The sequence below is a fragment of the Patiria miniata genome, unplaced genomic scaffold (assembly GCF_015706575.1).
Source record: "Patiria miniata isolate m_02_andy unplaced genomic scaffold, ASM1570657v1 HiC_scaffold_1, whole genome shotgun sequence".
Taxonomy (NCBI): domain Eukaryota; kingdom Metazoa; phylum Echinodermata; class Asteroidea; order Valvatida; family Asterinidae; genus Patiria; species Patiria miniata.
The window spans coordinates 5,830,247-5,894,758 of record NW_024037047.1 but is presented as its reverse complement, the minus strand read 5'-3'; the positions used below and the strand labels follow the sequence as shown (position 1 = coordinate 5,894,758).

Genomic DNA, 64,512 nt, shown 5'->3' with positions numbered 1-64,512 from the left:
AGAAAAAAGCGGAGCAAAACCAGTTTATATTTACGATGGGCAAAATTTTCAAAAAATTGACACCCTAAATAAAAAAAAGAAGAAAATGAGTCTTAAGCTTGTACGGAGGATTTAATCATTTTATCAGTTATTTCAATATTGATCGAGTATCAGTATCTTTCAGTGGTCAAAGGTCACTATTAAGTGCACCAGTGAGCAAGGATTTCAGGGCCACATTTTTGTTTTTTCCATTTGGGATGTGTTGGGATGTGATTGAAAATTGTGATTCTTTTTAGACGTTCTTTAAACTTTAACAGAGGAAACTCGCAAATGTATATCAGGGTAATGTATTTTTTTTTCTTTTTCGAGGGGGACTAGTATTGACCAAACATATTTTATTGACACTTTGACAGTTCAAATTAAATAAAGCGGAGGCAGCCCCCCAATCACCATCCCCCCACACAGTCACACACACCGAAAAAACTCACAAACTTACCCAACAAGTTCCTCTAATTAAAATCAAGTTCTGGAAAGTTCTGGTTCCCCAAATAGCCTAAAATTGTGTTCAATATAGTATACGCATGCAGTAATAATGATTGTTCTCGCAGTTTTGGTTTGGGGTAATTCCATCGTAACTGACGTTACGTTTAAAGAGGGTCTTCCGTCAACTCGATGTTTTTGTTCTATGGATTCTAAGCGGTTTTTTAATGTTTCTCACAAAATATCCCTTGAAATTTAGTGACCCCATTACAACAAATCCTAACAAAAATAAACTTCTGTTCATTAATTAATGGAAAAAAGTTTTTGTTTTTTTTCCATCGCTATCTCACTTTACAAAAAGAGGACATGATAATGTACTTCCATTTGAAAGTGTACACTGCGCACGGCTTTCAGTCAATCAGAAAATCTCTATAGAGGGATATACTTCGGCAGATCATCTTAGGCCTACAGTACCACACAGTTCGATTTGTCGGCGTATCTTTGTAAATAATGAAAGGTTTGCGGAAACACCATGTGCGAATAATTTCTCAACTAAGGCCCCCCAAAAAGGTCTCCGGTTTCTGGTATGCGCGCGCGTCGCCGTAGCCATGCGCGTCAGCAAAATGAAAAAGTTGTTTTTTTTCCAATGAAAGATGATGTCTCAAAACCGCCAAAATCACTGGTTTGACTGGAATCCTGCTGCTGCACAATTTTAACGTGTTTTTAGATGGGGTTATGATCGAGAATAAGCTTTATGTGGCCTCTCAGTCTGGATTCCCATATATTTGCACTAAGTTTAGCCGGGCACCATTTGCAGTCATCAGCCGACATTTGAAGCAAAAAAGACAGGTAAAAAAAAAAAAGCCTCGTCGCCGCACCACTTTTTGGGCAAGCTGCATACCAGAAACCGGAGACTTTTTTGGCCTAAGAGAATGGTTCTGAAAAGAACTAGAGGTATAAACTCGGTCAGTATGCTCTGACCGTCTTCAGGAGAGTGCGTATATCTTTGGTACAAGTTTAAACGTACATTATATAACAAAACTAATAATTCAAAACTAATAAAACAAAACATTCTTTAGGCAATATGAACCTTTCCCTCCGTCTTAAAACAAAAACTCACAATAACAATACAACTTGCACTTTGAATGTAAAACTTGAGCAAGGTGCTAAAATGACTACATCAAATCAATCATTAGGTCTCAAAAGTTTTGTTGACAAAATTTATAATAGGCTATACATAGTCGGTGATATAAGCAAAACCAAATTTGAATCATTACTCCAATGGAAGGTTTTGTTTTCCCTTTAATTTGATACCACCAAATGAGGTTGTGACGCTTGTAGTTCTGCAGTTTTCAGAATGTTCCACTTTCGAAAGCCGTTTGGTGGAATTGCTCGTTGAGCTTTGAATAGCGAACTTCCGGGTAAATGCTGGTATTGTATTGTGCTGAAATACAGGGTGAGTTAAAAAAAAAAAAAAAATCGGGACAATTGTTTAGTGCAGTTCTGCATGTAGCACTTTCAAATTCTAGGATATAAAAGCCTAATTCATAAGCTTTCTTTTAGTACGAGAATCATTCAAATCAGTCATGTACTTTTCAAGTTACGGAATTTTAAACACAACCACCGTTTTAAGGTTCTGTCCACGGATCACAAAAAAGTCCAGTGTTCTTTCAGCAAAATGAACACAAACCACATAGCCTACGGATGTGTGCGAATTGTTTTCGTTTTGCTGAAAGAACGCACACCTTTTTTTGTGATCCGTGGACAGAACTTTAAAGCGGTGGTTGTGTTTAAAACTCCGTAAATTGAAAAGTACACAAGTGAGTTGAATGATTCTTGTCATAAAATAAAGCTGATGAATTTAGAAAATTATATTTAACATTAGAAATATAATTATATAGAAAATTAGAAAATTAGAAAATTATATTTAACATTTTTTGTGTGAGAGGAAAAAGAATACAAAACAAACATTTTGGATTTTTTTGGGTAGATGTTTTTGGGTTGATCGTAGATACATTGCAGGAGGCATTGCTTAGAACTCGCTGTTGTCGGTTAAAATTATGTCAATGAACATGTAAAACCAACGAAAATTATGTCTTCTAAACAAGCAGTAAATCATGTTCAAACAAGAAAGGAAACTGACAAACTTTTTTTCCCTTTTGCAAAAGGTCATTTTTACGTAGCAAAATAGCAATGACATCAGCGAAATATTGTTCTCAGAGGACCCGCAAAAAGAAACTTGGAGTGGCCAATATGAGAGAACACACAAAGGCCTTTTTTTGTTGTTGATTATTCCGAATGGAAGTTTACATCATGCCGAAAAAATGTTGGTATTGAACGGTCGACGTTTATCCCTGGAGCGGACAATGGTAACACGGGGAAATTAGGCAACGAAATACTGAGGATTCCCCTTACAGGGGAAGTTCCCTTTTAATACCGCCCAGCATTGCGTCATGACCTTTGGCAACAAGGTTGATGTGACCTTTGTGTTCCTGTTGTTTGAACAGCTATGAATGGAGCACTGTACGAGTAAAAATAACGCCTCGTCACGCCAATAAATTCTTTCAGCTTTTTAACTCTGCACTTACCGTATATGTCCAGTAAACCCCAAACCACAATTTCAATAAAAAAAAATGTTATGAGAAACAGTTCTCATACAGAATCGCTGCCTAATTATTCAACTGACAAATATTGAGTTAACACCTTCCTAAAGGTACAGGATGGGCCGTACAAGAAAAAAAACACAGGTGTGGCACCACCCTTTTCAAGAATTAGTTAAAGGGAATATACAACATTTGCTTTTGCTGCAATTTTCAGAAATAAATGGATGTGGAGGATAAGTATGCTATAGCAATTAATTGTTAAAATCAGTTGTTTCACGTTTTGGGCTTATAGATGCTGGAAAAACCCAAGAAAACCAATCATGTCCTTGTATAGTCTGGTTCCCTAATCCCACTTAGGATTAAACGGAGCAATACTTTGGGGAATTGTAAGGTCAGAGAATCAGTCTAGGAGGCTTATAGCCTACCCCTTCACAGGTGTGTAATCAATAGCAAAGAAAATACGGAATAACTAAATATGAAAAATTAGGAGCAGTTTTTGAAATAAAAAGCCAGTTTTTTTCCAACGCTAATCGGCCGACCAGCGTTGGAAAAAAATACAATTTTTGTTGAAAATGTTAGCACACCAGGAGCCACGATTTTACAGGATGCTTTAGACTGTCATTCCAACAATCCAGTTACTTATTTCGTGATAACTTGATTTTTCTGGTGGTTTGCAAATGTTGTATCTTCCCTTTAACGCAGGGCCGTTAAATGATTCTCAGAGGTCTAACGTAACAAATCTTCAACTTAATTAACGTCTGAAATTAAAGGCATGTTAGGATCATTTGCATTTATCCCAAAGGTAACATTCCGCTTTTATTACTTTAAAAAAGCTTACTTGGCAAACAGATCGTACTGGTACTAAACACCAGACAGTAAATTATTCTATCTGGCTTGCTGTCACTTAGAAAAAAAAATCAAGAAATGTAGATTTCCAACATTGAACAATCAGTCACAAGAAATAATGGATGCTATAGACGAAATCGTATTTTGTGATCGAAAGGGTGTGCATATTTTTTTGTTCACTGTTCAACTGAGCTGAAAGTTCAACAGGTTAGGTTTTGAACATTCCTCTTTGGATTTTGAGTGGTGGTATTATTGGAAACACCGAAAGTGCGTGAAAAGCTAATGATCCTATGGCCTACGCCTTTAAAATACAAAAAGGACTGAATCATTGCCGTTCATCTCATGCTCCCTGCGTGTGGGTGCATAATGTGAAGTAGAGTTGTTTATTCAGCTGATGTCAGTAGCGGAACCAGGATGTCAATCCATAGCTGGCATAAGGGTTCAAACTCTTAAAAAATTAATGTTTGAACACTCCAAAATACTGACGATTAACGTCAAAAGAATTTTCCTGTTTTTCTTCGGGGGGAAACAGCTTCACCTGACGCAATCACGGAAACGAGAATACCCTCTCAAGCTTCCCCAAATATCGCAATAACCAGGAAATTATTTCCTGTTCATATAAAGCTCGAAGTGGACTGTTTGACCCGGTACGGTAAACACGTTTTCGCGGCCTGTTGGCGCATTTTTTTTGGGGGGGGGGGGGCAGCATACATAATTTAACCTATCACGTCGCACACCCTTAACATGAATATTTGTCACATTGTGTGGATGGAGGACACTTATAGGTTTTCGAAGTGTCTTCCTTTCAATTAAACTTATCCCAACCAACAAAAAATATTTGATGAAAATGGACATGGGTTTGAACCACAGATCTTGCGATCCATATACATGTAGTTCATTCCACTATCCACAAGGCCATGGTTGACGATATGTGCTGCAGATAAAAAAAAAAAACACCGTTAAGGCCAAAAAAAAAAATATTCGGTCTCTGGTCAGACCAAAGTTCCGGAATTGACGCGGCCACGCGGCTTTTTTCTTTTCTTCAAGCTTGGATTGTACAGACAAGGTGGGTACTATTTTGCTTTTTTTGTGTCCCCGTGTACATTGGTGTCCTCCATAATTTGCCTTGGTGCTTTCGATCATTTGCCTTGGTGCAATTTCCCATTCCTTGGTGATCTTTGGTAAAAAAAATTGAGGTGCGGAAATAGAGGGTGCTGTTGGAGCTACCGCGGAACTTTTTGGGGAAAAAAAGATCGACGCGCATGATTAAAATCGACGCGCGCGCTGACCAGAGACCGACATATTTTTTTGTTTGGCCTAACCGTCAATCACAGTCGGGCTGCCACTTTCCAACTACGACCACAAGAGGTCGCCGTTTACAAGATTAAAAGGAGAATAAGTATATACCTTTAAGTTGAGCCTGGTTTAGTTTCAAAAGGTATCACGTAAAGGACCAATTTTCAAAATGCGTAACGGATGATCTCACTGCAACATTTCTTTGTTTCCCCGACTCATCCTCCCCTTTTTTGTCAATTCCCACTTCACCATCTTCGTTGCAAACTAACATTATTTTATTACATAATTCAGTTAAATGGCATTAACATATTTTAACATTTGCATATTTTATTTCTGTCATGGTCATGTACAGTCCGTAGACATTGGACCCATAACAGTTTTGGAGGTTTCTCATTTGCCACTCTCGGCAGGAACAAAGTTTTGATAATGATACTGTAACCCTTTACATGTAATCCAATATGTTGCCAAGCAGTACACCACAATTTCACAATAAATAAAACAAATGTGTAAAGTTTCCCTTTGTTCTGAAGCATTTTCATTCTTAAATCAACAAGAATACTGGACAACTTGTTTCATTCAATACATTGTACAAAATGACACAACTTAATAATACAATGTGCTAAGCACAATTGCTTTTAAGCCTTACCTCAATTACTGGAATTGTTTTACATATTTACATATTTTGAAAACAAAAACTAACAAACAAACACAAACAGAAGGTAGTATTATGACCCTTTTCACCCGCAACTTTGATTCCCAATGCACTTTCATCAGCCACTCCAAGCTGAAACCAACTTGTGATTGGAGTGGGATGGTACAAAAGCAAATGTTGCTTGTACAGGATGACCCCAAAAAATGCAACCTAAAACATTTACGTTTAAAAAAAAAAAAAGGATCGGTGGATTTTTACGGTTTGGGTATCAGATTTAAGCTGAGAGCTTTTTCTTTCAAATACTGCAAAAATCATGAAAATAGCACTTTGGGTTGCTGAGAAAAGGCCAATTATGCAAAAGTACAAATGTTTTAGGGTTGCATTTTTTGGAGGGTCACCCTGTGCTGTACGTTGAGGTGCTGGGAGGATGTACCTGTAGTCTTTATAATAAAGTGTTGACTGACCTACACGTAGTCTCATGTACAGTATTTTTATACATGTATGTAATGGCATCTTGGCTTGCTAGTGTTAAGTCTGGGCAAAACCAGCGGAACTTTTTGTCGTTGTGAATTTTGGGTAACAAGGGTTAAAGAGAAACTGCAATTGACAGAGTTGTAACGAGTCACTGATTTTTGTGACTCGAGTCGAGTCGAGTCATTTTAAAGAAGTGACTCGAGTCGAGTCGAGTCATTAGGTCCAAAGGTCGAGTCGAGTCGAGTCGAGTCAAATATTTAGCTCGAGTCAATTCGAGTCACGAATATTTGAATACTATATACCAACATTTATAAAAGGAGGCCATAAGTTTAGCCAGCGTTCGAATCCAGGAGCTTTATAAGAAATCGCCTAAAGCCAATGAAACAGCGAATTAGAAAATGCGTTTAAAAATCTGATTCCTGGATAGTATTTTGTGCGTTCTAGAACCATGAGGTGGGAGTCTGTGACACGTTGTATATTTATACATGACTGCTATTCGCAAAGCGAAGTGAGCATAAATTTTGCACCGTACGTCATTGCAAATACTTTTCGCAAAGTTGTGCTTTTATTTTTGGGACTCGAGTCTTATTAGCCTTCGCTCGAGTCGCGTTGAGTCTTTTGATGAGGGACTCAAGTCGAGTCGAGTCATTTGCTCGCAGTTACTCGAGTCGAGCCGAGTCATTTACCCTTAGGGACTCGAGTCGAGTCGAGTCACCAAAAAATTGTGACTCGGACTCGAGTCAAGTCATTGACTCGAGTCATTACAACTCTGGCAACTGAACTCTTGTTCACCAAGCCAAACTTTAGTAACCCTAACCACCCCAACCCTTCAAAATCCAACTGCACATTTTGTTTGATACTGCTGAGGACTGCACACTGACTATGCTTTACATGGGGTCAGGCATACATGTACCACCATTATCAGAGTCCAACAGTTTGGGTGTTGAGTTTACCATGTGGTGTTGGATTTTGCAAGAGTGAGGAAGGATCCTAGTAGATCACTCAAGGGGTTAGGGTTAACAAAACTTTCCCAAACTAATAGGATCTTGAACAGTAGAAAACAGGTTAAACCATTGGGTTCCTTTCTTCAAATCGCATAAGGAACTGCAAGTGGACAAAAGAAAAAATAAAGAAAAACAAAATTACTAAAAAAAATACCAAGGTGAAAGTTTTTGGGAAAATCTTGACATTATACTTTCACATGTACATTTGCTACTTAATACCATTAATCTGCTTAGCTGTTACTACTCTTGAGTAACAGACTACTCTTGAGTATAAACAGACAACTCTTGAGTAACATACTACTCTTGAGTAGCAGACAACTCTTGAGTAACTGTAACATACTACTCTTGAGTAAAAGACTACTCTTGAGTATAAACAGACAACTCCCGAGTAACATACATGTACTACTCGTGAGAAACAGACTACTCTTGAGTATAAACAGACAACTCTTGAGTATCATACTACTCTTGAGTAACAGACTACTCTTGAGTAACATATTCCATGTACATTTACTACATGTACTAGGTTCTCATGCACTTATCGCTGACCGTAAGCACCGTCGATATCAGAAACTTTAATAATCAATATATCGGAAATCCAATATCGAGAATATACAATATATTGATTATCCCATGTAAAAGTTAAAGGCCATAAAGATGACACTTGATGAAAAAAAAAATGACACTTTTATTTTCTGTCACAAGCACAAGTTGCCTCCGACTTTTATTTCTTTATACAGCAAACGTTAAACATAAAGTAAGAGCACAAACAGATTTATTTTGACGATAGTCTGACCCATTCTCAATGTTTTCAATATCCTACATGTATCTCAATATCGAAATTTTCGATATTTTGATATGATTAAGAAAAAAAATTTAAATTAAAGTCGCGTCAGTGCAACAAGATCTTAACTCGATTCTGCAATAAAGTCGTATATATACGACTGAAGCATATTTGCACGATACATCGCGCAAATACGCTCTGTGCAACAAGGTCGTATCTCGCATATCACGACGTCTATTAACTTTGTGAGTACATCCGGGTTATTTTAAGCGTGATACGACCTTTTGACATTGAAAACTCGCATTTCACGTACATGACCTCACACGCCATTTTATAAGATATGACCTTGTAGCAAGATCACGACGATATATACATAAAATGCATAAAATCTTGATAAAGCGCGTGCTACAGCGTACGAGTAAAGTGTTTGTATGGCTGTGGAATAATCAGTACTTACCCCATTAATGCCAGGTAGTGATAAAATGGTGCTAATGACAGGGACTCTCCGCAAGAAATTGACAACAACTGGGAAAAAACCTCTGTGGAAGATACCACAAATCGAAAAGTATATGTAATAAAATTAATGATAATGCATTTTTATAAAGGCCCCCACATCGTTGTTCAAGACGCTACCAATTTTATTAGCCCTGCTCATTGGGTACATAAAATATTTTAGGACCAATTTTTAGGACCAAGGACCAATTATTTTTCCACAGTACACTGGGGATCATACATGTTGCATCTCAACAGGGTGCAAGTCATAATGTATTATTTATTCAAATAGCTTTTTGCTGGTTTGAATATTCGAAAACAAAAAACACAATGCACATAGTATACACACACGACTATGATGTTATTTTATCATATTATTAGTTCCAGTGCTTTACTGTCAGGTGCAATTTGTTTGTCGATGGTAAAGTTTTTGTTGATGGTGGTTTATTGTTCACATCCCTTTTAACTGGCACACTCTTCGTGCAACTTTTTCTCGGCACAGCACGCAGTTGCAGAGCTGGCAGTTTCGAATATCCAAATTTCGGTCAAACGCAGTTTGGAGTAATCAAATAATAAATTATGCAAAAAAAGACCGCCCTAAATTTTTTGGGAAGGGAGGGCTTTCAACAGAAACCCTGCTTTGACTTGAAAAAAGGTAGATCAGGGGAGTCAGGTTGGCGTAGTGGTACTTTCCTTTCCTTCCACCGCTGTGATCCGGGTTCGAATCCGCCTGGGTCAATATGTGGATATGGTTTTCAGTCCCTACCTGATTCCGTGGGTTTTCCCCAGAATACCTTCTGGGCTTTTCCTCCCACCTCTAAAACTGTAATTGCTTCTCATTGTCTTCTCTCTCTAAGTTGGTGTGATGTTTACCCTGGGATGCTTTACCGACAATACAGATACAGATGCATTTCACAGTTTCTCAAAACGTATATCTACTGAGCTGCAATTTTTGACACGTTAGTTTTTCAATAACCTGCTTCAGATTTATTGTATTGATCCTTGAACTGACAAGAATACATTTTTTTAACAAATTGCGTCCGTTACCTTCATCATAAGGCTGAGTAAAAAAAAGTAAAAAAAATCTCGTCTGAGCTTTTTCAAAAAAGGAAGGATGCAGGCACTTTTTGTTTTCCTTTTTTTCCCACAAGATGGTGGATTTTCTAAGATGGCGGACAGATGCTTCAATTTTCTCGACTCTTGCTGCTATGCTTTGTTGGTCATAGGGCAAAGTGTGTTTAGGTAGAGGGTATAGATGCTCCTGAAGACCTGAATCAACCCCAACCACTTGTTTAAATTAACACAGTAAACGAACTGATCATGACACTTTTTCTCAAATTCTCCGGTTAGGGACTGACATAGCTCACCTGAATAATAAGAAAAATCCATACATTTCAACAAGCATTCCGACTAGTGGCCATCCTATCAGTACGATGACCATACCCCCGATGAAGAAACCTGTCGCTTTGAGTTTGTGCTGCTGGAAGAAGAATCGGAAAGTACGCTCCAAACCGATGACGCATGCCAGGCCAACTAGGAACAGGATCTGATGAAAAACAAAGTTATAAATAGGCTATATGTGACCTGCCATATCATAATGAGGAATAACCCCCACCTTCAACTTTTCAAGTTACATCATGTTAACACACAAATCATTGGCTTTCCAATGATACCAAATATATTTTTTTTAGCTTAACACCTAACTCCCTGTCTTTTACTAAGTACTGGACCAACCATGTCCGCCAAAACAAGGGCGGATCCAGAACACAATTTTGGCAGGGGCCAAAAAAAAATGTTGGTCCCCCCAAAAAGTGGGTTGAAAAAAAAAAAAAATTTTTTTTTGATTCTAGATGCTCTGTGGTGCGATCTGAGGCGATTTCTGACCACTTTAACCAATGTTTTTTGAGGAAAAGATGGTGGTGTACTCATTGCCTGCCTTTATTGCGATGTCACATAAAAAAAAAAAAATGGTTTCGTTTTTTTGGGGGGGGGGGGGGGCCATGGCCCCCTTTGGCCTCCCCCTGGATCCGCCCTTGCGCCAAAATCCATCAATCACACTGCTTCCAATGCATGCTTTGCTTTATAGGCCTCCAGGCCCAAGTCCATCATACTCCAACAATATTTAGTCACACCAGGGCTTCAGGACCAAGTCCCCCAAAATCCACCAAAACGAGGGGATGGATTTTGATGGAGTTGGGGAGGTTAGGGTTAATTTAATCCAATTATGATATGCTGCAGGAACTTCAACAGTGTCCTGCTGAACTTCGCCGACCTCACTTCAAGAAGAACGGCTGTGAAAAACAAGATACGCATTGCCCCGCCAACGACAGTGAAAATTTTTTTAAAGTTTTTTTTTTCTTCACTTTTGGGGGTATATTTCCCCCCAACAAAACTGCGTAGTGTGAATCTTGGATACCTTGGCTACTCTAAAAAAAAATACCCACATAGATTTTTCACGTATCCAACTTAAAGTGCCAATTACTCAAAACAAGGTTTTAAAAGACATTCCTCATTTTGCCACAGCAGGTCACATGTATTTCTGAGTGAATGAGGGTGCTGTAACAACGCCAGTTTCTGGGTTCAAAAATGAGAAAAATCTGAAAATTTTTGCGAGTACTTTTCTTTTGAAAACAAACTTGGAAATGGTTCTCGCTCCTCAATTCATGTATTTTCAAAGCGTTTGCGATGACTGACCATCACTGATAGTTCGGGATACTGAATTGTACCTGGCTGTTTCTGCTGGAACTTGATAAAGACCAACCTTTTAGAAAGAAACTGAAATATTTTTATTAACATTGCATTTACCGAGAATAGTATTCTAGACTTTGGAATGATCAGACTGGCTGTAGTTACCAGTGCAAGCACGCAATGTGTACGCCAGTTGCCCTCATAAATAGGCTATATTTTCAAAATCCTGTTATATTTATACAAGTCAATCCACGGTCTCACTCCCATATACCTCTCAAACAGCATTTCATTCTACAAACCCTCACGACCCGGATTACGCTCTGCCACAGACACAACCCGGCTCGTGCTGCCTAGGGGCCAAAGGATGGTTGCGGAGAGGTCATTCTCTATCTGTGCCCCTAGATTGTGGAATGATCTCCTATCAACCATCAGACTGGCTCCTATCCCACAAGCATTCAAAAGCCTCCTCAAAACACACCTGTTTGTCTGATCTGTTATGTGATTACTCTTTCAATGTATCTGTTTATTTTTCTTTGTTTTTGTTTGTAAAGCGCATTGATCATTAATATGGAACTGCGCTATATAAGCACCGGTATTATTATTATTAATATTATTATTATTATATTATACAACGCCTGAACAAATTCCTTTCATCTGATTGCTGGGTTGTTGATCACGTCATTGAATTATCCATCCCAACCTATGGCCCAGCCGCACTGCAAAAAATAGTTCCATTCCATGTTATAGAAGTTCCAATGCTCAGTCACATAATTACCAATCAGATGACGAGGGTTTATTTGGGTGTTGTATACATGTGCATGGAATGTTTCATTCCACACAGCTTCGCCTCGTGAAATAGAACATTCTATCCATCACCTTATGAAATTATGGAAAAAATGTTGCAACCTCACGCCACTTCCGTGATTGTGTACAAAGTCTATGGAGAGTCAAGAAAATTATTCTTAGCAGTATTTCCTAACAAAATTGGAAATGTTTCTCAGTCCCAGATTCATGTCTTATCATCATTTTCGCAATGAATGACCTTCATTGAGATGATATATGAAGAAAAAAGTGCCGTCAGGTTGCAACATTTTCTCCAAAATTATTCTTACCATTGCAGTCACACACTTTAAACATTAAATGTTTGTATACCATGTGCAGGACCATCTACGGGTACAGTTTTTGCTGTCTGGGAAGAAAAGCTTAAATGGTAATCATTTACTCCATCAACCAAAGACTAGATACAAACAAAAGTAAATATAAAAGAATGGTCACACACACTTACATTTCCAATTGCCAGAAGACCTTTATCGAATAGGAATATGATTCCCAGGAATAAAAAGAAGGCACCGAAGCCAGTCAGGCCTATGCCAATCTCTGCAAAAGTAAATAGTTTTTTAATTATTTAGCATACAATTATTTGAACTTGGATTTGATCAAATATTTGACTATTTGTTATGTTCGCAATGTCGAAAATAAAAAAACGACGTTGGTGAGTAAAATCTGTGATTTCTTGAAAAAGTACCGGTCTGAGGTCCTTAAAACCACTGACATTGTTCTGAATTTGTTCTCAAATTTTAATGAGCTTTAGATCAGCCAGGGCTACTGTTTTGAGAGATCATTGCATGAGAATGTGAATTTCTAAGTGTAAGTAGTTTGACTATCAACACTAAATTTCAAATCCTATTGAGCATGTTGAGTAATACGAAACCCAAAACATAATCGGCTAGTCAGCACACGGGTGTCTTTTCTAGTTCTACAAGAAGTGTCATATACCGGTCCTACTAAAGTGCGTCAACAAGCGTCAACAAGCGTCAACAAGCCTCGACGGTCGTCAATGAGCGTCAACAAATTTTGCATAGGCTTTTGAACAATAAAAACAGCTTTACATGGTAGAAAAAGCAATAATGAACATCTTCTGCATATCAATTGAAGTTAAAATTACTTAAAAAGTGGTTTTACAGCGCGAAATCTACGACAGGTTTTTCGGTTTAGTATTGGCCGCCATCTTGTTTGAGATCTACGTACTACGCATGCGTGGAGTGTACCATTCACGCATAGGGGTTTCTTTACAGGAAATTAGGAAAACTATTTTTTTTTCAATTATAAATTATGTAAAACTACTTGGTCACGGTACTTGGCTAATTATTTGAAAAATATGCCGACTGACACTCTTTACAATGTCTGCCAAAAAATCCCAATGCAAAAACCAAACGAGGTGTCGCAAAGCGTATCGTATACAGAAACCCCTATGCGTGAATGGTACACTCCACGCATGCGTAGTAACTAGTATGTAGATCTCAAACAAGATGGCGGCCAATACTAAATCGAAAACCCGTGTAGTGAGTAAGAAGCTTGCACATTTGATTCACACTGGTTTTATTATGCAGCACAAACTTTTGCACAATATGGATACCTTAAGTTTTGGGACTCTCATACACAGTATTGAGAGTCCCAAATTTTCGGACTAAAAGTAATACTGAACTAGCGCTAGCCTACAGTAACACAGTCAATCAAACGAGAACGTGAAATGGTGAATCATTTTTGTGTGTAGCGATCACAAAACAGTTGGAATACCCACTGTACCGACTGGAAAATGAAAAGGTTAAAAAACTACAGTTTTAGCTCAAAAATAATGTAAATACCTACTCTGAAAATCGGAAACTTCAAACATTTCGGCAAAATATTTGATAAACCAAAACCAAGCGTATGTCGTCTGCACATTGCATATTGACGTGTCCGCAGCCTCGTTCACTAATTCTTGCGCATTTGTTAATGATTTTCCCTCTCATAAATGCATGACTCTCAAAAAAATTCAATGAAAAAATTCAAGTTATAAGTTTAATGAATAAACATCACGATGAAGATGGTGCAATTTTATATAATTATTTACTCCGATGTTCTTAATGAATGCAATCGTCATGCGTCCTGATTTTTGTTAGACTAGTTCCAAGTCCTTCTAGTTCTATCATTGTGCCGACGCGCATGGCTACGGCGACGCGCGCGCATACCAGAAACCGGAGACTTTTTTTTTTTTGGCCTAAGACGTCATTGTGACCAATAAAACGGTGTGTTTTAAAGCATTCGTTGAATTTTCTCTAAATGATTTAGAGATATCTTTAAATGATTTAAAGATATCTCTAAATGAATTAGAGATATCTCTAAATAATTTTATAGATATCTTTATATCATTGACAATAAAGCTCTTTTGTGTGTCACTTATTTATCAAAATAATTTGTCTTTTAAACGATTGGGAGAAATCTTTATGTATTAAGAGATATCTCTAAATGATTTAGAGATATCTCTAAATATTTAGAGATATCTCTAAATTTAGAGATATCTCTAAATCATTTAGAGATATCTTTAAATTGTTTTAAGACTTTGCTATTGCTATATAAATGTTACTTTGGCTCGCCATACCGTGGTGGTGCCGCCGCTGTTCGGATCGAGTCGGCGATCTCGGTTTCGATCCTCAGAGCCGAACCTGTAGCTGTACCGACATCGACACCCACCCGAGAGCTGCAACCTACGATAAGGTTCAGTTTGGAGTCTTCTACCCGCTCCCGTTCATCGTGATCGTTGTGTCGTTCGTCCTGATTTGGCGATACATCAAGAAGCACTTCAAGAAGCGCCGGCAGAAGTTGAGCGGGTCTGCGCAGACGTCAACGGTCATGCCTTCAGCACCACTTTCGTACTTGTGTCTATGTTGGACCTAGATGACACCATCCGAAGAGGCACTCGCCGATGTCAGCTTGGATCGCCTCGACGCAACAAGACCGACCAGCTGGCGAAGAACCTCTTCGTCGTAGTGTTCGCTTTCATAGTGTGCTTCACTCCCTATGGTGGTTAGTAAGAGCAACCGTTTCCAGCTGTATGGCGGATTGATGCTCTTCCTGAACGGCTGCATTATAACCCTCTCATATATGCCGCCAAGCATCCACACTTCGGCCCTGTGTTGAGAGCCTTGGTGCGCTGTTGATGTTCGTCAGAATGCATGACAGATGAGGTAGGTATAGGTCTCGTTCAAATTACGTCATGAGCGTCAACTGGCATAACGCGCACTGGCTGCGTCGTATTTCGAACATATTTCGATCAACAAGCGCGCGTGTATGGAACATTTTCAACACTGCGCAACGGTGCTTGAATGCGTAAAATACGCAGTTGCAGTTCTCCTACAGGAATGGCCGTCATTGAACGCACCCTATTTCTCAAGTGGTTTCGTAGACACCCCCACTAACGTAACTATAATGTGATCTACTAATGGTGAATCTTTCGCGCTGTTATATTCTGTCCCTCTCTTCGTCCTATCCAAAGTCGCATTAAATTTAATTTGTTCCAGGGATAAAGCAGGTATTTCCCATGCAGAGTATCCCACTTGATCGTTAATATGTGATTTTAGACTGACATTTTTAAATTGTGCCCTTGAAGTTTTTACCTCGCACATCACATTATATTAAAGCTACGTACAGTCCATCATTTGTAATTTGTGCATTTTGTTCGTTTGAAGCAACGAGTTCAAAATCTAATGAAGGATACTGAGCAACTAAACCTGATGAAGTTTCAGCTAAGCTTCAGCTGTACATTCCGAGAAAAACAACATTCTTAGATCTCAATTTCAAATCAAAAGTTACTGAATCATGTTTTGAATTGTTTTGAATTGCAGCTATACGCGACGTCGCGCACTGATCCGACGAATTACAACAACCGCGCGCGCGTGTGCGTCGTTCCAATACGTGTGCGCGCTGCGCTGAATAACAAAACGAACTACTAATTTAAATTTTTTTTACGGTGCTTCTTAAGAATCACCGTTGGAAATGCCTTCTTTCGTTGATTACTTCAAAATGACAGCTTCCCAGAAAGAATAACTTCACAGGGAGTTTAGTTCCCTTACTATCTTTCAACCAAGTTTGTTTTTCAACAATAATTACGCCAGTTACTTTTCGGATGGCTGCAACTGATGGACTCTAGCTTTAACTTAAGTAAACCAAAACAGTACGCAAATAGATTTGAGGTATATTTTTGGCAGCCTTTAATAAAAACATCTATAAAACACCCATCCGCGTGTTATGTGCAGTACAATTATCATTAAAGCTGATTTAAAGCTGATTTTTAGTTATTAGCTTTTCAACAAGTCCGCAGCAGATCGACTATACGGTCTAGAAAATTAATAGCCACAGCGTGTGCACAAAAGAGGAAGCTAGCTACGTAACTATAGGAGTGGACACATAATGTTGATGGTTCACACACATCCCTATATGATTTGTTTTCGTTTAGCTGAAAGAACACTTACCTTTGTGTGATTTGTGGACAGAACTTTAAAGCGGTAGTTGTGATTAAAATTCCGGAACTTGAAAAGTACATGAGTGATTTGAATGATTCTTGTACTATAAAAGAAAACTTATGAATTGGGCTTTACATCACAGATTTTGAAAGTGCTACATGCAGAACTTCACTCAAACAATGGTCCCGACATTTGGGTTTCTTTTTTTTTTACTCACCCTTTATAGGCCTGGGCAAGTTCCATGCGAACGGCAGATTGTGAGGTTTTTTATTTCAATCATAATACAAATTCTGAATCATTCTAGGCTTGGTGGGTTGTTTGTTTGTTTCTTTTGTTTGTTTTATTGCAATTTTCACAAACGATACTCGTGTAGGCAAGTGGTATTTCACAGTTTTCGTGCGTCACCATGGAGCATCTGTAGGGTTATCGCAGTACTCTTCAAAAGAGCGTAAAATAAACCGATAACCTGGGGCCAAAATCTGTCAGGAGGCAAAGTTCTATTTGCAGCGATAACCGCATTGAAATGACAAAGATGACACGGAAAGTCATTGGAATGCAACGTTTGCATCCCCTCCGGACATACATTATTCATACCAGTAGTTCAGGGCCATTAAAAAAAACCAATAGGATATAAAAAAAAAAAGCTTAAACCTCTTTTTACATCTGTAAAAAAAAAATGGTAATTCAAAGTGCGCGGAACAAGCTATGTACTTCTCATATTACAAAGGTCAGCGAGAAGTGTGAATGAAACAAAATCCAGACGCCTTGATGAAGTAGTTGATTCTGTGTCATCACCGGATGACTTGTAATGACACGTGCAGCTGCAATGGACCGATCCAGTAAGCACCGCCCCATGGTGTTCTGACCAATCACAGCCGTGATTTATGTCCGACGTGCGTGCACTAAAGTTCGTCACGCGTGCACGCGCGTATAATGCGCGCGGAAGGAAAATGCAGCGTGGCATTGGAGAGGAGCACGTGTTAATTTGCCCACGTGCGCACTGGGCGGAGCTTACTGGATCGATCCATTGGCTGAGTGGCGTACGTAATGTCGTTTGATAAATACATGTACATGTAAATCAACCTTCATATATAACGTGCGCCAATAATAGCAACAGTATGCACTCTTAAAGTTGACAGATGATCCATTCATTGTATAGACTGATTGTCTAGTGCGATTGTTCTAGGTTGAAGCCAACGAAACAGAGTTTGTAAGAAGTCAAACGTTGCTGTATAAAGCATCGATACTTAATTATCATCTTCACTGCTATAACTGCCGCATCACAAACAGTTGAACAACCTCTATATGTTTTAGTAGGCTCAGTTCCTGATTATTCAAGGTACCGTTTATTCTTACCATCGATCAAAATGCTCGGAAATCATAACTTGATAGAGAGTGCAACTGTCTTGTTTTCTTCTGATGTTTTGATTACTGGCAGATTTAATGAGAACCTCCTGATGTCCAGGTTATCGTCCCATGCAACTGTTGGCTTGGTATTTGGTCATTCTCCTTTCCTGGTACAGAATTAACAACCAAAATCAACCCCTCTTTTCAGACACAACCCGAGCATAGAGCTTAGGTTTGTTGCCGTACCAAGATTTAAACTCTCTCATCTCTATTGCGTGCGGCGTGTGTATGTCATAAAACCTTTCAGGCATGAAATTGTAAAATCCTGGTATTAACTTATGAAGAGGACCTGGCATTTATAATGTAAGTAGCCTCGTGTCTTTTGGCTATTAAACATAACAGTGAAAGTTTAGGTTCAGATATCTTCAGCTGTTTGATACTGCGAGTTTACTCATCGACAGCAATAAAATAACTATACGCAAAAACAGATGCAGCTCGAGATGATTTTAGTATACTAATTGGAAGTGACAGGTTGTGGGCATGAAATGTGCACAAATTGACCAGGGTAAATAAAACGTTTGCACGTATGTTGCCTTCCGACTAATGGGCAGCTTCCGTGGGGAAGCCGCTTGTGAGATCTTTCAAATAAACTCCGTTTGGAGTTAAAAGTTGCCAGACTGGATCGATCGGCTTGACTGCGTGGATGCTTGCTATGCTGAGATCCAGCTATCTAGTAAGATGCTGTTTATCAGTTCGTTCGTGATCTTTGCTGTGATTTTTCTTATCGCTTTCCAGCGCACATTCTCGGTAAGTGACTGATGATTCTATTCAATAATAAAATACATCTCGATATTTTGAAATAATGAAGTGTTTTTCATGTCCATGAGCTTTTAAAACCGATGATGACACGAACCCTTATAAGAGTGTGTAATCGCACCAGTGAACGTGGGATCATACCCAGGCTAGTACATTTTTTGTACTTACGTTACATCGAACCGATCCTGGAGCGAATTTAGTTTTTGATGGAAGTAAAAAAAAATACACTTTGGTCCCAAGGCCAAGTAAAAAAACCCACCAGTTGATTGTCCGAGTTTTATTTAAAAAGGAGGATGAAACTATGAGGGCCTTTTTATTTATTATTTTATTGAAAAAAAGGGTTAAAATAGCCATATTTAGCTTACACGATATGTGCCTTATAAAAAGGAGAAGGCCCTATTTATTTGATAGTTCTGGGTAGTTGTCTACTGGTTGATGACCTCAAAGTGCTTATTGAACATTAGTAAATCTATAAGAAGCATGTCTGAGCTTCTGAAACATCTTTTAAAAAAAATGTTATGCTTGAAATTAAAAAAAAATGATGCAGCCTCAAAAAAAGGAATAAGCGTACGGAGACAAGCAACTGGTATTTCTCTTACTTGGCCTAGTAAGCGCAGTGGACGGAAACCTCACCCCAAAAAGATCTTACTCTTATTGTCTGTCTGTTGTTTGTTTGCTTGTTGGGGTGTTGGGGCGTTGTTGTTGTTGTTGTTGTTGTTGTTGTTGTTGTTTTTTTAAAGATGTGCGACATACGAGGGACGCACTTGAGCTAAATGGGTCCGAAGAAAGCTAGGGTGCCTCAAATGTCCTTCATCTCTCTGTACATGTACCGCAGTGATTCGACATTTTCTACCTCCATGGTTTGACCTTAACCATCGTGACGGTCTTCTGGAGTTTATATATACGGGTTTTGTTTGGTGCAAAATCATCCATATCAAAGCTTGCGTTGTTTCCAGTTATGTTGTGTTGGTATACTGATCCTTCAATCAAATCATATATATTTTTTTCATTATTCCAGGTTTCCAAGTCTCCTGGAAAAGAAAATATTCCTGGAGCTAGACCCTCAAACTCGAGGTACCGATAAAAATTACTGATACCTCAGGCAGAAAGGGATGCAGTCGAATAACACTTTTAGAGCGAATCGAATCCTCACCTTGTATATATATGTCTTATTGTAATGAAGAATAAAAACATAGTTTTCTATTTTTAGCTTCTTCTTTATTTTAAATTACTTTTTCGCACGAACAGATCCGCCCTGCGAGTAGAATGGCTACTGGTTACCACATTATCGATTCTTATAGGTGGCGCCACCAATTTTCCTCCGAGAAAACTTACTTATTGTCGGGCCGCAAAAAGTTCGACATCTATAAAGTAATTATTTCGTAACTCTACGTGAGCCGACGTTTATTTCCTTTCATTGTCTCATTCAAAGTGACTTTTGTATTGCTAGAAAAAAAAAACACAGTTAATTTTTTTTTCGGGGTGAAGTTCGAAAAGCACCCACTGTCAGAACATCATTTAAGTATTTTAGAAACTGTTGGTACTTATATATGCGCCGTATGCGGTACTCTTGCAGGGATGGAAACAAGCCTGACATTGCAGCCGCTGGTAACATTCATAATTACCTTCTTGATCTGCATGGGAAATGTGGACCTCTAGCCTCGTTTTGGTACGGCCCCAAGTACGTTGTCAGCATTGCCTCTCCAGAGCTATTCATGGAACATCACGTGCGCATGGCATCGAACCGGCCCCGTAAGTCATGGATATATAGCCACGATAAAGATTGTGATGTGAAGTTCCCTCATTCCAAAAATCCAACGACTTGAGTCCAGTCTATATTCTGATGCAATGACTCGAGTTTAGTCGAATCATCTTATGGGCAATGACTCGAGTCAAATTGAGTCATTCTGAGACAGTGACTCGAATCAAATCGAGTCATCTGAAGGCAGTGACTCAGTCGAATTATCCAAACCGAGCCTTTTGCTCGAGTCGAGTCTTTTGCTAGCATGAATCGAATCGTGTCTATCATTTCCGCAGAGTGGGTCGAATCCAGTAATGACTCGATTCGGGTCACCACAAATTGCGACTTGAGTCGGACTCGAGCCTCTCGGGTCATTTCAACTCTTGAAAGCTCCGTTGTCGGATTTTGTGAAAACTTTTTGTGTGGTTGCTTTATGGGCAAAACAGTTTCGTGTGATCGTTCCTGTCATGAATAGATAATGACTTAAAAGTTTGAGTTATGGTGGTTTAAATTTGTTGTAATTTTTCAGCTGACATGATGGAGATGTTAGAAATTCTGTTTGGGAGTAATGCCATCCAGTTTGCAAAGACCGATGATGCAATCAGAAGACGAGAACTCTACGATCACACCCTGAGTCATGAGACGGTGACCCATTTTTACCCAAACTTCAATAAGGTAAGATGAACCTTAAACTAACGTTAAATTGAAATAACCAAACTATTATAACCAACAATGAACAAATTGTACTACCATCCCTTTCCAGAGTCGCGAACGTAGGTACCAAAGGTAGGGGGACGAATGATTTGTTTTGGACAATCAGAAGTATCCTCACAAACTTTCCATCCGCACAAGTTTATTGTTCGCACTTGGTATTTTAGTTATTTTGTAAATATTTGGGTTGAGTTCCGTTAGCCAATAGGCATCCCCATCCTAGATACTCAAACGGAGAAATGTTACACCTGTACATAAACGGGTTTTCTATTCACCTTGAATAGGTGGCTCGTGAAACTGTGCAGGCGTTGTCCGCCATTCCCGAGGGTACCCGCATCCCGCTAGTCCATCATTGCATTGACATGAGCATCAAGGGGATTGTTCGCACCTGCTTCGGGAACTATTTCGAAACCGAAGAAGACGTAGACCACCTCCGTGAAGTCTGTTCCGCGGTAAAGTACTCTTAAATAGTCACAGGTCCAATTCGATCCGGAATCCGGGACAGATTTTTGGATTGACACTCTTTTGGGTCAAAATGAGAGTTTTTCCTTTACAAATTGGACGCCAACTGTTGAGTTATAATAATTGTGGTGCTTTATAAAAGAGACCTTTGTTTTTTCTATAATCACACTATTAAAGGGAATGTACATCATTGGCTTATGCTTTAATTTTCAGAAATGAACTATTTGAGGGGTTAGTATAATAGATCAAATTATTGTTACACTGACATGTTTGAAGTTTTGTTTTCGAAAATGCTGGAAAAACCAAGAAAAACAAAAATGTTCAAGTAGTCTGGTTCCCTGACTCCACTGAAGATGAAATGGATCAATTTACAGATGCCGGAAAATTGTACGCTAAGGGAACCAGTCTAGCTGACCTGCACCCATTCATGAACATAAAACCAATTAGCAAACAAAATTGGACTGAAAAAAATGGTAAATTTGGAGCAGTAGTGAAAAATAGTTAGGTTTTTCCTACGGTGGTCGGCCGACCACCGTTGGAAATGTAAACAAAAATATAATTTTCTTGAAAATGACTTCACACCAGGTGCCATAATTTTACAGGATGCTTTAGGCTGTCATTTACCAACATCCTGTAAGGTATTTCGTAAAAACTTGGTCATTTTATTTTTCGATGTTTGCAAATGTTGTATTTTCCCTTTAAACGTTTCTCTTTGTCAGTGCTGGAACGAACTGGAGTTATATATATCATGGTATATATCATGACAAAATGGATTTTGTAGAGAACACGACGTGATAAAGGAAGTTCAAAATGGGCACTCTGAATGACAAGTGCGAGCTTCATTATGTCGAGGTTTAACAGTTACTTTACCAGCCAGGTAATAAGGCGAGGTAGTATTTAATTGTGGTGAGTAACATAACTCGAATATTGTCATAAGTGGACAACATACGAAACCACTGACAACATAGGAATTTGTCTGAAAAAAACTTACTTAAAGATATTACTATACCTTAGTAAGTTCATTTTGGAAGTTCCTCAGAATAACGTTGCTTCCAAAACGCCAGCAAAATCGAGGCTGTTTTTTTTTTCTCTCTTAATATTTCATTTCCTTCAACAGACCTGGCATCTCTTAAAACCCTGGGTCAGAAAATGATCCAGCATCGTCGAGACAACCCCTGCTTTCTTGAGTACCAAACTTTCATTGATGCTCTCCTTGAGGACGAACTGCCTGAGGAGCAGATGCATGATGACTGCGTGGGCTATCTGATCGGTGGACTACAAACTGTAGGGATCTGTAAGTCCAATCAAATGTAGAATTTAGTCCCGAGGTGTTTGATTCTTAAATATGTTTCAGGTGTTCAAGTTCAAAGAATGTAAAGGAAACATGCAATAGGATAAGGAATATGATTTTATGACTTAAATACATTTAAAAAAGCTTTCTTGCCATGTAACTATGACTTTCCACCACCTTTGTAGCAGTAAAAGGGAGAAATTCTAACAGTTTTGTTTTTATGCTAATGAAAATTTCCATATTCAAGAACAAATGCGTGATGTCATTCAAGGCAGAACAGTAGTGTCTCCATAGCATTGTAATATAATATAATAATATTAAACTGTTCTTCATTTTTGGATTAGGTTCCACTTTTTACTTGCTTATCATGTTAAACAGCTTGTTTGGACAGTAGTAGTGGCCACTATTTCTTCAAAACTACGTTACAAATTATTAAATAATAACATTATTAAATAATAACAAATTATTAAATAATGTTAAGTAAAGTTAAACTCATAAGGAAAGGTACATTGGTGAAACATATGACGAACATTAACTTTTACAAATACGAGTATCTCAGAAATATTAAAGAAATTAAAGCTATTATACGCATTTTAAACATTCAAATATAAAGCTGATCACGGGATGGGTGAAAACCCCACAAAAACCTTTTGGGAGAAAAAAAAAACACGGGGAAATTCCCGATCCGGCTCCAAATAATTCCAACTTAAGTTAAATGATGCAATCCTAAATATTAATCGTTTAACTTGTTGATTGTTATGTTATCATTACCACACAGTGACGTCTTGGGCACTATACTTCTTGGCTATTTCCCCTGACTGTCAGGAGAAACTTTACCTGAATGTGATCGAGGCAGTTGGGCAAGGCGACGTTGAGGATATGAATCATGAAGATCTTCGGTAGGATAAACTTCTCAAGCTGAATGACAAATTGAGAGACTTTTTTTTTTTTTTTTTTTTAACTTCCCATGACTTTAAACACAGGTAGGCCGAACGTGCATATAAACTGGATGTACCAAATCGTGAATTAATGAGGATTCAGATGAATCGATTGATGACAAGTATATTTTTCATACCTTAGAATATACCAAATTACCGGAAATCAACAAGTGACACTATAAAAAAAGTGTAGGGATATATTTCCAACATTTGGTAATTTGCAGCGATTCATCTCAAGCGAAATCAAGGAATCATCATCCATCCATTTAGTTCAATTTGCAGTGGAATCACCGTTTGCGACGAATTTTTCGTTGTGGTCAAAGGGGGATTTCTCTTCCGGCTTTAAAGCACATCCCTCTTTTTGAAGAACAACAGCGTTGGCTGCTTCTTGTAATTAATTAGACGTCTACAAAAGTGTGAAAGACAGAACAACCGTCTTCAGTTTTCAAAAGAATTATGAACATTTCCTTCTTTATTCGACCGAGCAAGGTAATTAAATTGCCGTGGAATTTGATGACTTTCTTTGCTCTGTATTAGATACGTAGGTCAAGTGATCAAGGAGACCCTTCGTCTATCTGTGCTTTCTACGTACATCTCTCGCTACCACGATGACGATTTTGAGCTTGCAGGCCACGTCCTAAAGGCTGGGGTATGTAATACGTCTTTTAAAATTAATCTACAAAAGACATGCAAAGAAGCATTTTTTACACCCTTAGCCACTATGCCTGGAAGCGCCCGAGCACTAAAGTCAACTCTCGGTAATACGAGCTCGGCTAGGACGAGATCCGGTTAAGACGAGCATTTTCAGTCCCGACCAACAAAGTGTGCACATTCCTACAAGGAAGAAAATGCTCAATACGAGCTTTGGTTATACGAGATTTCTGTTAAGACGAGCGCTTTGTATTGTCCGTTTGATTGCAACTGTAGCGTTTTACTGATTCATCAGTGGGTAAACACAATGTAATACAATGTATTAAAGGTGCTTATGGGTTAAATGGCTACCTAGAAATGTCCATTGCTTGCCTTTAATGTAATAGACTAATGCGGCGAACACAAATTATAAGCCTTTTTGAGGTGGCGCCATGCACGTGTGCGTGCATGCCGCACATAAGTATACAGGTTCTTAAACACAAAGTGCGCGCGCATTTTGGTAATCCTATTGGCCGAAGGAGCCTGGACTGCGTGCGTGCTACCTGAGTGCGAACCTGGTGTCACCTCATAAAATAGCTGTCCCCGAATTAGTCTATACACGACTCATCCTCTTGCTAGCCTTGTATAACTTCTTAAGTGATGTTTTCTTTCTTTGTTAATATCATTTCCTGCCCTACAGACGACGACTGTTCATGCCATTGGAGTGGTCATGGAGGATCCAGTGCTTTGGCCGGACCCGAGCAAGTAAGCAAGTATACATGAATGTAATTTGTAGACCTCTCTGTACAACATTGTACTGATTCGTATGAATGTTGGGTGATACTGCCTTCTGGCCAGTAACTCAGGTAGAAAACATCAAATATAACATTTTTTACTAAAAATGATGCGTAATTTGTGCGAGCATGCACTCTTGGATCTACAATCCCGGCCAAAATGGTTGGGACACATTAGCCTTGAACCACGGTCACCCACTCCCCTGCTCCCCCGGTCAATGTTGTTCTCTCCAGCTGACGGAGCACACACCGCGCAATGAGAGACAACATTGACAGGGGTCGGGGGGTTGGGGGCCCAGCGAGATTTGGCCAGGATTGTAGGTACATTGTACAAAACGGATCTAGATCTTCTGTGATCCTCTTTAACTGAAATACCGTATCGTCTTTTTCATAAATTCACTTGAGAAGTTGATTTGCTTGCGACTTCAATGCAAAGTTTTGCAAGTAGAAGTTATCGTGTTTCGCATGGAATTGGCATAACTTCGATGCATTCATTCAACTTAATTTGATGAACATCCTCCTCGTCTACAGATTTGACCCCGAGTGATTCGACATTGACCGCATGACAGCCCGCCAGAAACACGCCTTCAAACCCTTCGGTTTCGCCGGGCATCGAGCCTGTCCCGGCCAGCATTTCGCCAAGCTGGAGGCCGCGGTGTTTCTTGCCGTTCTGTGCCGCGCGTTCAAGTTTCGCATGGTGAAGGGACAGAGCGTAAAGAAAAACTACGGTCTGATGACACGACCTGACGGCGAAGTTTGGGTCACTCTGGAAAAGAGAAAGTAGTCGGCACGAGGGAGAGTTAGCTGCTGGAAAAGCAACTGCGTTTTGCATGATCAGGATTCACTATTTAAACAACCATTGTTTTGAAGATTTGGGCAAAAATAGGTCTAAGGCATCTTCCCAGCTTGTTTCTAGAAATATAATTTTTCAGCGAGATATGTAAAAATGCAAGGGATTAACCTTACAGTTTTCATTAAATTTGGCCGAAAATTGACTTGTCTCCAAACAACTCAGAAATGCCTTTCGATGCAAGATGATCATGATTCAGTTTTTTTTTTGACACGTAGTGCCAACTTTAATATACTTCTGTTGAGATAGAAATTGGAGATCAATGAGCACGAGTCTGGACATCATCTGACACGTGGTGGCGCTGTTCGATGGGGATAAGGCACCGATGTTGTCATTTGTAGTTCTAACAATATTTGAACTGCTAAAAATGCAAAATATTCAGAAAGCATATAATATTCACAAGGCATGTGTTATTGTTTGTAAAGAAGCAAGATATACTGATACGTCTTGTTTATAAACACAAGAAGTTAACAAGCTAGGAGTATATGATGTGTGAGTCTTGTTTACATTAGCCAAATTCCAGAAGTAACATCACTTATTTAATTTGTTAGAATATAATAAATTTAATAATTTGACAGGTTTTAACAGTTTGTATACAAACACCAAATCCAACAGGTAGAACCTACGTGGTTATATATATGTGGACAGTTGTCAGTCTGAATGTTACAATAAGTTTAATAATTAAAGCTATACGTTTGATTGAACATGGTTCTAGCAAGTCAGCAAGAATGTTAAACCCCCCCCCCTCCCTTGCACACATTTATTTTTATGGGAATGAAAAGATTGATTTACGATGGAAACCCAGCCAGCCAACCCATCAAACTCAATGGTTAAGACGTCTGCACGCTTCTCTGCTCTCCTAAGGGTAGGAAGAACTGCTTCTTTGATTGCCTGGAATCTGTCTCCATCCTTGTACACCATCGATGCTGACGCGGGTGGTTTTAGACTCCAGCATCTGGAGGGCATACTGGTCCTGTTTGGAACGGGAGACTTCCTTGTCGGTGGTGCAGGGGAGAACATCTGCCTGCCATAACATCTGCACATGCAGCAGGATGTCGTTCGTCACTGGCATGGGAACGTGGAAGTCTTGAAAACTCGCTGCTCCAATTTGACCGTGAGTCCCAGTTGGTCTTCGGAGTGTCCAGCCAAGCCTCGTGCAGATGGCAACTGGTGCACCACGGGGTCCAGATCCTATGGGGCATCGGGAGATGATGAGATCTGTGGGAGTGGTCAGCTTCAAGGAGTAACATCGGTGATGCCTGGTTAATCACTGGTAGCGGCTGATGATGGTTATACCACTGCTGGAGAGCCTTTACTGGGTATGTGTACTCCGAGAGACACAGATTGCGGGCAAAGAAGGCTCCTGCGATGGTGTATTCAATGTGGGGCTTTCCCTTGGGTGACACCTGCAGAGACACAGTTGAACCTTGGCATTCAACTACGTCATCACGGACAGTTTTCAGTTGGACTGTCTCTGGCTGGCCTTTAAGCTTCAGCTTCTCGGCTGCTGTCTAGAACAGCACACTTCTCTCGGAGCCATCATCAAGGACAGCATAGGTCTCGGCTAAAAAGGCTAAAGAAGTTTTTATTGAGAGGAAATGCCAAGAAAAAGAAAACGAAAGACACAAACCCAACAAATCTTTAAGATAGCCAAAGAAATAACACCTCAAAGAGCACCAAGATGTGATGCAACTAACGATGACACCGGGTTGACACTCACCGAAGAAGAGGTCAAGAAGAGGTGGCTAGTACTGCCAGAAATTGTAAAGAAACTCTAGCCCCAGCACGGAGGTTTACCAACCAAAGTGCTGGAATCAAGAACCAGAACATCCACCCTTATACGAGCTGAAGTGCAGTGGAAAAGGCAATAAACTCCGAGGTAAATCGCCATGCAGGAATAAATGACATCCCTGTAGAAATGAATCTGGGACTGAAACACAGTGGCCTGAAACTGTTGCATTACTGTGGAAGGTCTGCATCAAAATATAGAAAACGGGCCTCTATAGACTAGCGCAGAGGCGGCAGAGCCATCTTCGTTCATATCCCCAAGAAGAGAAATCGGAAAGAATGTGACAACCATCAGACGGTCAGTTTGATTGTACACGCCAGCAAGATTTTGTTTAAATCATTATCAGCAGAATAAAGCTGAAATACCACTCCGAAATTCCAGAAGAGCAAGCTTTTTTTTTAGAAGGCATAGGCACTAGAGAACAAATTGCGAACTTGAATTTAAGAACATTATTGACAAATGTAAAAAGAATCCAGCGTGCCACTATTCATCTGTGATAGACTACTCTAAAAACCTTTGATTGTGTACATCATTTTGAAGCTGTGGATAACTATGGAAGAGATGGGATTCCCAGTTCACATAATCAAGCTCATCAGCAACTTGTACAGCAGTCAAGAATCTGCGGTGCGGACCAACTATGGCCGAACTGAGTGGTTCACGGTAGAACGATACATTATGTCACCCTGCCTGTACAATATTTATGCCGAAGGCGTCATGCGTGAAGTGCTTGCAGTGAAGAACGGGGGAGGTTGGACGGAGGTTGACGCATCAACAACTTGCTGACGGCACAACTCTAATTTGTTCAAGCAAGGCAGAACTGCTATACAAGTTGGGAGAGGTTAAACGATTCAGTGCACACTAGGTTTGTTGCTCAATGCGAACAAAAATAATGGTTATAGACAAGAATCGCCACAATAAGAGACAAATTTCAACTCGATGGAGTCGACATTGAGGAAGTTAGTGATTTTGTTTACTTGGGCTCCCTCACTATATAGTGCAATTAACAAGCATAACAGAACTTAAGAGAATAATTGCCATGGCAAGGAACCAAATAGGTTCCTTCAACAACATTGGAAGCCGAGCATGCAAAATCTGTATGAGGATTAAGCTTTATAGGCTGCTAGATGCAGCGAGTTTCTCAATTGCCAGTTACGGCTTAGAATCTTGGACGTTTATACAAGAAAGTTGTGGTTGGAGCTGCTTTATGCAGCGAGTTCAGTCTCAATAGCCAGTTACGGCTTACTAAAATCTTGGACGTTTACAAGAAAGTTGGAAGCCAAACTAGACGCATTTGAAATGTGGTGCTATATAAGGATGATGCAGGTCACCTTGAAAGAGAAGAAGGATGATGCAGGTCACCTTGAAAGAGAAGAGGACTAACAGATGCGTACTGATCGTGAGAGAGCTAAAGAGGAAATTTATACAACGCAGAAAAAGAGATATTTCGGTCTCGCATGCAGAAACAATGGATTGGAGAGAACAGTTACACATGGGATGACGGATGGCAAGAGAGGACGGGGCAGGCCAAAAGAGAGGAGTGGGAAAAGATGGTATAAAGCGTTGGATAGAAATGAAGCCGCGCCGCTAAGCAACCTACTAACGGCCCACCGAATGGAATGGACGAGGAATGTGGCACTCACAGCAGCACGTTTAATACAGGGCAACCAGACCAAAGAGAGATCGAGAGAGAGAGAGCGCGCCATCTAACGGCATGATTAGACCAGTTAGTGAGAGAAAATTACAATGCCAAAACAATTGTGCGAGGGCGCTCTACAATAATCACTATCGATGCTTTACAGGGTGCCCCCCCCCCCCAAAAAAAATGTTCCTCGGGAGGGTGTAAAGAATTCTCGTAATTTATGAAACAAAAATGTCAAATTCACTTAAAGAATTGATGAGCCCAAACCTTTTTCTTTTTGTGTGTGAAGGTTTTAAAACAAAGGCCATTAATTAATGTAACAGTCCAAAAACGTGCTCCATTCCAAGAGAAAACTATACAGGTGTGTAGGCCACTACTATTTTATTGACTAAGGATAAAAAGAGCGCCTTACACTAGTCTCAAGATGCATTAAAAGGAATTTTTCACAAGTATGACCTTCACCTCGTCAATTAGGAAATTCATATTTTGTGATTGTCCTTTAAATGAATACGGTGAATGTCAATATCTGTCCCCTGTCAATATCTGGTGATGTAGGCCTACATGACATAACTGACATAACTGGTTAACTGACATAAAGTAATGTCCTTGAAAAAGAAATCTTCGAAAGTTTCAAGCAACTGTGAAGTGTGTTGTCTAATATTTTAAGTAATGTTTTGTATGTGTATTTTTTTTTACTTCTTTGTCTATGATTCTAGATGTTTTAATGTGTTTAATAAGTGTAGTTTAAACATTTTATTCTTCACCCCAGGGATTTTTTTACCGAACAATTGAGACAAATAATACGATTGTAATATTGTTATTCTTCTTACAAATGTTAATGTATGTAGCAATAAACCAAATCAATCCAACAATTCTTTGTATTGTTTTTTAAATAAATGATTGAACAATGAATAAATGTCATTAATTCCATAAATGAAAGTGAAATCGACTGGCATTTCAACCCATTGTATGAAAAGTTGTTCAGTTTTAGACATGGTTTGGAATAGTTGTGATTATAGTGGGGCCGGGTCTACCCAATGTTCCCCAAAATCCTTATGATAGGGTTTGGTTAGATATGGTTATGGTTAGGGTTGGGGAACATAGGTATTGGGGAACATACGTATTGGGGAACATAGGTGCACTCGGGCCAGGGTTCTCACCATAGGGGGTGGGGGGGGGGGCAATTTTGGTTAAACCTGTTAACCATGGTCACTTATTTATAGGACAAGATTTTTCAGGGGGGTGCGATGATTTTTTTAGGGGGGGGGCTGTGCCCCTCCTCATTTCCCCCTTGGCTATGCCGCTGGGCAACTCAAGTTGCACATTAATTTATGGCGTCTTGCAGTTAATTAGGCCCTACTAATGAACAAGACCACAATAATAATCACACGTGGGGATAGCCAACATGTCAAATAAGTATGCCCAACATGAACATGTTTATAAGCAGTAAATGTTAACAACAGGAGCTGATATATATGTTGATTGATACACTGGAGTTAATTCATACATCTGAGTTAATAGTCTTTACACCATAATTGTAACAAAATATAACTAATCCGTGACCACAATAAAAAGACTTTATTGAGTGGCACATGTCAGACGCATGAGTCAGACGCATTCTTGATATTTCAGCTGCGCCTGAACTTTGGCAAATTTGCACTCTGCATTGCTCTAAGCAGCACCGATGAGTGCACGCACTCTTGTTTTACTATACTCCCGAGGACAATACTTTGTGTTTTCCTTTGTCCCTGTAACACTCTCCCATAGACTATAAGCACCACACGTTCATGTGTACACATATGTACTCATTCTACATAACCCCCGAGAACAGACAGAACAGACACACAAAGGGAGAACAAGAGATCCTGTCAGTCCTCTGGAGTTGGGTCTTTTGTTCAAAACGGTCCTCTATAGTACGTGTAGGTTTGTGTGCTTAGTCTATGGGAGAGTGTTGTATTACAGGGAAAAAGGAAAACACAAAGCATTGTCCTCGGGAGTATAGTAAAACAAGAGTGTGTGCATGTGAATGTGGTGCCACCTCAGTTTTGCCTTCCAATTGTGGCGGCTGGATAAGTCCGTACACACACACATATATATACGTACTGTAATTGTTAGTCGTCGTGAAGCTTATATTAATATTTGTAAAATGTCAGTGTAACTGTCAAATGCACAAGAATAAACTATCACACATGAATGACATATGATAGTCTTTCTATGTTAAAAATACTGAATAGATAACTCAGAAATATTCAACTGTTCAAGAAAAACATTAAAAAGGACGTACATGTAACAGAGGTGAGTAAATAATAATAATACAAATCACAACTGGATATAAAGAAATTCCAAATTTAAAACAACCCAGAATATCAAACAAAGTAATGAACTTTGTTATTGAGATGTGGGATATTTATTTCTTCTTAAATTTCAGGTTACAAATACAAAAAAAATATTTCCTATTCTTTTTTTTTCTTCTAAAAGAAACTGAGGGCAAAATGTTTGACTTCTATGCAATTCCAAGAATATATTTCAAAAACTTAATTCATGTTATACTCTTCTATTAAAATAATTGGGAGCTCTTATTAATAGTACTATGTAACATTATACATACAGAACTTGAATCCATACAGAATTCCTAAAAAAAAAAAAGAACAGAAATGTACAGAAAGAAATAACTCAATGCTCTAAAATTAGCATTACTATTACTATACAAATATATAACCATCTGAAACCATAGTTTATAAAAAAAAAATTATGAATACAAAACAAGAAAATCTGACCTTGATATTCACGGGCAAAAATGAGAAATAATCAAAAGTACTATTGAAATAAATCATTAGTTTACCCAATTTCCAACATTTTACACTAAGATATTTTCTTTTCCTTTTTAATATTATACAGAGTAAAATGGAAGCTACCGCTACTTTATCTCTGGAAATTACGTTCATGGTTATTGTCCAGTAAAATGTATGGCAATGTATAGGCCTTTATTTTTTATAATAAAGTAGAGAAGATATTAGGCTCGTATTTTGAAATATTTATTTAAATTCACAGTTTCTTTGAATAGTTCTTTAGAACATGACCACATCAACTTCAACTTCTTTATACAGAGATATATATTTTTTTGAAGCTCAAACATTCCAATACAGCTTTTTTTTTCAACAGTCAGTTGGGATACTTTAAATAAGCTGTGATGTCATAATATACATTTATCTGTCACAAAGACATATCCTGATATATTAAGTTTAGCCATTGTATACATGTACATAAGAGGTTGATTGACCTATCGCCGTTTGCGAGTTAGCCACGCCCCTTAGACAACCCTGTGGAATTTTGCATGTTAAGTTATGCTCGTCTCTGATTTTGCGCGTTCCGCGTCCATTTGTGTATCATGTCATTGGACAATATTCCACAAGCTGCGTTGACGCGATTCTTCTGCGATAGGTTAATAGAGAGATGGTATTGAATTTTAATAATACCGGTACATGGATGTATACCGTTACTTTGTTTTCAAAGTGCTGAAAATTCCACTTCTTCAGGTGAACAAGGGCTGTTTATTGTACCGGTATATAATATTGATGTCTACAAATCTTGGATGATAGTGAATTACCGGTATGATGTTTGAAATGTATACAATGGCTTCTTTGGGGCGTGCAAACTTCAATGTGACACACCAAGACAGCTTATTACAGAAAAATATGTACTCCTTTTTTTATAGCATATATGATGCTGCCACAATTGTATATCAAGCTTTGACTGGAGCATTTCGGACAGACACATCATGCATTTTAGACAAGTTCCAAGACCTTTCAAATTTGCACTGACTTAGCTTTCCATTTTTTTTTCAAAGATCACACTCAGCAATTTCCTTTGTTCGTAATTATTTTTATATTTTATAAAACCTGAACATGATAGAATAGATCTTTATTAAGAGTCTGTAATGGGGTTTTCTGGACTTGACACAAAATACACAAGAAGTCTTTTTTTAGTTGTTAAAAATGTCAGGTTTTCTTTGCTACACGAACCTGCACCGCACTTGCGGCAAGTCTATGTTTGCTTAGACAGGTCATCTACGTCATGATATTGATTATGAAGATTATTCAATAAATGTGTGTCGCAACATTTGACACGCCGCACGTCTTATACATGTACTGACGTTGGAAGTAAAATATGTTTATTCACAACTAAAATTCCAATATGTGTACTGAACTTCAATTTTATTTTCAGTTTAAAGTCGCTACAAAAAATTCACAAAATCAATGGGGCAGAATGACTAAAACAGCATTTTTAAATCTATATTTTGAACAAAAATATCAGGAAAAGGTAAAAACAAAAAAAGTCACAAGTAATTTGTCGTCATGCATGGCTTTTTAATTTAAATAGCCTTTTAAATTTCTGAACATTCAGTGTATGCCATTTGCAGTACTGAACAATTTGCCCCCAAGTACACTTTTAGGCTAGATTAAAAGAAAAAAAAATAACGAAAAAAATTAAAAAGAAAACAAAAACTATCGCTTGCTTCAGAAAATCAGACAAAAAATGCTAGGACTAAATCCATATTTTGCTTGTTTTTCACTACCAAAAAAATACAAGTGGTTTAAAAACCTTGAGTACACACAGGCCAAAAAAACCCTTTAACATAGCAATTACGTCTGTTGCAGGCAGCATACGGTAACATTCAATCTTAGAAATTTATACAATTATGGGAATTCTTATCATTTTTAAAATTATGAATTTAAGGCCTATCTATCATTTTCCTTATAATGTATGTAGTTATAACATAGATATTTGGCAACCTTGTTCTTACCTATGACATTAATGTTTAACGTCCGGCTTGGAGATAAACATAGATGTTGAATAACAATGAATATTCATCAACATAACAACATGTATATTCATTACTTATGAATACTAATCAACGGAATAAGAAAACCCGCGTTGGATATTTTTTTATACATACTTAAAGATAGCAAAATGCAAAAACTCTCCACTGCTTGTGCATGTATATTGCTAAAATAGTTCTTAACGAATATTCAACAGCTAAAACATGCTACCGAATTCACGTCGGTAACTTTTAAATTTATGTAACAAGATTAATTGCATAGAACTTGCGATCTTTATATACAAAGTAAGTTGTACAATGGTTAATATACATACACATAACTCAACCATGAATGGACAAAAAAATACATTTAAACAAAAATCATCAAAACCCTGCAATAATACATGAAGCATTTTTAAAAACAGTAAACCTATGTTAAATGATCAGAGAGAGATAATTTGTGAAAACATTTAAAACGATAACAAAATGGACAGATCAGGCCCAATTTTCCTTTCAATACTGTATGCTGTCACAACCAGTAACCTGGTTTTGACAGGGCTGAGTATTGTTCTGTTTTGGTTAAGCTAAAATCTTTCCCGCTCAGCAATATTGGGTCTCCGCCCAATTGGCAATTCAATGGAATTCATTTCTTTGGTTTATAATATGTGTGATGTGCCACACAGTGCAAATTGATCACAACTTCAGGTTTTGGCTTTTCTGCAAAATAAAGTCTGATCCTTTTGTGAAAAAAAGACGAAATTCGTGTTACCTTTAGAACAAAGTGATCAATAGTAAATTAAAAACAAAATGCGATTTTTTTTTAATTTCAGTCAAAAGATTCATCATTTGACATGAAGGAATTAAATCCTGGCAAGGTGCAGTCCCCTTCATTTTCAATTTAAGTTATTTTACCAAAGAAATTGATGAGCTGCTCAGTAAAGTTGAATTAAACACTTGATCTTTCAATATTTCTGAATAATCGTAAATTCTAACACATTGCAACTGTTGAATTGAGTTTCTGCTCCTGGTTTTTCGACTTCATGGTAAAAAAACAAAAAAAACAAAGGGTGTTAGATGTACAAATGTAAGCTGACATGCCAAACCTTTGCATATTCCGTCTGCAAAAAAATGGTAATGGCTGGTAAAATTCTCTACATTTTCTCAAATTCTGTTTCTTAAAAATAGTAGGTTAGCTGGAGCACAGAAATAACATGGGCACGCATTCATGACTGTGAGACATGGTCTGTGCTGAATTGCTGGTTAAATCAACATGCAGTTTAATGTTTTAAAAGTAGGAAACATGGGCCTTAACATCATAATGTAATACACTTCTAACGATTATTTAATAAAGAATAGAAAATGCCCATTATTTATTTCAATTAGATTGTGACTGCAAAAAAAATACCACTATGTTATAGCCCCAACAAAATTTCATTGATTATACCATGCACGCTGGCCATGCCATGCACTACATTCTGTCATTTGTCATTCTTAAAAATATTAATACTACTAATAATAAAAGACAGGGATGGCTCATTATGATGACTGCCTGTAGGGTTGACATCATAGTCAGTTCATGCATAAAGAGCAGTCGCCAGCGATTATGAGTAGTCTGCCGGTCACAGCTCTTCGGATCGACGACGATAAGAACTAACGACGGCAGGCCGTGCCGGCAGACTGCCGCATGTAGGCCAAGAACGATATCGAGAAAATGAATAAATCATGCTGGCGGTTTGTAATGTGCTGTCACATCAGTGCAGTACTGATGTCATGGCATCCACTGGGAATTGCAAGACTCGACAACTGGTTCAGTCAGTGCTGAAGAAAAACCATTCCTCTTCTAACAATCGAGAACTCAATCATAAGGTTTTGTAATTAAAGCACGCATGTGTATTAAATGTGGTTAGGTTACAAACTTGTTTTAATTTTTAAAAAGTCCATAAAATTAACCCTGCACACTTTTAGCATGCATAAAAATACAGGGAGCATGCTCGACCCAGCATTCTTGTAATTGGTTTTTAAAATTAGGAGATTATGGTTTTAAAACAACACTGACACACTTGACCTTCACTATTTATTAAATATTTTTCATAAATTCAGTTTTTGATTTCTCGTGCACGATTTCATGTCATTTGGGGCAAATGTATTTCCCTTTATTGGCATTTTAGTACTGTTCTCATCAAGAAACTTTCTACTTGTCGAAGAGAACTCTTAATGAGGAAATTGCGATTATTAATAAATATCTGCAGAATGCAAACATGTGTACCATGTATTTTTTTGGACATAATTAAAAGCTTCAAGCCATTTTTGTCTTTCATATACAATACATTGAGTTCAAAGTTACTTACTTAACCATGTTAACTGCATAGCTCGCAGGGCAAGAACATGAAATGTCAACAATTTATGAGCAAGAAAAACTTGCTAGATTTGTTATGGTAATGTTACAGCAAAAATTATTATGAAAAATGCTGTATAATTGACTGTTTATTATGTTACATCATGCACTCTAAAACTGTAGCAGTACTTACTTTCGACTTGAATGAATATCTTGAAATTGCACATTTTGCCTGACATTTTCTCAAATAGGCCACAAGAGGGCACTTCAGGAAGTGACATACAATGTAGTTACTTGGCAGTGGCTGTTCCTGTGTCAGACTGTCCATTCAGGGAGATGTTACTCACATTATGAGTCTGTGCTCTTGGGGTCCGTCAAGTGTAGAACACTTTGAAGTATATGCACATCACTACTCACAGTGGCTGCTGGCTGTTGCCATGGAGACAGGCATCTCATTGTCGGCGGCCCGGCAACCGTTGCTGTCCTCCACCTATTAGATTGGAAAGTGGGTAAACAGTCACAATCTGGCAATCAGGAGAGGGACAAGGTTGATGAGACTGGAATATTACATGTGCATGAGCTTGATAATCAGAGGGAGAAAGATTTGTACTAGGGAGAATACTGAGATAAGGAGATGCAATTCTACAGGTGTCTTCAGACAAGGGCACTTGCAGGCAGTGGCATAGCCCAGGGGGCCAGGTGAGGGGAGGGGGGAGGGGGGAGGGGGGAGGGGGGGGAGGAGAAGCCAAATCCCAAGTGCCCCGGGCCTCCATAAAAGAAAAGAAAAAGGATCTGCCCCTGGTCCAGGAAGTATCCACTTTTTTTCTTTATTAAACAAGAAGAGGAATGCAGATAAGTAGTATTTTACTTGATTCTTATTCCCTTAACCCTAAGAATTGATGACATTTGAATAACGTTACAAGAAAAAAAGCGCCCTCACGCGCCAAAAGAGGCCCCCCCCCCCCCCCCCCCACTGAAAAACCATAATTTTTAGCCAATCCCCCCCCCCCTTTTTGGACCAAAAAAAACACACTTAACAACATTCCATCTCACTGGCACACCACTCAAATGAAAGGTCATGTTGTCCCCTTCAATTTGATACCACTTTCAAGACTGTGCTTCTTGTACCGGTAGTTCTGAAGATTTAGCACATTTCCACTTTTCAGTTGTGTCCACTTCTCCGTGGAATTGCCCTGGAGCCCTTTTGAACATTCACTTTTAATAATGCAAGTAACAGCACAGCAGTCTTGGACGCTCCTCTACAGAAGGCTTTGTCATTCTCTCGGACTGATGTCACCCCCATTCATGAATTATTTTGTGTTGTTCTATCCTTGATACAACATTTGTATAACTTATTTTGTATATTTTATCATTATCAACTTTTTTGTATGAATAAAAATTAAAACAAACAAACAAACAAACAAACAAACAAACAAACACCCCTACGTGTACCACAAGGATGACTACTAGATATAGGCAAAGGGTCAACATGTATTATCTTTCTGGATACATGTTGGCTTAATTGTCTTAATCAAACAAACAAAAAACTATTTTCAGAGAATTTATACTAATTTGTCCCACTTTCATCTTCTCTGTACTTCTCCCAAAAAAATACTTGTTTGTAGTAAAAAAAAAAAAAAGTAAAGAAAAAGGAGAGTGGGGTAGGAAGAAGGCTTGGGTAGTAAGACTTAAAACAAGGAAGATTTTTAAAATGGGGTAAATTGGGAGCAACACATTTCATTTTTTGGGGGGAGGGGGATGCAATTAACATACGCATGCTAGCTGATACCGTATGTCACAAAGTCACATATCCGTAAGTGTGTGTCGCATAATCAAAGGGCCTGAATAACGATTGTTCAAATATTCCTGGTGAAGTGATAGCTGCATGTACAAATTGTATGTCAACTTGAAGTTGATGACATAATAATGATACTTCTGCAAACCTCCACCTCAAAACCTTCCTTTAAATCTTCAGTGGAAAGATATTAGCTTAACTGAATTCTTCAACACTTGTGCTTTCTGCTAAATTGTCCAGAATAATAAACAATAATAATAATAATTATAATACCGGAGTCTTATATAGTGCACGTATCTAACAACAGTTAGGTACTCAAGGCGCTGGAAATTATGTCTATAATTCAAGACAAGTTAAATGAAGTTTATGAGAAATATGAGACCCACTATGTAGCACCTTATAAGGGTTTACAAGGTGCTGCGGCACACATTGCAGCCACTGCCAGCAACACCAGGGCAAACCCCTTCTCTTAGCGACAAGTGTTACTGGGTTCTTTAATGTGCATTACACAACACACATGACCAATGGGCTTCACGTCCCATCCGAAGGACAAAGCAATAATGGTAAAGTGCCTTGCTCAAGAGCACAAGCACCATGTTCCCACGGTCAGGATTCGAACCCATGTACCACGGCACACGAGTCGAACACCGTAACCATCAGATCACAGCACCCCACAAAGGAGAGAGTACAACCTAACATGCATGTAGCCCAGGTGGACTCCCTTACCACACTTCGTGTCAGTTGTAATGCTATAAAGAGGGTGTCCATCCTTGGCTAAACCTAACCCATCAGTTTAAATGGTTTTGGACTTTATTTGGAAAGTTTCTTTCGATTTCGATTTCCTTATTCCGCAGGTTTTTTTCTCAGATCAGCTGATTTCCTCTTTTTAATTCCCATGTCTGCCATGAAGAATTGAAAAAAAAATGTATACAAAATCTTTTTAAGTCTTAAAATGTCCCATTTTCTTGTGGCTTTACAGTATGCACGATTTATGTAGAGCAGGGCACACGAATATTTCCCTTTACTGAGTAAAATTCTTGAAATACATTCAAAGACTGACATGGCCAGTGGCGGCGGAACACCGCTGTTGGGAACATTCTCCAATCAGAGAGAGAGAGAGACAGTCTGCCAGCAATTACAATCCCCATGCAATCGGAGAGGTTTCAAAATGTCAGCCCTGTGAATGTTTGTTGGTTGTGTGCTGAGCTTAATGCGCTGAAATGTGTACAAGTACATGTACGTGCACACAACGTACATGTACTGTTTCATGTCTTATCAATTCCTCTCAATTACACGTGTATGATGCAACAGTCGTGCATCCATGCAGACCGTTCAGACCAATTATAATTACCTGTGTTATACAGTAATGCTCTAAGTTAATAACCATCCACGCAAAATTCTAAAGTTACAGCAGCTACCTCTAATGATGGAGTGGAATTATTTAACAAAACTACTAAAAATAATTCAATTTCTTTTTTGTAGCTTGCACATTGACAAAATATTTTTATGATCATGAAGATTTGTATGACAAAAGTGATGTACTGTACATTTCAAATAATCATGCATGCATTTCATAATATTCCTCACTGCCCCCCCCCCCCAAACAAGTTTCACTTACAAATATTTTAAACTCCCTGATACCTTGTATTCATGCTTAAAGTATTTCTTTGAAAGCTCTGCAAGGAAATGAACATTATTGATAATAATAATTATGCTTACATGTATATAGAGCTTTCCATCGTATCAACAATCTCAAAGCGCTTTACAACTATTACCCCGTTCATCAGGCCATGGGACCACGCGGCAACTGATATCAGTGCTCAATCGGTCCCCGACCCCAACCCTCACAGGTACCCATTTATACTCCTGGGTGGAGAGAGGCAATTGTAGTTACATTGTAAGTGTCTTGCCCAAGAACACAAGCACCATGGTCCTGGCAGGGCTCAAACCCACGCACCTTCGTACATGAGTCAAACACCGTAACCACTGGACCATGGCATGCTACAATTGATAACCAATTCAATTTTTTAAAAAGGGCTTCTTATTAGGCTTCCAAAGAGTTCAGACCTTTTGTGACACCTTAATTGAAAATGATGGTCCTTTCAACAACCCTTCTTCCTTCACAATTCACCGGGCGGTTGTGAAGGATTTTACCAGATTGAAGAAGGCAGAGCCCAGCCACGTTTATTTTACATGGGGCTTGATGCTCCTTGAAACTTGGTAGGTAGTGTGCCACTGGGTTCCTCCAAGGTGGAGGATTTTGTAGGATTGAGGAGGTAGAGCACGGCCACTATTACTTTGGGGCTTGATGCCCTTGAAACTTGGCAGGTGCAAAGAGTGTGCCACTGGGTTCCTCAAGAGTGGAGGATTTTGTAGGATTGAGGAAGGTACAGCACGGCCACTATTACTTTGGGGCTTGAAACTTGGTAGGTACCAAGAGTGTGCCACTGGGTTCCTCCACAGTGGAGGATTTTGTAGGATTGAGGAAGGTAGATCACGGCCACTATTACCGGTACTTTGGGCATGATGCCTCTTGAAGGTACAAAGAGTGTGCCACTAGGGAAGCACAGGGGAGGATTTTGCCTGATTGAGGAAGGTAGAGCCCAGCCACTATTACTGCAATGATGCCCCTTGAAACTTGATAGTACAAAGAGTGTGCCACTGGGTTCCTGCACAGTGGATGATTTTGTAGGATTGAGGGAGGTAGAGCCCAGCCACTATTATTTTACGTGAGGCTTGATCGATGCCCCTTGAAAGCCTTAGTACAAGCATTGTTTCTCTTGGTTCCTGTCCATAATGGTGATTTCAAAAGATCCAGGTAGGTTCTTAGACTAATGATTGATCAAACTTCCCGTGGCAAGTGGCAAAATGTCTGTACAAGTAAGCAGGAGGTTGTGGGTTTGAGTCCCATCTGAGTGAGCTTTTGAATTTTTCTTGCACACCTTCAGAAAGCACAGAATACAGTGATTTATATGAAATCCCATTGGTAGAGAAAAAAATATTAATTAACCCTAGCTCCTAGCATAAGTTACAAGAAACCATACCCATCCAGGCAATTTCCAACACCCACATGGGAAATCGTACACACACACTGTTGGACTTAGTTTCTGGAGGTATATGCCAAACCCAATGTAAAAGACCATCAGTTTAGGGGTACTGTACCCATTCTAACAGATTTCAACAACACCTGCTGTTGGACTTTGATGGGTTGAGTTCGGTTAGATTTAAACTATAATTGTAATGTGCCTTTAAACTAGAACCTTTAAATTTGCAATTTATTACAGGATTGAAATGGTGACTTTCAGTGCTGCTACTGCTGCTGACGATGCTTGTCATGATGAGATGGCTGATGAGAGATCTTATCTCACTGAAAGACACTCATCAACCTGTCTCAGGTAACTTGATGACAGCCGGAAATGCTAACAGCAGGTGTCGAAGGAAGAAGCTTGTCAACAAAATGAAATGAAAGTAAAGATAATTAAGTCACTACAAAAAAGTAGTTTTATGCTATTTTGCTAAGTAGAAATAAAAATGCTTGGAAGCTTGTATATTTTTTTGGGGGGGGGGGGGTAATCAGCTAAGAACTATTCAAAACCACTGTACATGCACTGCAGTAATGCGTCTGATTAAACCTGCTCTCCTTAAGCAAATTTCTGCTTAGCCAACTTCTGTGCTTTAAGCTCTATAAAAATATTTGCCCAAGTACCCAAAAGCTGCAACCCACTTTCTGTTTTGTCTGCTTGTTTGTTTGCTTGCTATAAGCTTCCCTGCTTACTTGCCTCTAAGCATGCATGCTTATCTCCTTTTGTCTGTTTGTCTTTTGGGGAGGTGTACTACCAAAATGTGTTAGTGATTTATTAATCATTATCCATTTTCGTTTTAAAAGAAATTAACTCTACAGCTTTCTGAACAGTCAAAGACAGTCAAAAAATCAATCCTCTTCACTGCCATGCCTTTTGCACATGCTAGTCACTAACGCTGTAACAGTCTGATCATGTTTTAAGCAAGCTCTATGTGACTAGTCAAATTCAGTCAACAGACAAAAGCAGGCAAGTAGTAGGCACAGCTGTCTTATCAATCACCTACAGTCCAAACATAGCTGTATCAAATTATAAACATTTACAGCTAGTCAATCCTGCTTTATGTACATTTCATGTACATGTAGACTGGGAGCTCTAGCTGTTAACAACAGTCACTTGATTGATTTGACTGAGAGGACAACTTTGCTGGTCCCAGATCAGCCTAGTACACATGTGCATGTGTGTTACTGGGGTCCGCTCATAAGTCCGACGCCTCATAGGTCCGACGCCTCATAAGTCCGACAAAATCGCAATCCCTAACCAAATAAAGGCCCATAAGTCCGACGTCTCAAAGGTCCGACGCCTCATAGGTCCGACGCCTCATAAGTCCGACGCCTCAGAAGTCCGACAACGGAAGAACGAGGCGTTTAATTTGTCGGACTTATGAGGCGTCGGACTTATGAGGCGTCGGACCTATGAGGCGGAATAAATAGATTTTATGCCTCATAGGTCCGACGCCTCATAAGTCCGAAATTTTGGACTTATGAGGCGTCGGACCTATGAGGCGTCGGACTTATGATACGGCCCCGTGTTACTGACTGACTTACTGACAACTCAAACACATGCACATATGTACAATGTAAGAAACACTTACGAACAACTTTCCATTCTACTGAATGGCCCACTCTATCTTCCTCAGAGGAAGAGTGAATAGAGTGAGCCATTCGGAAGAATAGAATTTTTAGGCATGCAACTTCGAATTAACACACAAAAAAGGAAACTCCAATCTTTACAACACTTTGTACAGTGTTTTTAATGGCATACATACCGGTAGGCCCTAACTTGTGTGAAATAAAAAACAAGGATGATCCGAGAAATAGTTGCAGGCATGAATTTTGTTCACACTGGAACCAGCTTTCCTCGTCTTAACTGTTCAACGGGGTTGGGGGATTTACAGTAGGTACTGGTACTATACACTGTAGTATTTTAGGTGCGTACTATGTATAGGTGTATGTGTGGACAAGAATTACATTCACTGTGTCGACTTCCGAACAAATGAAGTCCAAACCAGGTAGAAGCGACGTTGTGGGGACTTGCCAAGTCCACACAGTGTTTCCCCCTCTCTGGAACACAGGTTTAGAGGATTTTAGGGTTAGGTTATCCGTCGTCGCAAAATGAAGAGAAACACTCAAGGGAATCTTAGAAAAAAAAATTGCGTTGAAAGAGTTTTCACAGTGTGAGTAAAATGAGTTTTTTTCACAGCTTTTTCTTAACTAAACAAAAACAAAGGAATGTCCACACTAGGTATGTAACGTAAACATGTGTGTAGTCTAGATGTGAATGTAAATTTAAGCACGGGGCTTGAAACCCTCAATCCCTAAGGAACATGTTCTTGGATAAAGTTCACACTTGAGGTACAAACTGGTGTTAGAGATGTGACTAGCTTCTTGTGGCAAACTACAAATGAGCTTGAATATCGCCTTTCATATTATAATGGGTTCTCAGGTGAGGAAGCTGTACTTTCTTAGAGGGTTAGACAGGCTTCATATAACTGTCTTGAGTTTGTCACAGACTGTACACGTGGGTCAAACAACATGCAAGTTTGATCACTCTGTGCATGAACAGTGGATGACACCAGGAGTGGATCTAGATTGCACCCCCCCCCCCATTCCCTTTCAGCCGCTGAATTCTTTTAGGATATATTCGTAAAATGGGGCCAAATATAAAAAAAAATCACCCAAAGTTCCAACATTTATTCTCAAATTGCTTTAGAATGGAGGAGGCGGCGGCATGCCCCTGCCCCCCCCCCCCCATCGCAGGGGCACGCCTTCACTCAAATATCCACACCACAAGTAATCCCACAAGTGTACATGTAAGTGGAACACAGAATAATGTTGTGCGTCTGTGTCCCACATGCTGAGTGCTATGTGGGATGCAAACACACTACATTTTCCGTGTCCCACGAGCACGAGTGGGATGACGAATTCATCTTCAAGCAAACATGAAGCATCGTAAAGTTGGAACGAGCATGCACATGCTGTACACAAACTTTTCAATGGCTATCCTATTACACGTACGTGAAATAGGAATGGCGCGCACATCTTAGAATATCGTAACATGCGGAGTGTGGTATGAGCCATATGCTACACACATGGGATAATGTAGCACGGTTTGTTGCCATGGATTGACAATCAGGATCGAGGATTCAGGTTTACTCGAAGATAATGTACAATATAGCTCTACAACTCAAATTTGTTTCAGCAGTTCTTTCTCAAATTCATAGAATGAGCTATACCGAATCATGCAGCCTTTAACCTTAACATACCTGAATCCATCAAAATCAAAATCTCTGTTTCGGGGGATTTCGGTGGATTCAGGATACCTCCATATTGAACAAGTTGGGGAGTTTTGATGGATTCAGGACATGAAGCCTAGAAGTACTACAGGATTTTGATGGATTCAGGACATGAAGCCTAGCTGTACTACAGGATTTTGATGGATTTAGGATACCTCCATATTGAGCAGTTGGAGGACTTTGATGGATTCACGATCTCAACAGATTTACTCCCGGCTAACTGGTGGATTCTGATGGATTCACTGGCCCGACTAACATTTTTTTACATGGCAAAATTGATGGATTTTGGCAGATTCAGGATACTTTCTAGTAAATATACCCAAGGGTTAGGGTTAATATGCAAAGTGGTGAGAGCTCTGTTTTATTAGTCACCCTCTCACAATTTCCACTAACGTACAATGTACATGGGGTGAGTGCCAACCATATGTTGCCATACACGTGTACATCAGCAGGTAGGGTATTGGGCCACACAAAAATGAATATATCTGTTTCATTATCCTGTCAGGCAATTGATATCTTCGGAACAGATTTTGTTTCTGCATAGCAATTTTGTTTGGAATCATGTGGTAAAATTAATATTTTCTAGATTCAATAAGTAGAGTTACCTTTGCATTATCTCAGAATGGATGTCAAAGACTGGCCTGCACATTTTGGTCATGATAAACTTGTGCAGGTCAAGTTCATTAACAATTCGGGGTCCGCTCATAAGTCCGACGCCTCAAAGGTCCGACGCCTCATACGTCCGACAAAATCGCATCCCCTAACCAAATAAAGGCCCATAAGTCCGACGCCTCAAAGGTCCGACGCCTCATAAGTCCGACGCCTCATAGGTCTGACGCCTCATAAGTCCGACGCCTCATAAGTCCGACAACGGAAGAACGAGGCGTTTAATTTGTCGGACTTATGAGGCGTCGGACTTATGAGGCGTCGGACCTATGAGGCGGAATAAATACATTTTATGCCTCACAGGTCCGACGCCTCATAAGTCCGAAATTTCTGACCTATAAGGCGTCGGACTTATGATACGGCCCAACAATTCGATTTAAAAAAAGTTATGTTCAAATCATGTTTTATGTATTATTACTCCTACTGGGACCCATGGGAGATCAGTTCTGATAAAAGGACTGAATGGGCCGCCCAGTATAAAGAAAATACATAAATATGCAGATATGCACTAGGAGCTGCTAGCTTTGTTTATAAATGTGTATGTACCGTACTTGGCCAATCAGATGACAGATATAGGCCCAAAGAATCAAACATCAAACAGCAACCTACTGGAAGGCCTGCGCTTATAATCACAGAAAAAAAAGGTTCGACACACAAACTAAACCTGCATGTACATGTGTAGTACACGTAGCTGATTCATGTTGCATCTGCAGTGTTGTCCAATCTTCTCAAGTCCATCCCAAGTCATCCAATACCAACTCCCAAGGCATTGAAGACACAATCCCCCCCCCCAGTATTTTCCTTGCCCCCCCCCCCCCCCCCCCCCCCCCCAGTTTTCTTTTAGTTTGATTTTAGAGTCTGGCATCGCCACTGAAGTTTGGTCACAATTGTGACCCGATTTGTGATGGACTTGTGATGGAATATCTTCTCAAGTCCATCACAAGTCATCCAATACCAACTCCCAAGGCATTGAAGACACAATTCCCCCCCCCCCCCCCCCCACCAGTATTTTCCTTGCCCCCCCCCCCCCCCCAACCCAGTTTTCTTTTAGTTTGATTTTAGAGTCTGGCGCCGCCACTGAAGTTTGGTCACAATTGTGACCCGACTTGTGATAGACTTGGGATGGAGTCAACTACAAAAGTGTAAAAGAAGGAATCTTCACAGCAACCAGGGGATTACACGGACAAAAATCTCCAAAAATATCCGGTTTCAACACAGAGATTTCGGGAAGTCTATTCACACTAGCAGCAATCCAACACTAGCATTAATCCAACATGGGTAAAATCCAAGCCAGGTCGGGTCCAGGATTGAGAGGCTGTACCCAGTTCAAAAAAAAGACAAATCTAGGGCATACTGTTAATTAACACACTGATTTAATTGTGTCCTGGGTGAACAACGCCCGAGGACCAACACACAAAGGGAGAAAATCAGATCCTTCTAGTCCTCGGAAGCGGCCTTATACAAGTATTCAAATAAACTGTGATAACTTTTGTTATTGTTCTTCCCCTTTTACTTGTGACTGGACTTACTTGTGACGAACTAGTGATGGATTCAATGGCACAACTGGTCAGACAAAATGTTAGCAACATGGATTCCGTTTTGCTAGTCCTCATGCAGTACATACACGCTGCACCAAAATTAGTCTTGGTCCAAGACTGGATTTGGTTTATGTTCGTTTACGTACCGGCTGCCTGGCGCGCTCTGCAGCCGAACGACATCAACAGTAGAGGGCGCTATCGGCGATTTGGTTTGTCTTGTTGATAGCGCCCTCAACCATTGATGTCGTTCCGCTGCGTAGCATGCTAGGCGGGTAGCTTGCTAGGGACCACCTGTACGTAAACGAACATTATCCAAATCCAGTGTTAGACCAAGACTACACCAAAATTGGTTCACAGCTACCGTAGCTAATTAGACAACAGAAAAAGGAAAAACTGAGATGAAAAACAGCGGGGTCCGCTCATAAGTCCAACGCCTCATAGGTCCGACGCCTCATAAGTCCGACAAAATTGTATCCCCCAACCAAATAAAGGCCCATACATGTAAGTCCGACGCCTGATAGGTCCGACGCCTCATAAGTCCGACGCCTCATAGCTCCGACGCCTCATAGCTCCGACGCCTCGTAAGTCCGACAAATTAAACGCCTCGTTTTTCCGTTGTCGGACTTATGAGGCGTCGGACTTATGAGGCGTCGGACCTATGAGGCGGAATAAATTAATGTTATGCCTCATAAGTCCGACGCCTCATTAGTCCGAAATTTTGGACTTATGAGGCGTCGGACCTATGAGGCGTCGGACTTATGATACGGCCCCAAAACAGCAACCAATGTTATCCCAATAGCTACATGTAGTATAGACCACTCCTTGCCTTCACTATAGGTTGGGTGCCTCCGGTCTGTAACGGCTAAAGGTCCACACAGACTTGTGTACAGTACATGTTTTCCAATACAGTCCCAAACGGTGCAGGCAAAATGTCTAAATCCACTGAAAACCTTGCCTTGGAAACACAAGCTGTTATAACATTTTGATCACAGCAAAGACATGCACGAATGAAAGCGAACCAACTCCTTGCATCTAGCTACGGGTAGGATGTGACTTTGTGTTTATTTTTGTAAATGATTAGCTAAAATTTTAAGAACCGTTTAAATGTTTAGCTATTCACATGCTTACACATGCTTATTATGTTTGCAGACCAGTGTGATTGACATGATTAATCAACAATGGCAGTCATTGAAAAAGTAAAAACTGAACTAAATTGTACATAGGTGTGCCCCGAATGTAATATTGAAGTGCTGCAAAGGTTTTGTAAATTAAATAGGTTTGAAAACAACATCATTAATTATTTGCGCTATGTACATGTACGTTTAACTCAAAGAAAACTGTGTGAAAAGTCAACGTAGATCTTCTATGCCTTTTTATAATTCGGTTTTTGGAAATTTTTTAAACGGATTTCAAATTGTTTTCATTTAAACGTGTAAACGTCACATCCTTACTTGCATCTTAGAAAGATTTCATCCAAACAGAGATTCTCTTTTACTGTAATATCCTCTGGTCCATAGTTATCAAGCGAGTTTTGCCACTGCATAAACTGAAGTCAGAAATTCTGTTGATTCTTTTCCAAGATGTGGGTGGGAGGGGGGGGGGGGGGTTGTAGATGGAATCAAGCCAGAGGCAAGGGACATTTACAGCAGAATGAATGTCCCTTGAAAGCTGTCAGTAAAAAGAATGTGCCATCGGGTTCCTTCACTTTAGTTAAGATTTAAATACACTGTAGAATGTATGTTCCTAGCCAAAATGCCTGGGAAATGGCTTTAATAACTACCATGCACAGTACATGTATGTACATTGTACCTGTACAATAAGGATTAAAAGAAAATATTCCTTGATTGCTAAATTGTTCGACACAAAAAAACAAATTGCATTTAGGGTAACCCATGGAGGAATAAAAATGCATTCTTCCATAAGGCCCCCCCAAAAAAGTCTCCGGTTTCTGGTATGGAGCTTGTCCAAAAAGTGGTGCGGCGACGTGGCTTTTTTTTTTTTTTTACCCGACTTTTTTGCTTCAAATTTGCTTCAAATGTCGGCTGATGACTGCAAATGGTGCCCGACTAAACTTAGTGCAAATATATGGGAGTCCAGAGAGGCCACATAAAGCTTATTCTCGATCATAACCCCATCTAAAAACACGTTGAAATTGCGCAGCAGCAGAATTCCAGTCAAACCAGTAAGTTTGGCGGTTTTGAGACATCATCTTTCATTGAAAAAAAACCTTTTCATTTTGCCGACGCGCATGGCTACGGCGACGCGCGCGCATACCAGAAACCGGAGACTTTTTTTTTTTGGCCTAAGTTTTAAACCCGACCTGACTGATTTTTTTTGTGACCAAATACAACATGTAGGTTCATCTCAAACTTTTACTGCCACATTTGGATTTTCAAGGGGCCAAAAACTTTGTTGTGCAAAATCATATTGAAATTAGAGGATTCAGGACTGTTAGGGTTATTAAGAACCGGTATGTACATGATTTTACTTTGAAATAAAAAGTCTCCCCTGCGCAAGTTTGTTGTGTGTTATTGGTTTAAAAAGGTTAAAACCGTTTTTATAAATCCTCACTAAAATCCTGACATCTCAGCCCTACTAAACTAACACAAACATTATTTCTATTTAACTGATTATCATTTCGGAAAATTACCCCGGTTCCAATTCAGATCCATGGGTAAACTATTCCACCCCCACTATGCTAATTCTCTCTCGCAGTCCTCTGCATATTTCACCGCTCGTACACAAGTGGACACTCAAAGACATTTGATTGACTGCTGGTTTTGCCAAGTGCTCATTACATGTATAATCCACTGAAGACTGATCATGTTGATTAAGAGAATGTTTGGCCCTTCCAGAGAAATGATATGTTTATTGTCCCCTTCACAACTAATTCATAATGTGTAAATTACACATACATTTTTGTTAGGTCCTCTTTTTTGTGTCTTATCTTGTCCTGTTTTGTATTATGTTTTTTTTTTTTTGGGGGGGGGGGGGTGCATTTTCCCCTGAAATACGTGTACATGTATGGTGGGTTTATTTTTATTATTTGCTTCTGAATGTTTTCAATTTGTGACTTTGCATTAATAATAATAATAATGTGAGGGACAAATATAGAAAAACAACCACAAGCAAAAAAAAAAAAAAAATGCTAAAAATAAAAGGGGATGTTTAATTGGGGAGGTAACCATTATTAATAAAATAAAAAAATTGGTAATATGCTGGTAGTTTCAGTGAAGCAGGTTATTACAAAAGTCATTATTGTTAATATGGCTAAATAGACACGCCTGAAAGATGGACACAAACATGTACAATGTGTGCACAATGTACATAAATTATAATACAATGCGTAAATGGCCTGGTTACATTTTGTTTTCACTCACCCATGTATCATTTCAACACAGTGCATTTCAAATCTAAGAATAATCATAATTGTTTCCATGCAGTTTTCTATTTCACGTTTTGGAGGCTGAATTCCATTCTGCTTAAATATAAATGTTTTCACAGCATGTTTGTTTCTGATTTCATGATGTATACATTAAAATAAAATAATCAAATGGGATTAGCCTTTCAAAGAATTAAATGATGTTTCTGGCTCAGGTATACATGCAAACTTATTGACATATCAAAAGGCTCAAGAACAGAAGAAAAACAAAGATGTGAATAGTCTTCATTCAAACCGGGAACCGCTTCTGATAAATGCATAACTCCTGAGTTTTTTCTTTCAGTGATTTTGTTACCACAACAGACAAAAAGGTATCACTCAAGCAAACAAACAGACGCACTGTTGAAAAAAAATCTCCTGAACATATTTAGCACTTAAGCAAACAAGCATGACAACAAATCTTTTACAAAACAGTCCTTACTCATGAACGGCCAATCATCCAAACGATGCAATCTCCAGGAAAAAAGACCTCCTCATCATGTGGTAGGGTGATGGTAAGCGCCAATGCCTCCCATTATCCAAAGAAGCGTAGCTCAATCCACTCGACTGGAAAATATATAGAAAAGAGTTCAATAATTAATGACAGACATGCCAGACAGGAAGATGGAGGCAATGAAATATACTAATATCACATGAGTATCATCCGTTGTTCAACGGAGGCCACAAGCTCCATGCCACCCTCTCCAAGCTCTCCCCGGCCAATCGGAGTCGGCTTTAGAAAATGTGAAATCATTTTGAGCAGAAATTTGGCCTGAGCTGTTGATTGGTCAATTGGCTGCCATGTTTTTGTAATACAAAAATGGGTTACTGAACACCGGATAGAAGGGGCCCACTTATGGTCAGAATCTGAAGGTCAAGACACAGTTTTATTTTGCATAATGAATTGCCGAATCTGCATGTACTGTACATGTACCGGTACCATCTAGCTTGCAGTGCAAGTGGCTGTATAGACTAACCAGTATTTACAACAAGGCATTCGCACAAAATGAGTAAAGTTTATACATGTACATGTATGTATTTAAGTACGGTCGGTACACTGTGGAAAATAAGGTGTTGCAATTTGTCAAGGTGGGTGGGGTGGGGGGGGGGGGACTCATGTATGTACATGAGACATCCTCAGGACTAGAATACTGTTAATACAATGTAGCTGAGGTACACGTACATGTGTACATTGTTGTACATGTACACATCTTGGCATTGTATTCTCAGCCAAATGTTAACTTCATCCACATTTAAAACCGTGGCATTGGTCTTCTTTCCTTTTTTTCTTTTCTCTGCCACACTTCTTTGTTTAATTGCAATTGCACTTTATTTATTTAAGGGGGGGGGACATCATGGAGGAGGTTTAAACTCCTGACCTCCTTACTAGGCCAGTTAATTGTACAGGTATGGCACATGGAATCAGATGTACATGTACAATGTACGTGTACATACTTCTCCAAGTACCGTACCCACAACAATTGAACAAAGCTGGTGACCGAACTTTCATAGTCACTGCAGCAAAGGTGTTGAACAGTCTGCCCTTTTCCATTCAAAATTCCAGATCTTTCGAACAATTCAGGAAGCTGATCAACACCAATCTGTTCCAACAGTAATCAATTCATTTGTCATTTGGCAGCTGTATTTGTGTCTACAGGTACTTCTTGATTATTTGTAAGCACTGTGATTTAGTTAATACACGTAAGAGCATTCTTAAAGAGAATATACAACATTTGCAAACATCGAAAAACAAAACTAACACATTTTTGCGAAATACCTTACTAGGATGTTGGTAAATGACAGTCTAAAGCATCCTGTAAAATTATGGCACCTGGTGTGAAGTCATTTTCAAGAAAAGTGGTATTTTATATAAATTTCCAACGGTGGTCGGCCGACCACCGTTGGAAAAACCTAACTATTTTTCAACTACTGCTCCAAATTTACCATTTTTTCCCAGTCCAAATTGTGTTTGCTAGTGGTTACATGTTCATGAACGGGTGCAGGCCAGCTAGACTGGTTCCCTTACCTTACAATTTTCCGGCATCTATAAATTGATCCATTTCATCCTTAGTGGAGTCAGGGAACCAGACTACTTGAACATTTTTGTTTTTCTTGGTTTTTCCAGCATTTTCGAACACAAAACTTCAAACATGTCAGTGCAACAATATTTGATCTATTATACTAACCCCTCAAATAGTTCATTTCTGAATATTACGGCACAAGCCAATGATGTACATTCCCTTTAAATGCCGATGTACAACATGTACATGCAGCCGTACATAGTGTACATGTACACATATACGTGTACATGTACATGTACATACACTGTACTGTACAACATGTAGCTTGATGAGGTTTTGTCCAAATTACATGGTTAAGGCTGGCAATATACATGTGACCATGTAGACCAAATCCATTTCCCACAGATGTATTGTTGGTCATAGCCAAGTAATTTTCAAGAAGGGAGCCAAAATTCCACAATACACATTCTTAAATACATCGTATGTACGCATGTAATGCTCCCTGTACATCACAAGCATCACTCAGCAGCAGCATCAGAATCCTCCAAATCCACAGATGTAATTGATGCTCTGTTGTGCGGCGTGAGCAGAGCTTAATTAAGATTGTTTACCGGAGCATGGATTTTCATGACCCACTTGGTAGAGCGAAAGGCTGCCGGAGTTGTTTGCATCCTTGAGGAGGCCAGTGAGTGGGGCGGGAGGCTGCTTGGGGGAAAGGTAGGGGCGGGGACCAATTGGTACCTACTGGTATAGCTCCTCCTCTTGTCACAGACAGGAGACCCGGAGCCAACTTATATGAAGCCGCTAACCACAGAGATTTGCTAAGCACAGAAACTCTTCACTAAGCAATAAAAAAGTTACCAGCTAAAATGTCATGCATTGCACTGTCATGACAGTTTCTCAGTGGATTTTTGCAGAGCAGAATGGGGATTATTAGTGAGCTGAGAGATTAAAGAACACATGGTAACGTGATCAATGGGAAGAGGTGACACAAATTGCTCACACACAAAAAAAGGAAACAAAATACATGCATTCTTCAATCAAGTGTATCACAGTTCATCCTTGTACAATGAAACTGCGTGCAATTAAAATGAAAATCTTACAGACAATCAGAAACTAAGTTAATGGGAAATATTTGGCTGGAATAACAAAGTTATAACAAAATCATATTGCACTGACTTCCTTCAAACTGCACTGACTTCCTTTAACAGGCATGCAACTTAGAAGAACCAAAAACGAGCAAACTCCAATCTTTACAAGACTTTGTCAGGCATGCAACTTGAAAGAAGGAAAAAACGAGGAAACTCCAATCTTTACCAGACTTTGTACAGTGATTTTCAATTTTCAATGGTATAAGTGTGAAGTGAAAAACAAGGAAATCAGCTGATCCGAGGAAAAGTTGCATGCCTGCTTTAAAGTCACAGTTTTTTTAGCACTTGCATCCTTAGAGCAATTCATTTTTATAGACAAATTCGGCGAGAGCCATTTTCCTAGGTGGCAGCATCAGTCTCGCGGGAGTCGCACTATGTACGCACTCAGCTACCGTAGGGCTCCTTCGACCAATACGGTAACCAAAATGCATGCACGCATCGTCTTCAAGAACGCACGCAGCATGCGCATTCACATTATATTTAGCGTAGTACCACAAACACAGGCAGGGGCGGCGGAACCGGGGGGGCTGGGCGGGCATTTGCCCCCCCCCCCCGATTTTCCCAAGTGCCCCTTTTGAAGGCCTAAAATGTGCCCCCTCGAGCCTAAAAGTGCCCCCTCGAGAGAAAACAAAAATTCCTTTAAAGTATCTTACTATTTCTTAGGACTATCAAAGATAGTTTTGATATAAACGAGGAATATGAAAACCAAGCCCCAAAACCCATACAATATGCCCTGAAAATGGGCACATAATGCATAGTTAGCATATAATAATCGGTTTTGAAGAGCGCCCCCTATGTTTGAAGATGGAACCAGCGCCCCCCACCTCCCCCCCCCCCCCAATTTGATTTTACGGAGGCCAAGCGTCCGGTGAAAAACATGTGTCGACCTTTCAGCACGGATGTTCCAAAAAAAAATGCTGAGCAAGTGCCCCTTTTTGGTGATGCCCCCCAGTTTCAAACCCGTTCCGTCGCCGCTGAACACAGGTAGCTTCTAATTCTGGTCGCCAGTTTCACCTACATCCACTTCAACCATGCCCTATTGCATATTTATCGCAAGGGTGGGATGCTTTGCAATCTACATGTTATGATTTTCTACGCATGGCTGGCAGACGGCTTACAGCGCATCAATCAGTTTCCCGTTTTCAAGGCCAATTGTTTTGTCCAGACAGCAGCGGTGAAAAAATATACATAATCAATGCGGAAAAACATTCCTTAGCTGTTAACGCTGGGGTAGGTTTGTTGAAAAACGAGGTACAGTACGGTACATGTGTATAAATTACTGGAGCGTTAACTCCTCATTCTTACGCGCGGAGATACTTTGAAGCCATCCTGCGCGCAAACATTTTGAATTCTGCTTGTTTGTAGAACATAATGGAATTAGATGGAGTGAATTTTGAAAGTGTACTCTAAATGCAACGCGCAAGTAGGCTTACAACATGTATGGATACAGAAACAACTTAAGTGCGTCATGATGGTTAAAGACGCCACTGCCAAAATCATCTGCAGCGAATACCCACACCCCTTTGTGTTGTTTGCGCAGAGCAAAATAAAAAGGTTAATTTACTGATTGGGCATTTTGGTTTTGGGCGTATGGGCTTCAGGATAAAAACGCATGCAAATAGCGATACAAAAGCTGTACAAAATTTCGAGTTTTCCCATAGGTTTGTGCACAAACATGGATGCGCCCAGCAGGCCTGCATCACTTTGTACATCAAGTCTGCGCTAAAGCTGTGTACACTGTATGTGCATTGATGAAACCAACATGTACCCGGTATGTATTTCATGCTCAAGGTCAATGTATGTGAAATGTTTACATTAGTGTAGTTTGAAGCCAGTGATATTTGAGAACCTGAGGATTACATTAATTGGTTGGAGAGAGCAGGTGGATTGGCGATAAAAATTGGTACAATTTTTATCCATAAACAGAACAACGAAACATTCTTTTGAAATGTAATTGGGTTGTTTGTTTGTTTGTTTTCTGTCAATTTGATGTTTGTTTGCTTTTATTTAAACAAAGGGCTCCGGTGAGTTTTTTTAAAAGAAATTTCCAGCAAACATATATACTCTAGAAAACTTTCACATAAAGTGTACCAACGTTTTATACCAAAAAAATTAATAAAAAAATAAATGTCATGGATCATTGAGTGAACACACTAACGGCAAGTCTATGTATGTATTTGTGTTTCCGTTAGAGTGCTGCATTAATGATGAAAGCAGATGACCAGTTTTGGTTTTTTGTTTCTTCTTAGAGGGAAGATGACACCTCATTTTGCAGATGGCTTTTACATAATAAGTGTGTGATATTTGCTCATGAAACGACCCAGTGAATGCCAAGTGTAGGCTGTGGTTTCAGAATGGAGGTCACATTGTGGTCAAACCTTTGCCAATAGCCTTGCAAAAAAGCATTTGTACAGTTCCCTACAATTTGTATAGAAGTGCAATGAAGTTAAAATAGAGCTTCTTAAACAGGACTTAATGCAATGGGGTCCGCTCATAAGTCCGACGCCTCATAGGTCCAACGCCTCATAAGTCCGACAAAGCAATCCCTTACCAAATAAAGGCCCATAAGTCCGACGCCTCATAGGTACGACGCCTCGTAAGTCCGACAAATTAAACGCCTCGTTTTTCCGACGTCATACTTACATGTACATGTATGAGGCGTCGGACCTATGAGGCAGAATAAATAAATTTTATGCCTCATAAGTCCGACGCCTCATAAGTCCGAAATTTTGGACTTATGAGGCGTCGGACCTATGAGGCGTCGGACTTATGATACGGCCCCAATGCAATGTATGACTTGAAGTTTTCCATGGCGGTTGAGATAAATTAGAAATTTCGCGGGTAACACCGTAACACCATGTGGAAAGAAATCTCTTCTTGGAAGAATGTGGTTTTGAAAAGAACCGGTTGGTTGAGTGTAGAACTCGACGTTTCGGACAGTGTGCTCTGTCCGTCCTCAGGAGGGTGAGTGATGAGATGTGGATGATGCTGGAGGTTTTATGGCTGTGCGTGTGCAGTGGGGTGTGACTGCATGCCTGTGCACTGGGGTATGTCGGATGTAGGATGCTGGTTGCTTGTGCACTGGGGTGAGTCGGATTAATGCAATGTACCGGTATTTCAATACTGACCTGTGGTCCAGAATCTACGGTGCATTCCTGAATTTCCGGAACAATCCAATTCACAACTGTCCATCAATTGTCAAATCCTGTCATCCGAATTGTAGATAACCTTGAACATGACCAACAAACTTTGCAGAAGAGTCACAACAAGATACAGAAGTTGTGTTGGACCTGTATGCCTTTTGTAAAATTTGATCATCCAGGGACTTCTAGATTCCATGTATTGATACAGTAAGTATAAGGTCAACTTGATGTCAAAGATGGAGGCTAATAATCCTGCATTGGTACAGCAATGAAAGGTACATGTACAATGACTCAAACCAACAGTTGACAGAAGTTTGAGTTATCCCACATTGTGCTCTCTGGCAACACTTGAGGAATTTCAGCCATTATAAGGACAAAACAAATGTTATTACATGTAGCTGCATCAGGTGATTTTAGTGTCTTAAGATGAGGGAATCTCATGTACAGTTCTTCAGCGTATTCTGGGTGACTTTTCAAGGTTCCAATCCCAAGTCTGAGTCTATTACATGTACTAGCATGATCCAGGTAGAGTTTGAAGACTTCTGAACTGGCAGTGGTTTGGAATGCATAGATCTCCGAGTCTCACATGGCAGGTATTGAGTCCAAATCACCGAGATTTTTAAGCCTAGAGCGATCTCAGACTGTTAAAAAATTACTATCGGTGGGTGCACGGATATCAGTCTCTTGCTCCTTTCATCAAAGCTTTGGTCAAACTTATCCATTCTGCATCAATTATTACCATGGCATCATGTAGGTAACCATTCCCGATCACGGAGATGATCCCTCGTTGAATGAGGAGTCTCCAGCATTTCAAGGTGATGCGATTCAATGGCCGGGAAGTACCGGTACATAGGATCCACAGTTAAAGCTATAATCCATCATTTGCAGCCATCCGAAAAAGTAACTGGCGTATTATTGTTGAAAAACATACTTGGTTGAAAGATAGTAAGTGGACTAAACTCCCTGTAAAATTAATCTTTCTGGCAAGCTATCATTTTGAAGTAATCAACGAAAGAAGGCCTTTCCAACGGTGCGTCTTAAGACGCACCGTAGGAAAATTTAAATTAATAGTTCGTTTTGTTAAATTCGGCACAGCGCGCGCAATTATTGGCACGACGCACAGGCGCGCGCGGTTGCTCAAATTCGTCGGATCAGTGCGCGACATCCCGTATAGCTGCAATTAAAAACAATTTAAAACATGATTCAGCAACTTTTGATTTGAAATTGAGATCTTAGAATGCTGTTTTTCTCGGAATGTACAGCTGAAGCTGAGCTGAAACTTCATCAGGTTTTTTGTTCAGTATCCTTCATGAGATTGTGAACACTTTTGTTGCTTCAAACGAACAAAATGCACAAATTAAATGATGGACTATATTTTTAAGTGATTCATAGAGAAAGGACATGGGTGATTGAACGATGCCTCTTCATTTACTGTCTTAGTCTCATCATCATGCAGCTGATGAGCTCAAGTGGTTTACTGCTGATGGTCTGGGATTGTGTTGTAGACTGATAATTAAAATAAAAGTTGTCTTGCAGTGAGACAATGTACGGTACACAGTGTGATGGTGATGATCAGTGAAACAAACAAAATGACACACCTAAAACTAAATTTGTTTTTTAGAAAAAGCTCTATAGAGTACTGGAGTTACAAATGTATGCGAATCAAGATTTTTAAAAATGCAAGATAAAAAAAAAAAACAGGTCTTAAAATTAAATGACTAAATAGGTTGTAATTTATGTTGCAACCTGTGAAAATGTCATTGTTGTAGTCAAGTGTACAAATGTATCTAATTAATGAGGAATTTGTGATGGATCACAAGTCGGGTCACAGGTCAATTTACAAATCCAGTCACAAGTATCACAGGGGATGGACAATCACAAAGGAATGCCTTTTTGTCATGGTTCATTGGAATAGACTGTGAGTTGATTTAAACTTGATGACGCGTGATGGACTTGTGATGATTACCGACCCATCGCAAGTACCGGTACCCAGACTGTATGACACCAGTGTACAGTGTATGCTACATCCATTCTTGCCAATCATGACTATGGTCAATATTGTGTGAAACTATCTAGCCATGTACATGTACAGATGAAAAGTAAAGAAGAAAAAAAACATCTGTCCATCCCCCATTTCATGAGCCAGTCTGGGCCGGTGGACCCACCCCTGCCCGCGAATTTTTTTCTCCCAAACGACATCCGCATACATGGTTGTTTAGCGCCCAGCTCTCCGATAATTTTATGATACGCACGCAGGTATATAATTAATTGTTTCACCACGTTTTGCCGAGCAGTGCTACAGCTCAGTCGATAGAGGGTAGGATTTTACACCGCGAGGTTTTTTGCTTTTCTAACCTGAGGCTTTGAAGGATTTTTTTAAAGCAGTGCTACAGCTCAGTCGATAGAGGGTAGGATTTTACACCGCGAGGTTGCAGGTTCGAATCTCGGTTTTGAACCCGAATGTCTTTTTCTTTTCTAACCTGAGGCTTTGAAGGATTTTTTTTAAAAGGGAAATAAAGTCTGAATTACATAACGTTCAAATTCACTTTTTTTTTCTAATTTCATATTTTCTTCTCATGTTTTTATAAAAGTTAAGTCCAAAAAGCCGTAGCGTACACCCATATATATGTGGATGTCATTTGGAAGAAAAAAATTCGCCCCCTGCCCCCTACCCCTCCCAATTATGAGTCTATGCACCTGTCGGTGGCAATCAATGAGCATGTACCTCATAATTGGTTCAGATCACATCAACAGTTAGAGGATGCATTACTTAGGAGAATTGGTGGCATTCCTGTCAGCTTGTTAGCTAAATGCCACCCTGGGATGAACCAGCAACATTGGTTTGTTGACCTTTGCATTGGACAACTGATTAATAAAGACTTACAGTGATGCCTGACAACACAGTACACAATCCAATGCACAAAGTGTACATACGAAATCCAAGTCAAGTTTGGAAATCAAAATTGGATTTAAAACAGAAAAATATTAAAATTTGCCATGAAAGACATTTGTATAGCATTTTAACTTTGGCCACGTTGATTTATTTGTAATTTGTTTTAATGCAATCCTTGAAAATGCACCTTTGTGTCCCATTTAACCTCACTTTCAATACATTTTCGTTTTGCCATTTTCAAGGGTATTTTGGGGCCTTTTTGTTTTATCCTTTTGGGTATTTCATTAATGTCATTTCAGGCAGAAACCTCAATGCTGTATGTTACAGCTACATTTGTATTTCAGCACCAAAAGTTGCCAGAATTTTGGATATTTTGCTGTTGTGAATTTTCTTTTCTTTGGTGATTCGTTGTTGTGCCAATACCGGGGTACTTCATGGCAAAAAGCCAATGAGAAACCTTTTCTCACAAATGTTTTCAATGAGCAAAATTGGGTTCACAATTTGAACAGAAAACCCCTTAACTGAACAGTGTCTTCCTGAAATGACAGCCCCCTCAGTTGTCCAGAAATGCACGGAAATTAAAATGTTTAAGGAAGTGCACATTTCAATAAAAAACGGATGTCAAATAGTTTTCATACATTTGAGTAAAAAGTTGCACAAAATGTGTTCCTTAGGCCAAAAAAAATAAATTTAGTTCTGCTTGTGGTTTCCCTACCTACCCTATTCTGACAGCCCCTACCCTATTTTTTTTATGGGAAAAATGAGGAAAAAACACCCAAAACCATCAATATTTACCCTTGATTACTGGTGGTCATGTGTATATCGGCAAAAGGAGGGATGTCATTTTCTGATGTAACTCCCAACCCTGCAGTGCTCATGTCGAGTCCATCAAAAGTCCACACAGGTCCTCACAATTCAATCCCAATTAAGTCATCCAATCCCATCAGCTCAAAGTCACAGCCCATTCAAATGAATTGTGGCAATTGAGGCATTCCTTTGTTTCCGTTCCCTGTTAACTTAGGGACTTGTGAATGGAGTTGTGATTTACTGATGATGACCAGTCATTGTGATGGAATTGTGATTGACTTGTGATGGACTTGGCTACATGTTATGTACCTGTACGTGTTTATACCGGTATATAATGCCACCCTCATCATGAACGACAGATAGAGACCCTTTAGCAGCATGCCATGGGGCATTAAGGTTTTAACCCTCCTGCTGTCTGAAAAAACAGTAGCAGACAGTAAACAAAAACATCAATCCTCTCCACTGCCATATACCTTTTACACATGCTAGTCACCAACAGTCCGATCATATTTCAAGCAAGCACTGTGACTACACATGTACCGGTATACATGTAGTCAACAGACAAAAGCAGGCAAGCATGGCAAGTGGTAAGCACAGCTAGCTTATCAATCACCTACAGTCAAAGCATGTACGGTAGGTAGCTGTATCAAGTTACCGGTACATACATATCTACAGTCACAGCCAGACAATCATGCTTTTAATATAAAAGCTGCATATCGGAGCTCTCTTAACTGTTAAAAACAGTCACTTGATTGGTTTTGACCTAAAGAACAACTTTGCACAGTTTGCATCCAGAGGGTTAAAAAACAGTAAATGTTTTGTACACATGTGTACGTGCCACCCCTACTTGTAAAAATATTTTCTTTGGAATTTTTTTTGCCGAGTATGCATACACATGCCTGTTATAATTGTGGACAATCTGCGGAGGTGAGTACCCATTAGGCAATGTACACACGAATGCATTTTGAAACAAGCCTGAGGCACGCTCCATCAAATGTACACTGGGAAAAAAAACCCCGCAAATTGCTTATAAAATCAGCTTGGCAGCCAGGCCTGCATCTGAAAACAGATGCAGGGGGCTCCTGAAATCAATGCAAAATGTCTGCATTCTACCCCAGTACATCCGCATCAGACATACAAACACACACAAATATACGCCGCAGGGTGTTGAGTGACGACAGCGGACATCATGAAATTTAAACAGGCAGCTCGGAGCTCCTAACCATGCTAACAGGAGCTTTCGAACAGGACACGACTACTAATTGGCCACCAACTTTGTCCAGCCGAGGAATCTACAGATATTTTTTTTTTCTTTTTGCCATACGTTGATAACTTGAACCCATTTTGACTTTTCTGTTTCCTGGAAGGCTGTCAATTCTGATTCAACTCGAAAGTTGAAGAGGGATATTGATCATCTAGATATAAAACTTTAAGTTTGCCTAGCACTTGCAATTCAAATAAGCAAACAGCATTCCTGGAAAAGTTGTGGCAGATTTGTTGCCAGACAGCGTCTTCATACAATGCCAAATGAAATACTAGCATACATGTACATGTACTTGTACATTAAGTAAAATTTCTATACATTTTGTAAAACCCTTGAATTTCCCTTTCCAAACTATCAAGTCTCTATTTTTTTTTTTTTTTTTTTAAAGTGAATTACGTACTGGTACGTGTACAATGTACATCAGGGCCTGATGTACATGGAACAAAATGGAATTAGTCTAAGTAGTAAGCCCTCGACAAGCCTTCTATAAATACACTCGCTCCTAACCGTGCGAGACGCCTCAGATGATAATATGTAGGAACATCGTTGCCCCATGGGGGCTAGGATGGTGTCATCACATCATGTAATTCTGACCAGCCATCCGTGGACTAGCAGACACAGACAACTGAGCCCGGCTAAGCTGATGCACGTAGCGACAGTCTGTACACTGCACGCACGTATCAAAATTTATTCAAATAAAAAGCCATCAAGAACACATTTTCTGAAGTGTATGGTTACATTGCTTGTTAAAGGGAAAATACAACATAATTTACAAAACATCAAAAAACGAAATGATCAAATTATCACAAATACCTTACTAAACTGTTGGGCACTGACAGTCTAAAGCATGTCCTTTAAAATCGTGGCTCCTAGTGTGCTGACATTTTCAAGAAAACCTGTATTTTTCCAACCTGTATTTTTCCAGCGTTGGAAAGATATTTTGAGCCTGTGTACCGGTATGTATTAGGTGTCCCCCCCCACCCGCTGTGACACCAAAACAGAAAAGAAGTATAAGTAACAATGTGCTGCATTATTTACAAGTACATGGATGTACATGTACGTCTGTCCACAATAATTGGACATAGAAAATCTGACCGGCATGAACCCTCCCCCTCCCCCGCAAAAAAAATCTGGAATCTTACCTGTACACTACATGTACGTGTACAAGTTTTGTACATATTATGTATGTATGTGTATACGGTACATCAATCGCCTGTAGATTTATACATGTACCAGTAGACCTACCAGTATGACAAAATACTTAAAATGTACAGGGTAAGATATTTTGAGCCAGATTCTTTTGACTTGCAAGCTTACAGTATACTGTATTTTTTTCTGATTGGCCTCTTCAATGCAATGTTTGCAGACAGACACGAGTCACATGATACGGGAGGAGGAAGGGCAGCAAAGACAGAGACGGGTAACTTATCCTTCCTGCCCAGACAATTTGGCCTCATCAAGAGGTTGCCAGGATTCTAAGAGAGGTGAGCACAGAGGCAGACCTTTTGTGGGTCTACAAAGTGGGAGGGGGGGGGGGGGTTCAGTGATGCATGGGGGAGGAGGATTGGGACAGGAGGGAGTGGGGGGAGGGGGTAGTGGAGGGAGTGGGGAGAAGAGGGGTTGGTGGAGGGAGGAGGAAGGTGGAGGAGTATTACATGAATGGTGCATTGTAAGGTCCTGCCCAAATTTGCCTCATCAAGAGGTTGCCAGGAATCTAAGAGAGGTGAAAACAGAGGCATGTATTTTGTAGGTCTAGTAATTGGGAGGGTTCAGTGAGGTACTATGCTAGGATAGGGAAGGGGCAAGGGGTTGGGGTAAAGAGGGGTGGGAGTGAAGGGGGGGGGGGGGTTGAGGGAGCCATGGGGAAGTTGGATGATTACATAGGCCCCTACATACATTGTAAGGTCCGGCCCAATTTGGATTCATCAAGAGGTTGCCAAGGTTCTAAAAGAGATACAGTAGAGTCATAGATCAACAAAGTGGAAGGGGTCAGTGAAGTTATAAAAGAAAGGAGGGTTGAGGTAGATGAACGATTTAATCCTTCCTGTCTGGACAATTTGGTCTTAAATTAATAATTTATAAATAACTTTAAAGGTTGTCAAGATTTTAAGAGAACACAGGCACAGATGTATTTCTCTACAACAAAGTGGGAGGGGTTAGTGATGCAGCTAGGGGTAGGGGCAAGAGGTGGAGCCTGAAGAAGTATGGGACACTTTTTGATCTAATCATTCATTCATGTCATTCTGCCAAGACAATACGCCTTTACCGTAGGTACTGATGAAACGCAACATTTTATTTACTTGTGCACTTTTCTATGGGGCTATGAAAATGTCGTCCCCACCAGGCTTAAAGAGAGCACATTATAAACAAAGTGTGACGTCATCAGCTTCATAAAAAGGCTGCCAAGCTTCTAAGAGAAGTAACAGAGACACAGACACATGTGTACTATGTACGTCTGCAAAGTGAGGTCCGTGACAAAGGGGAGGGGGAGGGGTAAAAAGAGGAGTCTAAAGGAAGGAGAATGATATGGATGAGTAACTTGTCCATACTTCAAGACAATTTGGCCTTGTCAAGAAGTTGCTAAGAATGGCAGAGATCTGCAAAGAGGTGCAAGGGGATGGTGCACAGGATGAGGCGAGAAGGAAGAGGAGCATTGTGCCGGGATAGTGAATAAACATGTATGCTTTCATCACTTTGCT

The 64,512-nt window shown here is 39.6% G+C and overlaps 2 protein-coding genes and 1 long non-coding RNA gene across 4 annotated transcripts; 1 reads left to right on the top strand and 2 right to left on the bottom strand.

Moving 5' to 3' along the window:
• Positions 1 to 7,014: 7,014 nt before the first annotated feature.
• LOC119746289 (vesicle transport protein GOT1B-like) lies at positions 7,015 to 14,123 on the bottom strand. 2 transcript variants are annotated; one of them, XM_038223189.1, is made up of 5 exons: positions 13,941 to 14,123; positions 12,581 to 12,672; positions 9,975 to 10,153; positions 8,573 to 8,654; positions 7,015 to 7,434 (listed from the first exon to the last, which is right to left on the bottom strand). In XM_038223189.1, the coding sequence occupies exons 1-5, from the start codon at positions 14,017 to 14,019 to the stop codon at positions 7,396 to 7,398; spliced, it is 471 nt and encodes a 156-aa protein (XP_038079117.1). In that variant the 5' UTR covers positions 14,020 to 14,123; the 3' UTR covers positions 7,015 to 7,395. The 2 variants fall into 2 exon arrangements, with proteins under 2 accessions (XP_038079117.1, XP_038079195.1); XM_038223267.1 differs by having other exon boundaries at positions 7,017 to 7,434; positions 13,945 to 14,066.
• A 6,197-nt stretch (positions 14,124 to 20,320) lies between these two features.
• LOC119746212 (cytochrome P450 20A1-like) lies at positions 20,321 to 26,861 on the top strand. The gene is made up of 8 exons (XM_038223068.1): positions 20,321 to 20,492; positions 21,011 to 21,156; positions 21,477 to 21,644; positions 22,772 to 22,948; positions 23,724 to 23,844; positions 24,421 to 24,532; positions 25,214 to 25,278; positions 25,839 to 26,861. The coding sequence occupies exons 4-8, from the start codon at positions 22,804 to 22,806 to the stop codon at positions 25,852 to 25,854; spliced, it is 459 nt and encodes a 152-aa protein (XP_038078996.1). The 5' UTR covers positions 20,321 to 20,492; positions 21,011 to 21,156; positions 21,477 to 21,644; positions 22,772 to 22,803; the 3' UTR covers positions 25,855 to 26,861.
• A 4,132-nt stretch (positions 26,862 to 30,993) lies between these two features.
• LOC119746150 lies at positions 30,994 to 51,103 on the bottom strand. The gene is made up of 2 exons (XR_005273700.1): positions 50,977 to 51,103; positions 30,994 to 37,229 (listed from the first exon to the last, which is right to left on the bottom strand). It is a non-coding gene; the product is annotated as an uncharacterized LOC119746150 (long non-coding RNA).
• Between the last annotated feature and the right edge of the window lie 13,409 nt (positions 51,104 to 64,512).

What these genes read in the sequence shown, in the direction of transcription:
- LOC119746289 (XM_038223189.1), bottom strand. Translation starts at nt 14,019, where the DNA reads ATGTGCAGACGACATACGCTTGGTTTTGGTTTATCAAATATTTTGCCG. An exon ending in GGATTTTTCTTATTATTCAG is followed by an intron (nt 8,655 to 9,974) that starts GTGAGCTATGTC and finishes TATCTTCCACAG; the next exon opens with AGGTTTTTTCCCAGTTGTTG. An exon ending in CACTACCTGGCATTAATGGG is followed by an intron (nt 7,435 to 8,572) that starts GTAAGTACTGAT and finishes GTCCACTTGCAG; the next exon opens with TTCCTTATGCGATTTGAAGA.
- LOC119746212 (XM_038223068.1), top strand. Translation starts at nt 22,804, where the DNA reads ATGATCCAGCATCGTCGAGACAACCCCTGCTTTCTTGAGTACCAAACT. An exon ending in ATGAATCATGAAGATCTTCG is followed by an intron (nt 23,845 to 24,420) that starts GTAGGATAAACT and finishes GCTCTGTATTAG; the next exon opens with ATACGTAGGTCAAGTGATCA. An exon ending in GCCACGTCCTAAAGGCTGGG is followed by an intron (nt 24,533 to 25,213) that starts GTATGTAATACG and finishes CCTGCCCTACAG; the next exon opens with ACGACGACTGTTCATGCCAT.